The following is a 72089-nucleotide window of genomic DNA, read 5'->3' on the forward strand; positions in this document are numbered from 1 at the left end:
AATAAAAAAAAACTTTAAAAAATAAAAATTTAAGAACAAGATATATATATATGACGCTAACTCTCTATCAAGTTAGACATATAACTTCCCAGTGAGTAAATACTCTGTCTTTATAGCAATTTGACTATAATCCCTAGAGGGATATACTTTGTGGGCAACTAGAGAGCAAGAAAATTGGTTCAACAACAAAAGCAACAAAGTTCACAAGGGAAATTAAAGAGAGAAAAATGACAATGGAAACCCAGAGACTTAAAAGTCTGAGGAGGCATACTGCTCAATCGCCACGCATGGACTATGCATGACTCCTGCTTAACACAAATAAACTGTAAAAAATAAAACATTTAAAGTCAATTGGGGATATCTGGACACTGATTAGAAATTTGATGTTGAGAAACTTGTTATTTTTGAAGATGTGAACATTTTATTACAGTGAATTTTATCTTAAAAAAGAACTCTTACAATTTTAATGATACAAATGGGAATATTTAAAGACAAAAAATGATGCTTAGTACTGCTACAAAATAATATCATGGGAAAGACAAGTGGGGATAGGTAGATGAGGGTTCATGATGCTTTTGTTTTCTACATATTTGACATTTTTCAGTCTAAAAATAAACTACAATAAAACAGTAGGAGAGTCAAAATTCTCACTAAGTGGAACCTTGGTAACTTGTATTAACAAAATCTTCGCACAATCTTTTAGTTAAAGATGTGGGTCTATGTTCTCTCTTATGAGATTCAAACCCCTAGATATAAGCATTGTTTCAAGCCATGGGACAATGATCAAACCCTTGATCTCTTATTGGATCTCAGTGGTTCATTGGGCCAGCTGATTTAAAGCTTGTCCTAAGACTTTTTCCTCCACTTAATCTACTTTTGTTTTTTCTTCCATCACCAGTCTAATTCCATCTTTTTGCCAATTCATGCCTAAGCTATTATAGTTACTACTTTTTTTTATTTCTTTCCATAGCTTAAGGCTAATAGAACTTTAAAGTAAATTCAGTAAGGCCTCCCTAAACACAGATGTTCTATAAGAGGTCTGACCAAAAGGGCATAGATTGGAGAGGCTCTCTGTCAATTAAATAAAATCACTTTAAACCAGTGATCAGAATTTATGTAGGCTCAATGGCTAGTTAGGTAAGTGGTTATTTTTTTTTAAAGAATAAATAAAAAAAAGTAGAAATAGATGCATAAAGCAAAATTCAAAAGTAAAAAAAAAAAAAGAAAAATGCTGTAACAGATTTCCCTTCTATTTTTAGCCTCCAGCTTTCTCCCTGATAGCTCTAATGGTGCATTCCTCCAGAGATATTCTAAATATATCTGTAGAAAATCTAGTTATTCATGACAAAGAGTAGTATACTAAATGCTATTGAATAATCTTTAACTTTCCCCAATGCTGGGATTTTTAAGGGCTTTTTTTTTTTTTTAACTTCTGGACAATCATTCATATAATCAAGACAGAAAAAAAATTCTGAAATTATATTTGCCTCACATTTATAATTTTCCTTGGATTTGAACAGTTATTTCTTGATTTTGACAACCCAAGCAATTTCACTTTTCCAGATGAATGCTAACAGTACTGAGTGAACAAAAGTTGAAGTTAGTGTATGCATGTATCCACTGATGGATTTTAATGAACATTTTTCTTTGAGTTCTGGTGGTGTTGTAAAATTTACATTACAAATCTAATAAAACTAGATAATTCTGCTTTTGCTTTCTATCTCTCTAATTTCAGATTGTAGTTTTTTTTTTTTTTTTCAATGAAGACCAAACCCATGGGGATTTTAAATTTGAGGGCAACTTGACATAACTGACAGTGTGTTAAGATGTCGGATGAAATTTTATTGCAATAAAAATGCGGAGCGTGGGTTTGCCTGCGGAGATGGGGAGTGGGAAGGAAAGGTAGAAGGTGGCAGCAGCAACTGCTTAAAGAAACAGTACTCAGTTGACTTTGAGTTGGCCATTTAAAGTCATACTCCATGCATAAATACAAGCGATTTGTATTAGCAAACCATTATGTATATCACTAGATCAATTATCAGAAGCTATATGCCAAAAATGTAAAATAATATTTTACATAAAACCATACTTTCCAGTATAAAATAGACACACAGAAATCCAGCTAACTGTCCTCAAACCTGCTACCCTTTGTGTGGCCTTCTTTCCTTCTTTTTTATCATGTTGTCTTCCTTCACTCCCTCTCTATTTCTTCTCAACATTTTCTCTAGTCCATAAGAAATCCTGTTACGGTCCTCAAAGATAGGGAAGATCTGAAGCTGGCCTTAGGCCCACCCTTCTGCAGGTTGTCTTTGTGTATAACAGACACGACATCAGATTATACTTCATAAAGTAGATGAACCTTGGTAAGTCATGGGCTGAACAGCTAAACATATTAAACAGAGGTTACAAAGATACATTATTCAAAAAGTCAGAGTCCATGAATTAAATAAATGCTGAAGGGAATCTATAAGAATTTAAATATAACTAAAATTGCTAAGTAAAATAATCTTTCTCTACTTTATGACATGTTTATAACTAAATAGATTAAGGCACAATTGAACCAAAGATTTTCTTTCAAAAACCTAATGCCAGGCCGGCGCCGCGGCTCACTAGGCTAATCCTCCGCCTAGCGGCGCCGGCACACCGGGTTCTAGTCCCGGTCGGGGCGCCGGATTCTGTCCCGGTTGCCCCTCTTCCAGGCCAGCCCTCTGCTGTGGCCCGGGAGTGCAGTGGAGGATGGCCCAGGTGCTTGGGCCCTGCACCCCATGGGAGACCAGGAAAAGCACCTGGCTCCTGGCTCCTGCCATCGGATCAGCGCGGTGCGCCGGCCGCAGCGCGCCGGCCGCGGCGGCCATTGGAGGGTGAACCAACGGCAAAGGAAGACCTTTCTCTCTGTCTCTCTCTCTCACTGTCCACTCTGCCTGTCAAAAAAAAAAAAAAAAAAAAAAAAAAATAGAAAAAAAAAAAAAAAAACCTAATGCCTACTTTCCTCAAACTGGAGTTTTCACACATTATCTTATTTTGTGATTTCCCAGTGCTTTAAAAATTCTAATATACATTCCTGCTATTATTTGGTATGCACTTTGGGAATCATAAACTATTAAATCTGAAAGAGTTTCTTTCCAGCATTTTCATTTCCAAAGCAAATACAATACATAAATGACCATTTAGAAAAATCACAAGGTTATCATAGGATTCTGGAAAAACTTCCTGTGAAAAGCACACTCTGGGCTCAAAACATTTTTTTTTCTTAAGGGAAGAATCCAGATATTTTTCTTTATGACTTTGATTTACAGAAGTGTATAATCTTCTCTGCATGTCTTTTTGCATGTCTTCTCTGCCCATGTTCCATATGGCTAGCATAAGGCTGCTATTAAGATGTCACAAGTCTGTTATCTTTCCTCATAGGCTGTTGTGTCTTGCAGCAATGGCATTGCTTGCTGCCAACTCTGATGTATCTCTAGTGCCAATATGTGGTTTCATAAAACCATAGATCAATTTCAGATCTGTATTTTAAACATGGTAATTTAATAAAAAACTATTTTTTTAAAAAAATTTTGAAAAGAGAGACCAACAGACACAGAGAGTTATTCCTCCTGCTGGGTCACTCTTCAAATGCCCACCACAGCCAGGGTTGGGACAGGCTGAAGCCAAGCACGCGGAATTCAATCCAGGTCTCCCATGTTGGTGGCAGGGACCCAACTGCTTGAGCCATCACCTGCTGTCTCCTATGATGTGCGTTAGCAGGAAGCTGGATTGGAAACAGAGAAGCTGGGACTTGAACCAGGCACTCTGATACGGGATGCAGATTTACCAAGTGGCATCTTAACTGCTGTGTCAAAGGCTTGCCCCACAGATTTATGTTTTCAATGATTCTGTACAGCAGGAAGGTCATCAATAGGAATATGTGACCTGAGAGAACCCATGCTTGGCATTTTTATTCAGATAAAGCTTCGTTGAAACAGACTCAAATGCTGCCCTGAAAGAGAGAGGAAGACAGAAGAGAAGTATACACCAGTTATCTGAGGTGTTAACCATATATCTGTGCAAAGGGATACAAGCAGTTTCACTTGACTTGGTGGAAAAAAAAGTAGGTGGGGAATGTGGGAAAAGTGGTTTTGTATGGAGGAGATTCCATGTATTTAAATGACCCTCAGGTATGCTTTTTGTTTTTTAATTGCCAGTCGTGAATGTAAACTACATAGCTGATTTAGTTGGAGTTCTCTCCCTGCAAAAATCTGAAACTCATTAGGATAACTTCAGTGAAAACAAAGGTTTATTACGGAATGCAAGTAGATGGGAACCAGGGAAAAATGAGACAACCAGCATGGTTTGTCTCTAAGGACCAGCCTGTTCACTGAATATCATTTTCTTATGTGGTCTCTGCCTATCTTTATATATCTGCTATATTCTTTATCAGCCACCTTCCTTATTTTAGATTACTCAGATGGCCTCTGAGTAATCTCATCCAATAGACTCACTCAGAACTCGCACCAACAACTAATAGGTAATTATTATGTCTTTTGACTTTGTTTCCTGAGAGAGACTCCTGATTGGCCACATACAAAGGAAAGAAGTCCTGGCTCATTGTTTAGCACAACATGGGTTGTCCTTGGAGGCTGTATTTTCCAATTCAGCCATGGAAGGGAGGTACAGCATCTGGTGGGATGTTTCCTATGGAATACTCTGGATATGACAGCGTGATAAAGAACTCTTCATGGGTGTTTAGGTGACACTGCATGAATGCTTGTTCTCCTCACTGCCTTTGTACTTCCCTCATTTAACATTTTTAAAAATTTATTTGAAAGGAGGAGGAGGAGGAGGAGGAGGAGGAGAGAGAGAATCTTTCATCCACTGGTTCACTCCCCAAATGGCTCCAAGAGCCATGGCTGGACCAGACCTGGGCCAAGAGCCTGGAACTTCATCTGGGTCTCCCATGTGGGAGGAGTCCAAGTACATCTTCCGCAGTTTTCCCCGGCACATTAGCCAGGAGCTAGATTGGAAGCAGAGCATCTGGAACTCAAACTGGTGCTCATATTGGATACTAGCGGCATCACAAGTGGTAGCTTGACCCACTGTGTCACAACGTTGGCTCCCCTATTTTCCTCTTGGTTGAATAATTTTAACCCACAGCCCAAGGACAGACTTACAGCCTAAGCATTTCCGTGCCAGAGTAGGAAGCTGGATGGGGGTTGTCATGGGGAATAATGACCAATACTTAGACATTTTTTTGCCACACTAGAGGCAGAATAGATTTACCCTGTTTTGGGTAATTTTCTACAATATTGTGGGCAATGGCAGTTGTGACTAGTAAACTGAAAATGCACCATAAATGTTATGAAAGATATCAAGTCACTATGACAAGATGTCTTTTGAAACCGAGTAAAACATACAACTAACTTATTAGGCTTCAAAGATCTCTTTAGACATGTACTCTTGCTACACATAGGTATTGAGCCTCATATTTCTCCTCGCATTATAACTGTTGGTTGGATAATATCCCTTCCTTGCCAGACTCTGAGTTACATGACTGTACCTTGTAAGACTTCCTAACCTTGCCATCTAGCACAGTACTTGCTACATAGTAGATGCTTAATAAATGTTTTTCATTCTTTTTGTAATTTTTTATTTTATTTGGAGAGACAGATGATAAATGGAGAGAGAGAGTTTGCATGTGAGAGACAGCAGGCTCCCATTTGCTGGTCTACTCCTCAAAAGCCTGCAAAACCAGCCAGGGTTGACCCAGTAACTCAACCTGGGTCAACAGCATGGGTGGCAGGGACCCAGCTAATTGAACCATCACTTACTGCCTACCATGGTGTGCATCATGACAGGAGCCAGAAGTGGGTAGCAAACTTACACACTCCAAAATGGGATGTGTGTCCCATCTGGTGTCTTAACTGCCTGGCTAAATACTTGTTCCAGTATTTTCCTAATTATAAACAAACTTAGGGAAGAGACTTAAACATGCAGGTTAGTTTCCCTGAGAGAATCAATGAATCATTTTTGCACTTACAAACTGTAAATGGAAATGCTAATTACTATGATTTGCTCAGCATATGCAATTTCTTGAAATCACACTGTACCCCATAAATGTATACAATTATGTTAAAAAAGTATAAAATCTTTTTGAAATGGAAAAGAAAGAATTCTAAAACACTGAATAACAAACCTGTTTTTCTCCAGTAAAGTTCACAGTTAAATACATTTGCCTTCCATAAACTTCATGTGAGCACTATTAGGGTGTCTCCTGAACTTCCCATCTTATAGAACTACTCCTTCTGTAACAGTGATGTACATTATGCAGATTCTGCCCTAAAAAGGTGAGAGTTCTTGAGATGGGAATTGAAATTCAATCCTCAATAAATCTAGTCTTGATCCTCATCAAACCTGCTGGTACAGACTTCATCAGCTCAGAGCAGGAGGTATTTATTTCTATTTGGTCTGTTCAGAAGGGGTCACTATACACACTAGGAGAGCCTGGCCCACTTCACTTCGATACACTAAACTGATAGCTACGATTTTGTTCGGTGATTCCATCTTCCTGGCCAAAAGCGATTAGGTCTCAGAGGGCCTTAAAGGAAAATGGAAAAGGAAATCCACACATCAGATAGTTTCGAACAGTACATTTTATGTACTTTGCTAAGAGGAAAAGATAGAACTCAGGGTACACACCAATATCCAATGTCATACACTTTTTTTTTTTTTAAGATTTATTTATTTATTTGAAAGAGTTACACAGAGAAAGAAGGAGTGGCAGAGAGAGCGAGAGAGGTGCCTTCCATCTGCTGGTTTACTCCCCAATTGGCTGCAACAGCTGGAGCTGCGCCGATCTGAAGCGAGGAGCCAGATGCTTCTTCCGGGTCTCCCATGTGGATGCAGGGGCCCAAGGATGGGCCATTTTCTACTGCTTTCTCAGGCCATAGCAGAGAGCTGGATTGGAAGAGGACCAGCTGGGATACAAAATGGTGCCCATATGGGATGCCTGTGCTTCAGGCCAGGGCGTTAACCCACTGCGTCACAGTGCCAGCCCCTAATGTTATAGACTTTGAAGGAGGGCGATTAGGGAGCTGTTGATAAAGGTTTCGAAAAGAGTAAACCACGATCCACATAGCTAGTCCCCAGGTCACAGCTTTAACCCCCAGTATACATTATTTCAGTAAACAATGTAGAATGACTTTTATCTATAAGTCCTAATTCCAAATTTCTAGAAAATAAATCTAAGTTGTTCACCTTGGGTAGGATGTCAATCCTTGTCCCAACTATGACCAGGAGGAGCCTTTATTGGGTATATATCCCCCAAGGTACAAAGTACTAACTCCAATCCATGCTTTATTCTTAATATACCATCTAGACCTTCTTGACCAATTATGCCCACGCCTTCTCTGAGATTATTAGAATTTTAACCTTTAAGAAAATGATCTTGCCTAAAACAACTTAGTGTTCAATTCCATAGGCATCTATTCTATGTCTACTATGTGTCAGTTACTGTGGTAGACATTGGGATGCAAAGGTGAAGAATTCATCCCATCAGAGGGAATTCAGTCTAAATGGAGAACATCACATTCCCAAATACACAGAATTAACAATAAACTGTCCTCTTGTATCCAATCCATTTTAATGGATTCTATACAATATATTTTTAATGATAAAATAATCCCACTACATTGATCAATTTAGAGTTAAAATTAGAAATAAATTTGTGTTTATAAATGATATATTAGAAAATATTTACAAATAGTTCAATACATTCATAATGAATAAAGTTATTTAACAGCCATAAAAACAACTCCTCCACTCATCACAGATTTTCTTAGTGATGGAGCAAATCAATTCACTGTTATCCAAGTGTCTGATTATCACATTAATAGATGATTCAGATTCTTATTTTTTCCATACTCTGGTTGCATACTTTTGGAGCATTATATTAATAAAGATCTCTTAAAGATGATTGGAGGGGACAGGGAATGATAGAGTATGCTCAAGTGTACCCATTAGTCAAGTAGCTCCTCTGTTAAATTTCTATGGAAAGTTGAGGCCAGTGCTGTGGCGTAGTGTGCAAAGCTAGTGCCTGCAGTGCCAGCATCCCATGTGGGTGCTGGTTTGAGTCCCGGCTGCTCTACTTCCAATCCAGCTCTCTGCTATGGCCTGGGAAAGCAGTAGAAGATGGCCCAAGTCCTTGGGTCTCTCCACCTGTGTGGGAGACATGGAGGAAGCTCTTGGCTCCTGGCTTCAGATCTCCAGCTGTTGCAGCCATCTAGGGAGTGAACTAGCAGATGGAAGACCTCTTTCTCTCTGTCTTTGCCTCTATGTATCTCTGCCTTCAAATAAATAAATAAATCTTTAAAAATTTTTTTCTATGGAGAGAGTAATGCATTAAATAATGTGATCCTTTCCAGTTATCACCAAAGTCTTGCCAACCAGGGTCATATATGCTTTTTATGAAGACACTTTTTATAAACAATATTATTTCTGGCTCACTGTCCTTCCTCAAAGCCAAGCTTCTGGCACATTAGGTGTTGTGAATAGACACTTAGATGCCTGGAAAATGGAGATATGGATTGCTTAAGGCACTTATCTAAGTCAATAGATCTGGGAACATAATACATTTGCCAGATGGTAGCCAGTCTACTATTTTGTTTCTAGTATTTAACACAAAGTTAGCCTTTTATATACTTATAAGCTCCTATCATAATGGTCTAATCATGATCCAAACAAGGGACAGTGAATACTCACTAACCATTCCAGACAGTTGCAGACCTGTTTATATTGGCAGCCAGAGTACTTGCTGAAAACAAAATAGAGTATTTTGAGCAATCACTTTCCAAAGCAAGATTCTAAGTTTAGCCTGGAATGTTTTCTCTATTATTATTTTGCCAGGATTTAAGAAGAGTAATGGAGACTGAGAGGCAAATTTCTACGGAGAGAGTGAGACATTTACTAATGTGAGGTGGTTATCACAAAAATTTTGCCAACTTGGTCATACATTATTACATAATAATAGTATTATTATTACTATTTTACATCTGGTTTTGTGTTCTTCATAGCTATGGTGGAGGAAACTAACATGAGTCTGACTACTGGCTAATCTACTTATGAAATTGCTTATACTATTACTGAAAGCCAAGAGGATGGAAATCATTCAAAACAAAAATTATTCAGCAGAGATCTTTAGAGGTGTACTGTCAATTTCAACAGTGAACTACTTCTCCAGCTTCTTAGCCTAAATTTTAATATTTTCCTCATCAACTCTGGTATTTGGTTTGAGAGCAAATTACTCTAAAGAGAACCAAATTAAGGTCAAGTATGTCTTTCACACTTGAAGCTGATGTTCACTGGAAACAAGCTGTCAAAACTACAGCATGGATAGTGTTTGCAAGCATGTCTCTCAGACTTAGCCAAGTATATCTTGGAGGAATTAAATGCAGTTCCAATGCTCTGTACCAGAATATTGTGGTTTTAATATCAAGACCATACAAACCACAAGACAGACATCTTGAAAAATATTTACTTCTGTTATTCAAGAAATTATGACAATGCTAGGAAGTAGAGAATAGAACCCAAGACCCAAGGGAAACGAAGCTTAAAAGGAAGACAAGATGATCTAACTGGTCAAGAAAATAGTTATTATTGCCTTTCTTATAGTTGTAGATAGACTGGTTTAAAAAATGTTATTAGTCTGTTGACTTAATGATGGAGAAGCCATTAACATTGATGTTAAGTTCCTCTTTCAGAAGTCATATATGGTCTGTTTTCTACATAGAATTGGGCCCGAAACTTCCAAGAAGATAGGTACTCAGGTTTATTTCCTTAAGTATTTTATTTACTTTATAATTAAATAACATAAATTCAATTTTTTAAAAGGAGTACCTAGAAAATTGACAGGGTGGGAAGGAGGCATAAAATGACAAGATGTAGTTTGTCACTGCTATGGTTCATTATCACTATCTAGGATTGTGTTGTCCAGTATGGCAGCCATGAACCATACGCAACCAATGGTCACTGAAAATGTGGCTAATGCTCCCAAGAAACTGACATTTTAACTTAAAAATGAGTAGTTAAGTTATATAATGCAAACAATTCATTTTCATCCTTTCCAACTTTCTGCCACCTCTTAATTTAGGCCTATCATCATCATTGGAACTCTTGAATTCTTTTCTGCCTCTAGTCATGTACTCCCAAGGTCAGGTTCCTAAGTTGCCAGTTTTTCTGTTTTTGAGCAATTTTTTTGAAATACAGTTAAGTACAAAATTATAAGCAATGTGTCATTAACAAAATGAACACAACCTGTTAAAAGCTCCCATCCACTGCAGTGGTGGGGCTGAAGCCAGGAGCTGGGAACACAAGCATCTGAGCCATCATTGCTACCTCCCAGGTTGTGCATTTGCAGGAAATAGGAATCAAGAGCCAGAACTAGGTATTAAACCCAGGTGCTCTGATAAGGGAAGTAGGCGTCTTAACCAGTAGGCTGATACCTGACTCCAAAATACTTTTAAATGTAGAGTGAGATAAGGACTAAGATTCTTTTATTTTACATGATTATCTCATTGTCCCACTAACTTTTATTGAAAAGACCAACCTTTACACACTGCTGGGCAGTGTCTGTCATTTTTGTCTAGGGTGACCAACTCATTGCAATTTACTTGGGACTTTCTAGTGCTAGCTCTGAAAGTTGTGTCCTGGGAACAGCTTCAGTTTTTTACCAGGATGGAGAGTCACCTTATTTTTGTCATAGATCAGGTATATATATGAGCCTTCTTCTGGATTCTCTTTTCTGATCAGAAAAAGTCCACCCTATCTCATTACTTTTGCTTTATAATAAAACATTTTCTGTAAAGAAAGTTATCCTAACTTTGTTCATTTCTAAAAGTCTTGGCAATTTAAAATATTTTTTCCATTTACATTTTAGAATCAGCTCAATTAATACAAAAAAGAATTCCCAGATTGAGATTGTATTTATTCCATAAATCAGTTTTGAAGAAAAATTAGGTATGCATGTTGTTAGCCATGAATGACTTAGATCTTAATTTCCTAAATAATATTTTGTAGTATTTCGTGGAAGACTTGTGTATCTTTTATGTCTAAAATATTGAATTTATAGATTTTTAGAAAGTTAATTTACATTATTGCACATGAAACTTAAAAATTCTGTATTATAGTACTTATCTCTGGTATTTCTATCTACATACCCACCTATCCATTTAAATTTTGCATGCTGACTTTGCATTTAAGAAGCTTCCTAAAATTTTTATTCTAAAAGTTCATATACAAATCAAACATTCTTGTATTATTTTGGGTTTTCTATGTAGATAAATAGGTGACTGGCTCACAGGTCGTAGTGTGCCCACCACTTTAGTTCGTGTTTATACTTTTTCCTGGAGTCTTATTTGTCTGTATGGCATGGGCTTGGTGTATGGTGGATGCAGCAGGACTCCAAATTGCTGCCCGCAGGTGCAGAACAGATCTTGAGCTTTTCAAAGCTGTTCCTTCTTGCCTGAATATTCTGTAAATTGAGTCAATGGTGCCAAATCGGTTTCCAGCATGCTTCCTTCCTGTGTATAGATCCAAGTTTCCATCTGGCATCATCTTCTAGCCTGAAGCGTTCTCTTTCACATTTTATCTTGTAGTGAAAATATTCAAGGAAAAATTCTGTTTTTGTTTAAAAATATCAATTTCACCTTCATTTTGAATGCTTATTTTCACTGGATATAGTGAATATTCAGTAGGTTGAGATCCCTCTACACACATTTTAAATGCCATTCCACTGCTTTCTTTCTCTACATTAAAGGTCACAAATTTTTCCATAAAGTACTGTTGGTCATATGGGCTCTGTGACAACTACTCAACTCTGCCATTGTAGTAGTAATGTGAAAGCAAACAGGTAAGTAAGTATTCCAGTACAACTTTATGAAAAAACAGGAGGCAGGATAGATGTGACCTAACAGCTGTACATGATTTACCCACCTCAGTTTAAAAGGAATGGGTTCTTTTTCTCTAGCTGCCTTTGGAGTTCTTTTTTTTTTTTTTTTTATCAGTTTTTGTAATTTGATTACGTGCTTTTGTTTGTTCTGCTGGGGGTTGGCTGAACTCTTGGATTTTCCATTTCTCTCTTCAGTGTGTTTATGTTTTTCTTTACATTCCTTTAAAGCTCATAGTTAAATTCCTTTCTTTCCATAATGTCTGAACTTGGTTTCTTTCTCCTGAATGTGAGTTCTATTTTCCTTCTTTGACCGATGCTTAACTTTTGATCTGATGCTGGATATTGTGAATTTTACTTTGTAAAATGCTGTTTTTTCCTTTAAAGAGTGTTAAGACTTTGTTCTAAATGCAGTTAAATTACCATCAGAATTTAATCCTTTCAAAGTTTGTTTTTAATCTTTGTTGGGTGTAAGAGATTAGCCTTTACTCTAGGGCTGATTTAGCTCTATTAATAAGCAAGAGCCTTTTCAAAGATAAACAGAAAACACAAGCCAGGATAAAAGTGGAGACTAACCAGTTTGGGAGGTTTATATGAAGAGACCTGAGCATACTGAAAGAGAGCAGGAATTAGTTAAGTGAAAGCAGGAAGGAGAAAGTGGGGCAAGGAGACGTTAGGCTACAATGAAACCTGCCTATGGAAGGGTCCAGAGATGGTAAAGACATGATGATGTCATTTGAGTAAAAATGATGCAGGGTCCAGTATGACTGAAAGGACAGAAAGGCAAGAAAGGAGCAGTACGGTTAGAAAGTGAGTGCAACAAGACTGCTAAGAACTATGCTTCCTAACCTTGTGGATTACCCCACATAGGTTTTAATAAAAGCAGATCTCATTTTTTCTTTTTTAAGGAATCATGCTTGGAATGTTAAAGGGTCAGTGAAACAGACTGTAGAAATTTTATTTCCTAAAATTTATTGTAAGCTTTTATTAATATGTAATGTGCTTCAGCAATTTGCTCACATTTTCCTTGTTGTTACTACCTCTCCACTGAAGCACTGATTTTGGAGTTCTGAAGACTTGGATTAAAAAAATCTCAGTTCTGACTTTTATTAGCTACATGATGTTGAGCACATTCATTAATCTGAGTCTTTGTTTTCTTTATCTAGAAAGGGGTGAGGGAGGATATGGATATGAGCTCACTTACAGGGCTCATGTAAGTTCAATAGACAAATATCTGCCATGTGCAGAAACATGGTAGAAACTCAACATATGTTAGCTCCCTTGGATAAAAGCCCTAGGAAAAAAATTCCTTTTTCTAGTCTAGATGTTCACAACACAGGCTGCACATTAAAATCACTTGAGGAACTTCAAAAAATATTCATGCCCAGTCCCAACATAATTTAGTTGGTCTAGTATGAGGCCTGTACATGGTATTATTTTTTAAAAGCTTTCCAAGCAATTTTAACATGAAGCTAAGGTTGAAAACCACTGATCTAGGAAGCAAGGCTAACCTTCTCATCTTTCTGAAATCAAGGTAGGAGTGTGTGTATGTGTATCTAGCACACACAGCAAAACATGAGATCTATTAAGAGAAAAACAACTGCAGGCCATAACAGACACTGATGAGAGCTGGCAACACACTTGGCTGACTTCTTAGATTCTATTTTTAATGTTAAATCCACACTAGTTATGTAACATTGGGTAAAGGTTTTACATAACAAATCCTTTTGAATTCACAAAGCCCAGATTGTTGATTTTATAAAAATCTTCTCATTTCTTTGAAAAAATTTTCTATAGAAATTTCTTTTCATAAGGGAAAGCAGCAGTTTTATAACACACTTGTTTTTTTCCTTAAATCATTGTTTACCTTGAATCTTTAAAATCTCTCTCCTTCATCTGAGGTTCATTCACATACCAAAAAAAAAAAAAAAAAAAACTCAACGTAAACTAAATAAAACAAAATACCGTTGAAGATGTTTGAGTTTGGCAAATGCTTAAGAAGAAATATGTAAAAAAATATATTTTAGATTGTTCAGTTTTCTGGGGGAACATTTTAATTCAAATTTCCTTTCTATTGCACTTAACTCTCATGGGATCACATGGTCCAAGATTTAGTCTTAGTCCTCTAGAAAATGTTACTGAGTTATAATCAATTGTGGGCAGACCTTAAGTGTAGTGGTAAAGATACTGTCATCCAAGTGGAGTATCTGGGTTTGATCCTACTTCTGGTTCCTGACTGCAAATCTTGTAAATACGGAGCCATAGAAGCTACAATGTTAGCTCAAGTAACCACATTCCTGAAATTCAAGTGGGAGACCTGGATTATTCCTGGCTCCTGGTTACAGCCCTGGCCCAGTCTCCCATTGCAGGCATTTGAGGAGTGAACCTGCAGATGGGAGCTCTGCCTGTCCAACTGTCAAATAAACAAAATCAAAAAGTTAACATTCTCTGTTTCTATAAAATGTGACTAACTTATCCCTCTCTACATTAGAATTATTGTTTTAGAAATCTAAACTCATTAGCAAAAAATAGCTGGTGAAATTATATATAAGGGGCTGGCGCCGCGGCTCAATAGGCTAATCCTCCACCTTGCAGCACTGGCACACCGGGTTCTAGTCCCGGTCGGGGCGCCGGATTCTGTCCCAGTTGCCCCTCTTCCAGGCCAGCTCTGGGCTGTGGCCCAGGAAGGCAGTGGAGGATGGCCCAAGTCCTTGGGCCCTGCGCCCGCATGGGGGACCAGGAGAAGCACCTGGCTCCTGGCTTTGGATCAGTGTGGTGCACCGCCCGCAGCGGCCATTGAACCAACGGAAAAGGAAGACCTTTCTCTCTCTCTTTCTCTCACTGTCCACTCTGCATGTCCAAAAAAAAAAAAGAGAGAGAGAAAGTATATATAAGGAATAGCACTCTGGGGTTGGCATTGTGGCTTAATAGGTTAAGTTGCTGCCTGCAATGCAGCATCCCAAATGGGTGCCAGTTTGAGTCTGAGCTAATCCACTTGATCTGGCTCCCTGCTAATGTGCCTAGGAAAGCAGTGGAAGATGGCTCAAGTGCTTGGGTTCCTGCACCTATGTGGGAGACCCAGATGAAGCTCCTGGCTCCTGGCTGGCCCAGTCCTGGCTGTTGTGACCATTTTGCGAGTGAACCAGTGGATGGAAGAGCTCTCTCTTTCTCTGTATCTCTAACTCTGCCTTTCAAATAAATAAAATAAATCTTAGAAAAGAGTAGCATTTTATGAGTAAAACATTATATATACATTTACAGAATTATAGGCTATGAAATACTCATGTAAAAACATTCCATATATAGTATTATGAGGAATACATAATAGGAAAAGATATGAAAATTAAGACCTGACATGAAGTATCAGTAATTAGACTATGTCCATTTTGTTTTCTTCCTTTTTTTTTTTTTTTTTAAAGATTTATTTATTTATTTGAAAGGCAGAGCTAGAGAGAGGCCTTCCATCTGCTGGTTCACTCTCCAGTTGGCCGTAAGGGCTGGAGCTGAGCTGATCTGAAGCCAGGAGCCAGGAGCTTCTTCCGAGTCTCCCATGTAGGTGCAGGGACCCAAGGACTTGGGCCATCCTCTACTCCTTCCCCAGGCCATAGCAGAGAGCTGGATCGGAAGTGGAGCAGCTAGGACTCGAACTGGCACCCACATGGGATGCCAGCACTACAGGCGGTGGCTTCACCCGCTACGCCACAGCAATGGCCCCCATTTTGTTTTCTGAAACTGAGCTGGGCACACAGTAAGCTTCCAGTTCCCTCTTGCAAGAAGAGAGCTTTAAGGAGGTGGTACATGAAAAAAAGATACCTACTTTCTAAAGTAGCATTATCATAAAAATAAAGCTAAATGAGCAGAGAACATTACAGATTTGGACTTAAGAGTGAGTTTTGAAGTACTTTTGTTCTTTCCAGCTGTGAATTAATATTATAGGCTTTTTGAATCTGCCACAAGAATTCCCAGTATCTTTAGACATTGTGAGACTTATAGCCAAAGTTCTTGTATCTTAAGGTATGGAGTCAGAAGTCAGGAATCCCTAGTTCTATACTACCTGCTTGATTATTCAGCCAGAAGAAAGGCAGTGGGAAGATGCTTGAATGGAGAATGAGCTAGAATTCTTCCTCTCACTTGTAGAGATATGTAAACACCATGAACCAGAGTTGTACAGGCAACTGCTAGCAGACAGTTTACCAGGGCTTATATGACCACACTACTTATATTTCTTTCATTGCATATTGCTCTGAAAAAGAATTCTACTTTTCTCTTAGTAGTGGAACCTAATGTACTGTTTTCAACAGCAACAAGCAACTTCATTTAAGCTGGGTATCTTGGACTGAGTGAAAGAAAAATAGCATGGGTACACTAGTTAGCCTTAAGAGTCAGACTTCATAAGAACATTTGCAAGATGTAAACAGAAGAGTTAGAAATATGGGAGAAAGAAAATATCTTAAATAATGTAGAAATTAAGTAACAGGGATCTGTCAGGATCAGAGCAATCAAAAGACTACCTTATTTAAAAAGTTCAGTTTAGTTGGATGGATTTTTAAATGAAGCTCATTATTCTGATTCCAATTAGCAAATAAAATTCATGTTAGTATTTTTTAATCTTAAAACTCACCATGTCAAATTATAATTTAAATAGCCTCAGTATTTGTATAACTAGAATTTCATCTTTTTATTGTCATTTTGAAAATTCAATGTATATTATCTCAACATATATACACCATGAAAAACATATTTATAGATAAAATTGTGTAAATCTAGTTACCTTTATGGAGGTTCCAAGAAGTATCTTAGCCTAATATCCATGAGTAATTACATGACTTCACCAATTTTAATAAAAGCTAAAATGGATATAATCTGATTATAAATCACTATCTGATCCGTGGATAACTAATTAAAAAGGGTAGCTTACTAATTCATTATTAGGACAAGAGGAATCCCACAGGAATGCTTGATAAAAATCCCTCTGGGTCATTCATTAGTTGGGAAGAAGATTCTCAATTAACTCTGCAAAGAATTTCCGGTTTTCAATCCAATCCATTTTCCTAATCAATCTGGTGACTGAAAGTGTTAGGAGTGCGAGGTAGTGGAATGAAGATGGGAGTTCTGTTTTTAACCACTGCCATAAAAGCTTGGGAAAAAGATAAACTCCAAATCACCAAAGAACATTCTTTCCTTAAAATGTTTTCAAAATAAATATGAGACCAATCTTCAGAACAATGAACAACCATGGATAAGTTGAAACCTTTAGGAAGGGGGATAGTTCGGATAACTCTTGTGCTGGATAATCAAGACCCAGGAGAACTGACATGTTTCATTTCCTGACAAAAGAAAATTCAGGACCATAGGGTCTGGCATTTTAACATTTTATCAGAAACTATGAAAGAGAAACAACTATGTAAAACATATGACTCAAACAAACAAATTCCCCAAATGTAGAACTCTGAAAATATGCAATCAGTGTTTAATATTCTGAGGATTAAGTAACAAAATCAAAAACGTTTTTTCTTTTTTTCTTTTTTACTTAACTAGGTTCATTTCCTCTGAATTTTCCTAAAAGTTAAAAATGAACTATCACACTTACTGATTTGACTTTACTTCTGGAAAATCTAATACCTTTCAAAAGTTATAATTTTATTGTTAGCACAAAATTTACTTCCTAACATTTCATTTTTAAAAAAGTTTCTGCAGCCAAAGTTTCCTATTTTTGAATTACAGTACTACAAGGCACATACAGAACTCACCTCCTTCAAAACACACAGAAGATATACTCCCTGAAATAGAATTTTAAAATCTGTGAACAATTAGAAATACTACAGAATTAGCAATATTTAGGTAAAAACATTGCTCCTACAGGATCATGCACCTTTCTTAAAATCAATTCATTCACCACATTTGTATAAATAATCTTTTTTAACATTTGCATTTGAAATGCAGATACAGTGATGCTGAAGACAGTGCTAAAAAAAACCCTTGAAGTACTATAGCTTGATAGATTTTATGTTAAAATTATTGCCTTCATTAGAGACTGTGCCGTCTCCAGTATTTTAAAAAACTTGAATTTAATAATGGGGTAACTACGTTGAAAATAAAAACATTTTTAGCAATTTTTCCTCACCTCTAGTATCAATTACTTTATAAAGAATGCTAAACGAATTATGTATTTTTGTCCAGTAAAACTGAGGGTAACCATTTAAATGCTTCTACCAGATTTAATGCAGCTTAATTAGGGACTAGGTACATATTTTACTCCAAACATTTTTGGTCAAGCATGTCTAACCATAAAAGCAAATGGAATTTTAAGAGGTAGATTTTTTCCCATGATGCATTTGTTGATAAATGTATTGTTAAGAAAATAAAAACAAGCACTGAGTGTGTTTTCTTAAAAGTATAAGGGTCTAATGAAAACAAAAAAAAAATATGATAGATAATGATATTTGTTACAGTATGACATTTTAACAGTCATAGTATTGGATATTTTGTGACCAGTGCATTTTGGACTCTCTCAGCATCAAAATACGAGTCTGCCAACTGTATTAAATCCTCCTCCACCCCCTCCACCAGTTGGTCCACAGCTTCCTGGTGGGTCATTGTCATCAAATCCATTGGGCCGAAAAGAACAGGAGGCAGATGCAGCTTGTAGGGCCCGGGCTCGAGCATTCAACTCTTGTTCCTAAAATTAAAAAATTGTTTATGAAATTAAAATGTAAATACAATGGATGGATATACTACCTATACAAGTGTTTAAAAACTGCTTTAATCTTTAATAAGCATACTTCAAAGCAGTAACATTAAAAGTACTGACATCAAACCTTACCAAATCCTACTTAGGTACATATGATCACCTTTGGAGCAAAAGAGATAGAGAACAGAATCCTGACGTAAACTCTCCACAGTGATAGATCCTAAAAGTTACTCTGTTTCTCACATCCCAAGTGTTCAGAGAAAATGAAGACCTTAAATTATAAACTCTCAGAAAATATTATGGCTACTGTAATACTCTCTAATACATTTAAGAATGGATTTCATGTATAACACAGAACATAAATATCAAAATGGAATATCAACTCTTCATCAACTGAAGCTATTTTGGAAGTGATTGTAGTAAAATATATAAGGGGAAGAAGCCTGAATTCTTTCTACGCTTTCCTTTTTTTATTCCTCAATAAATATTAAGACATATCTAAAAAAATACAGAGAAGTAAAGCCTATTCCCTTATAGTAGCACTGACAACTTTCCTCTATCAGAGTATTACAACTTTATTATAGTCATATTTATGTATATGGTAGGCACGTATTAGATACTCAGTATTAGTGGTCTCAGATTACAGATTAGGTATTTAGCTTCAAAGGAACAATAAATAATGGCCTATATATCTGGCAAGGTGTAAAACTGGATTCTAAAACAGGGGGAGGGGGCTACAAACTCCTTGATAGCATATGCAGACTATTCTGGTATGTTCCCATTTTTCTGGGATATGTGATCGGTTACAATAAAGTCTAAAAGCCACTGCCAACTGCATAACCCTTGTTAGCAAAATCATCTTGAAGAATTTTCAAAATACAGTTAGCTTTAATAGCAAAAATCAGGGAGCCGATGTGTAGCTCAGTGGTTAAGATACCTACATTCCACACTGGAGTACATGGATTTGATTACTGGCTTCAGCTCCTAACCCCATATTCCCCCAAAGATAGACCTTCAGTAATGGGCTCAAGTAATTGGGTTCCTACCATCTGAGAGACCTGGATTGTGTTCCTGGCTGCCACTTTTGGTACTGGCCCAGCCCCAGCCATTGCAGGCATCTGGGGAGTGAACCAGTAGATGGAAGCTCTGTCTCATTCTGCCTCTCAAACAATAAATTAATTAAAAATTTAATTATTTAAAATTTTCCTGTGACTTTGCTCCATCTAGTAACGTAAAACTTCCTGCTAAATGTTTTAGTTAACTATCCTCCTCCCTTTACAAGATGATCAACATCTAGTAACTTTAAAACTTCTTGCTAAATGTTTTAGTTAACTATCCTCCTCCCTTTACAAGATGATCAACTTTTCAATATGGAGGAGAAAAACCAGGCTGACTTCTATTCTTCACATTATGGACAACTTACTTCTCAGTAGTGTATCCAGCAAGTGCTTGTGTAACTCTCAAAACACAAAATGACCCAGATTACTTTTGTGGCTTAAAGGAAACTTTGATAAGAAATTCTTGTAACATTATGGCCTACTTAGTCTCTGATAGGGCTTTTAAAAATTAATTTGTGAGATATTTCTTGAAAATACTTTTCATCTACTATGTCATTTACAATGTTTATAATTTTTATCCCCTTGTGTAATATCTACCTACACAGTATGTTTCAGCTATCACACACACACACACACACACACACAAACTTATTCAATCTATAAAATTAAAGCAAAAATTATAAATGCTTCACAGGTATGAAATAAGTTACATATATATATTAGAAATATATATGTTAGAAACAGATACAAAAATAAACAGCAAAATCCTAGTTACATTCTATACTATTAAATGATCCACACAGGCAATGAAATTATTACTCTGTATTTAAGAAACAATATTTAGTTGTAGATATAGATGTTCCCTAATGATTTAAAATTGAATGAAAATGTGTGGTAGAGCTCAGCACGTTTTGCTCTCAGAAGCTATGGCAATTTTTACCTAGACTTTGCTATGAAGTGATTCATTCCCAGAAGCTGTGTTGAAAGAGTCATAGAATATAAAATTAATAATTTCATTGTTTCTGCTACCCATGACATTTCTATTTTAAGATACAGAGCTTCCTATGAAAGCAAATTTTTGTTCTATTATCTATTTATATACATATATGACTGACAGAAAAAAATTGTAGCATTGTTTTCAGAAGTTGAGCTTAAACATGTATTAAACAGTGTTTTAATATAGATGGGAACAACATTGTATACATTGTCAAAATTAGGATTCTCATAGCATATGTAATTTAAATCACAAAACTATGTCAAATTTTAAAATGAATTCTAATTTTACTTGTAGACTATAGGTCTAGTCACAGTAAGGTGCTACTGATGTTTTGAGACAAATAACTTCGAGTATTTAGACTTTTTATTTAGGTAATGCTATTGACATTAAATGAATTTTTTTAAAAACTGCACATATAGGAGTGGCCTTCAGACAGTTCATGGAAAAAGCATATTATGAAAAAGTTGTGCATGGATTTCAAAATTTTTGCACCAAAATAATCTTTTAATTCTATCTTTCTCCAAACTTTCTGAATTGCCCTCAATTATTGTTTGTACTGTTCTATATGTATAACAAAAAAGTTAAGAAATTAAACTACCACCTCCTCCAAAGAAAGGAAATAGATAAAGCAATAAGAGCCAGAAGGTTCTGTCTGTGGGCTGACTCAGAAGAGATGAGGTGGTGACCTTCACAAAGCAATGGTGTTGGTACTTACACAATCTTTCATGAATTCTAACCAAAGGCATACTTTTTTCTAATACAGACCCTAAAAGGTAATCTATAGAAGTGAAACTGACACTTTGAGATGTGATGATTTTGAACAGCCCGTATCTCGACTGTTGAACATTTTTTTCATATTACTTATTTAACTCTTAGTGTAGGATTCATCATGAGTATAAAATTAATTGAAAATAGATCTTTGTAAAAAATAAGAATGGGAATAGAAGAGGCAGAAGAAGGGTGGGAATGTGGGCTGGAGGAGGGTAGGGTGGGAAGAATCACTGTGGGAAGAATTACTACGTTCCCAAATTTGTATATATGAAATGCATAAGTTTGTTTTTTTTTACCTAGAAATGAAAGGTTTCTAGGTAAAAAAAATTGCTATCACAATGTGACAGTATAAAATACATTAAACATATAGATCAGACACAGAAGATAAAATACTACAAATTGTTACAATTAGAGCTGATATTTATATCCATTATTTCTTTTCATTTAAAGAACACCTAATGATGAATATAATCATCCCAATTGTAAAAATATGTTTATGTGCAATACAATGCCTCACATTTGCTTCATTCTTAAATTGGAATTTTTAGGTTGCTGTCAGAAATGACTGGAATACAGCTGTTAATGAACTTCTTGCCATAAAAAAATGGAATCCTCAAAAAAAGCTTCTGAGTTTCTAATTGATTACGAGGTATTAAACAAGACAGCAGTTACTATGATATGCACCAAATGGGCTAAAGATATTTGATAACATGTTTTTTGCATTAAGCAAATTGTCATTCTGACATTTAAAACATTTGCACAACACTGAAAAACTTTATTCACAAAGTATACAATGCTTTTTTATATACATGCTTTAAAAAAACAATGAAAAGAATGGCTTCTCATGCTCAAATATTGTATATATTGTCCGGTGTAATCAGGATGTAGTAAATGGAATTGTAAAATTATTTAGAGTGACACTGTAATACAAATAATTATTATGGTTATAAAAGTGTTTGGCATTCCAACTGCAGAAATTAGTTTTTTTGCCTTTCAAAATCCTTATATTTCATTTTTAAGTATTTCACCCAATCGTTGATGTAAGTAATCTGCTGCATTATTTCCAAAAAAGTCAAGGTTCCACTAGGCTTTGTATTTTATATCACAGAAATTTTCTTTCAAATTAATCCTCTTCTCATTTCATCTCTCCAATTGTCAAGAATTATGACTAATAATTAGTGTTTGTATGATCTAGTAGTAAGGGCATGGTTAAGTAAATCCTATTTTTACTACGATTATAAGCCATCTATTAGGTATTAAAGAGTCTTTGGTCGTGAGTCAGTTCTAACAAAATTCTGAATTTCATTTTTCTCTAATTCTTGTTTTTGTATCACCTTATTTATTTCAAAGGCAGAGAGATCTCCCACCCACTGGTTCACTTCTTAAATGTCCACACCAGCTGGGGATGGGTCTGGGCCAGGCTCAAGCCATGAATTAGGAACTGAATTTGGGTCTCCCAAATGGGCGGCAGGGATCCAACTACTTAACCCATCATCTGCTACCTCCCAGGGTGTGCACTAGCAGCGTGCTGGAGCGGTGAGTATAGCTACAACTTAAACCCAGGCTTTCCAATATGGCATACGAGTGTCTTAAGCATTTGCTTGACTGCTGTGCCAAACACTGGCCCCTTTGTGTCACTCCTAAATATTGATATATTCCTTCAAAAATCAGGCTGGTGTGGCATAGGGTTAAGTTGCTGCCTACAATGCTGATATCCCATATGGGTGCTGGTTTGTGTCTCAGGTGCTCCAGTTTGGATCCAGCTTCCTGCTAATGTGCCTGGGGAAGCAGCAGAAGTTGGCTCCTGTGTTTGGGCCCCTGCATGAATGTGGGAGATCTAGATGAAGCACCTAGCTCTTGGCTGTTATGACCATTTGGGAAGTGAACCAGTGGATAGAAGATGTCTCTCTGTTTGTCTCTCCCTCTCTTTGTAACTCTGCCTTTCAAATAAATAAATTTAAAAGAGAATCTATCATGCGTTTTTTATTTGGGTATTTAAAATATAGCAAATCTGATAGCTTTTGAGAAATCTTCCATAAAAATCATAACATAGTGGGCCACTGATTTTTTATTTTAAAAACATCTTTTAAAGATTTAATTACTTATTTGAAAGTCAAGAGTTACACGGAGAAAGGAGGAGAGACAAAGAGATCTTCCATCTGCTGAATCACTCCCTAGATGGCTGCAATGGGCAGGGCTGGGTTACAATGGAGTCAAGAGCTTGGGTTTCTCACCAGTGCCCATATGGGATACCAATGTTGCAGGCGACAGCTTTACTTGCTACACCACAATGGCAGCCCCTATTTGTTCTTTAAAAAATATTTATTAATTTTCATTTTATTTGAAAGTGAGTGAGAGAGAGAGAGAGAGAGAGAAAGAGAGAAAGAAAGAGGTATTGATTTTCCATCCATTGGTTCACTCCCCAAATCCTCAATAGTCTAATAGTCCAGGCTGGGCCAGGATGAAGACAGGAGCCGAGAACTCAATTTGGGTCTCCTGGCAGGGATTCAACTAACTGAACTATTATTTGCTGCCATTCAGAGTACACATTAGCATGAAGCTAGATGGGAAGTGGAGTAGCTGGAACTCAAAACAGGCATTCTGATACAGGATGTGGGTGTCCCAAGTGGTTATTTCAATGCTGTTTTCTTATTCAATATGTATCCCTTAGGAACTTTATGACCATGAAATCATTTGAACTATCGAATTAATTTGCCTATAATTTCCATTTCTCTAATTTTACCTGCTGGTATTTTATATTGATAGTTAAGTTGGGAGGATTCAAAGTAAAAATACTTTCAGCAAGACTTTTTGTGACTTTAAATAAAATCAATAAATCCTTGAAGAAAGTAGTCTTTCATTTCACATGGAGCTTTTATTCCATGGCTTTTATTTAGTAATTATCATCTCCTTGGTTTTATTGTCCAGATCCTTAAAGAGTACAAAAATCTTTTCTTTACATATTGTCCTTAGTTTTCTTCATATTCTTCATTCTTAAACATCCCTTAAAATATTAACACAAAGGGGGGCTCACACTGTGGCGTAGCAGGTAAAGTTGCTATCTGTGGGACCGGCATTCCATATGGGTGCTGGTTCTAGTCCGAACTGCTCTACTTTTGATCCAGCTCTCTGCTATGGCCTGGGGAAGCAGAGGAAGATGGCCTAAGTCCTTGGGGCCTCTGCACCCATGTAGGAGATCTGGAAGAAGCTATTGGCTCCTGGCTTTGGACTGGCCCAGCCCCAGCCGTTGCAGCGATTTGGGGAGTGAACCAGTGGATGGAAGACCTCTCTGTAACTCTGCCTTTCAAATGATAAATAAGTAAATCTTTAAAAAAGTATTTACACAAATGTCTTACAGGAATAAATGGCAAATTCAGCAGTTTCTCAGGGTGGGTAGGACTGAGGGGAAGGTGAGATGGATATTTCCATTTTATTATGCTTTCTGAATTTCTGTATGGTATGATTTTGTAGTGAGCACATCTTTTATAATTAAAAACAAATCTATATTGCATCTACTTAGCACTTTTCATAGTTCTTTCACAGTGCCTCAAAGACAATTTATAGAGGTAATGTCCATTTCATATAAATCCTGACTCAAGTTTCAGAATTCTGGGCAGTCGTTGTGGCTTAGCAGGCTAAGCTGCTGCCTGTGATGCTAGCATCCTATATTGGTGCCGGTTCATGTTCCAACTTCTCCACTTCTGATACAGCTCCATGCTAGTGGCTTGGGAAAAGCAGCAGAAGATGGCCCAAGTGCTTGGGCTCCTGCACCCACACAGGAGACATGGAAGAAGTTCTTGGCTCCTGTCTTTAGTCTGACCGGGTCCTAGCCATTGTGGCCATTTGGGGAGTGAACCAGATGGAAGATTTCTCTTTTTGTTGCTCCCTCCCTTTGTCTCTTTAACTCTGCTTTTCAAATAAAATCTTGGAAAAAAGTTTCACAATGCCTTAAAAATGCATAAGTTACATTTTAAAATTAGGGTACTAATTTAACCACTTTTCAACTGTTTAATATTTTCCACAAATAATGAAGCTAGCATTGCAACTTACCTGCAAATATAGTTTATTGTCTTTTGTTATAGCATCCATAAGTTCCTTCTGTAGAGGTGGGTCTCCATTTACCCAAAGTCCACTGGTTGGATTATTACCACTTAAACCATTAGTGCTATTCTGTTTTTTATACAAAAGCACATATGCTGTGTCCTTTGGAAACCTACTTGTGATTTTCTGGACTGACTGAAATGAAGTAAATGTCACTCTGCTGTCATTAAATAAAAACCATTCTTTTGACATTTCCTTATTTTCCAAATCCTGTTCAAAGATTGCACTGGGACTCTCTCTCCCTAATAAATGACTCTGGGAGGATGCTAAGGCCAGAGTTTCAGACTGGTGGCACATCTGGTATGTGGACTCCGTGCCTGTGATGTTTCTGGCATAAGAATAGTAATGCCCACTCTCAGAGGACACACCAGAGTGAACAACAACAGAACTTAATAGATAGGGCACCAGTTTGGGGCAGCAAGCATCTTCAGTTCCAGAAGGCTTCAATTTCTTAGCTAGGTTCTCACTAATGTCAGTGAAGTCAACATCTACAGACCAACTTTCTGACAATGAAGAGAAAGAAGTAGTTCTTTTAACTGGCAACTCCAAAACCAGTGGCAGTGACACATTGTCTAAAATTTTTCTTCTCACATGATACTTTTGATCATATGAAAATCTCAGGAGAGTAAGAATAAGGTATTCAGGTTCCTCTGTGATTTGCATAGTTTTCTCAGCATTCTGCAGAGAGGCACAGTTTTCACAATAATATTGGTTGTCATCAGTAAGAATCTCTGGAGCCAAAAAATAATTTAGCAAGTCAGTTACTGAAGGTGTGGTTTCACCTCCTGGTTTCTGAGGTACATCTTTATTAACAAGAATCTTGTTAGATTCATTGGGTACAGAAGTGTTCTCAGTACAGTGAAACTCATCAGGAGGACTGTGTATCGTTCTTTCATTCACAACTGAATCATGGACAAAGGCAGCTGTTGCTGGATTATACACCACTGGTTCTTCTGAATGACCAGATACAATGGTGCGGAGCAGGCCATTGTCTTGTACATCAGGTGATGATGCTAGGTCTTGGAAAGACAAGTTCTCCACAGAAGAGGAAGGACAAAAGGCAAGCGAAAGATCTGTAAAGGCTTCCACTTTTTGTGAGGTACTCCGGCAGTTCAAACAACGTATATGAGTTTGTAGCTTTCCTCCAAACATTTTTTCTATTAAAGTCTTCTCACCGTCACTTGTGCAAGGGGTCTCTGTTAGTGCAGCTGCCTTACTGACTACTTCCTGTAAAGAAGTTTCAGTGCACCCCAGGCTTTCAGAAGACTTGTGCAAGGACTGAACTCTCAATATCTTTTCTTCTTCATGGAGCCTGCAGGAGAGTGTATCATTATATAGCTAATTCACTTAAGTTTAAATTTCATTTCTATTTAAAAAATTATAAATTTCTAATTATAAAAGCAGTCAAATTACTTTCAACAAATATAATGCTTAATTTTAAAAAATCAAGTTTCTCCTGTTATAGTTGAGAATAACAGTAGTTTGATAATAAAGAAAAGAAGTTAAGGGGCTATTACTAGTCTATATTCTCCTATCTTCTTACAGTACATTTTATAATACTTATTATAGCTCATTATACTTGCATAGTTCCTTTAATTATTATCTTATTTATTTTTGTCTGTCTGGCATCTCATAGAAAAGTCTGGGACAAAGAAACCTCTGAAGATATCCTTAGCTGAATTAAAGAAAAGGTGGTACATGGTAAGCCCAATTAACTTTATCTGTCATTCAAATAATAGAAGAGAGCAGACAGGAAGATATGGATAGTAAGTATTACTAATTAAGGTAAGGAGACAGTAAAATATGCCAAACTCACAGTTATAGATTGGTCCAAAGCAGCAGCTCTTAGCTCTCTGGTCCCAAGGCCCCTTTATAAAAACAACTGAGGAACCCAAGAACTTATACCTATTTGATAGTTACTGGACTCACAAACTAAGGATAAAAGTAAAATATTACATTTAAAAATTAATAAACCTACCACATGCTACTGTAAATAACAGCTAAATGAAAAAGTTATAACTTCTAAAATAAATAATTGGCAAGAAGAATGGTACTGTTTTATTTTGCAAATATTTTAAATATCTGGCTTAATAGAAGACAACTGGATTCTCCTATCTGCTCTGCACTTTATCTATTGCTATGTTTTTCTGGATGAAGTATGTGAAGAAAGTCTGGCTTCCCACAGATATGTAGCTGGAAGACAGAAGACCTCACAGACTTCTGAGGGTGTTTTGGAAAACCTTAGGGGTCCTTTGAGAATTGTTAGCCTACAGAAAATCTGAAAAGAAATCAAAGGAAAAACGAAAGGAAAATATACAATAGATGCAAGGGTGTTTTAAAGATCAACACTTGAAATATGTTTTTTAAAGGTAGTAACAATATTTAGTAGAAATAAACTGTTATTAGAAGACACAGTTTAAATCATAACTTAAAAGAAAACACTTTTTACCTGTCTAGCAGAAACCTGAGGTATTCAGAACAGTCTTGCTGTGACCTGGGAGTAAACCACGGAGGTCTGGAAGCCTCGAAAAATATCCGAGGTGCATATGCTTCCCTCTTTTGATGGTGGTAGAAAAAATGCAAGAAATTATTCTCACAGAATGAACCAAGTAACTGAAATCTTAATCTATGTTTAATGAAGGATTACAATAGAATACAGGTCTAACTCTTGATATAATAGCTCCTGATATTATCTGTCCATGACAGTCATGTATTTGAGTTTATAACTTTTTGAAAAATTAAATCTGAAAAAGATAGTCATGCATACCCTCTTTCAGGCAAAAATTTCCTTGACTGGGTTCATGTAATAAATGTGCAGAATGTGAACATCATTAGGGATCTTACTGATTTTGTGTTTAAGTAGAAAGGCAGGTTAGTCTATTGGTTGATAATGGACTCCAGAGTAATCCAGGTACAACGTTTACATTTTGCCATAACAAACGATAAGATGTGATTATAATTTGAAAATTGAAATTCTAATATTTTCACTATTTGTGGCATAAAACAATGTAGTCTTTAGTTAAAAAAAACCCTTTAACTCAATCTGTCTATAGCATTTAAGAAGGAAGAAAGGTTAGCATACTTGTTGAGCATGGGCTTCAGAGCCATTTGGGTCACATTCTGATCCTGCTGCTTGTCTACATGACCCTGAGTTGTAACTTAGGCCATTTCTTCAATAAAATGGGATATGCTGTATTATCTGGTAAGATTGTTTTGAGGATTATGAGATAAAAGACAGCACAGGGACTAGAAAAATTTAAATGTTCAATAAATGCTAGCTTATTAATTATAAGGAAAAAAGACTTCGATTATATAGGACATGTACCCACACAAAATTATCCTTGTGGTTCTGATACCAGAGTCTCAATTGTGATAGAACTTTAGTTAAGCTCTCTTGTTATGAGGTCTGATTGATACCAGTTAAAAAGGTTTGGTACAATGTGAAGTTTATAGACAATTATCAATGACCACATATACATACTACACAGATACACTCACCTGTGTATGAGCCAGAAAGGCAAAAAGGTGCTGTAATTTTTTCATTAATGAATTGCACCCATTTAGATTTAAAGATAATACTTGTCTCCTGAAGCTGAAAGAGAATAAGATATAATAATTTATATATATATATATGTATATATACACACATGTATTTTTAACAGAGCTAATAGGAAGTTAGCTCATGAACTCCCTGTCTTCAAAGTAAAACTTCACTTATGTGATGATCCTTAACCTAACAAAGGTACTTACCAATAATACAGTGACGAAGAAAGGAGAAAGACAATAAACAAACACTGTAAGCCTGGCAATGGCCTATGTGTTTTCATGTATTATGCTATTTTCTTAATTAGCAATAGAAAAAGATTATTGATTTATAAGTACAGTAAGCAACTTCCATTCTTTCAAATGGAAATGATATAAAGAATATGCTGTCATAACTAAAAAGTCTTGAGTTTTTTAGAATATGGTACTACGCAGCATGGAAAAGGATAAACTACTAAAAATAGTTTAGGCTAATTGGGTATCCATTTGGAAAAAAAAAAACTGGGGTTAGATAAGCTTTTACATCATCACAAATGCCACACAGGAATAATGAGCAAAATGTAAAATAAAATACTCAGGTATTTCAAAGAAAAAGAAGGGGAAATTTAGAGAAAGAAGGCTTTCTAAAATTCATATGCTATAACTGAAAAATGGGAGAAATGTCTACACAAAATAAAAGATTATAAATAGAGTACTCCACAATTTTGAATCACATGACTGCAGGAAAGCAATGTAACAGGATTATCATCTGGAATATATGTAAATGAACATGAGAAAGGAAAAGATACAACAGAAAGATGAACAAAGAACAGCTCATTTAGAAGGAAAACACAAATGAACAGAGAAAAACCTACAATGGTTAGCAGTATATAAGTTAAAACAAAAAGATATTTTATATTAGATGAAATTTAAGACTGATCATATCAAGTACTGCTGTATGGGGGTCATACTACTGCTTTTCTGGAGAGCAATCTGGCATACTCTATTAAAAAAATTATATCTGTATATGGGCAGAGAGCCACACAATCTAGTATTCAAAAAGAGTACAGTTAAATAAAGCCTAGGACACCCATGTACCTAGAATGAGATAGATGTGTATTTCTCTAACATTGGAATATTTTCAACATAAATTATTAAATGATAAAAAGAAGTGGTTGGAAAAGAATATACAAATAGAATTCCCTGCAAATATTTTGTAAAAAAACAATGCATTTGTTTTCGTATTAGATGGGAACATACAACTTCTTTTTTTTTTTTTTTTTTTTGACAGGCAGAGTGGACAGTGAGAGAGAGAGACAGAGAGAAAGGTCTTCCTTTTGCCGTTGGTTCACCCTCCAATGGCCGCCGCGGCCAGCGCGCTGTGGCCAGCACACCGCGCTGATCTGAAGGCAGGAGCCAGGTACTTATCCTGGTCTCCCATGGGGTGCAGGGCCCAAGGACTTGGGCCATCCTCCACTGCACTCCCTGGCCACAGCAGAGAGCTGGCCTGGAAGAGGGGCAACAGGGACAGAATCTGGTGCCCTGACCAGGACTAGAACCCGGTGTGCCGGCGCCGCAAGGCGGAGGATTAGCCTATTGAGCCATGGCGCCAGCCGGGAACATACAACTTCTACACACAAACACACACAAAAGGACTGGAACAAGGCACACAAATTTGTTAACAGATTCCCTTTGATTTTTTGGCTATGTTATTCTAGATTTTTCTTGTAAGCCATGAAAAAGAATTCATGTATCACCTAAGAAAAAAAATATACTGTCTTTCTACTCTAAGACGGTATTATTACTATACAATAAGATATGATCTTCAAATTGTTCTTGCCAGTTACAACTGCTTTGGATCTCAGCTTTTCCCTGTAATTGTAAAATGAGATAGCTGAAACAGATGACCTCTGGTGGTGAGATACGGATTTTTTCAGTCTTAAGCCTAGTAACACTATGTCTAATAGTATATTATTTCTTAAAAACAAAAAACCAAATACAAGCAAATTAAGACAGAACACTAAACCAAACCAAAAACACCTTAGTGCTGATGGTATAATCTGAGGTAAACAATACAATAAAACTAATTCTACATCTAACAGTTTATGTTTCCTCTAGGCAGGCGTAAGAATTTATAAAAGCTTGACACTCAATTTGTAAACATCTTTGGGCAAATTCCACAAATACTAAGGAGAAAAATTTTGCCTTCTAGAAAAACTTATCATCAGTTTGTGTCTTCATAGACAGCATAATAATACGCTCTGACTTCCTATTCGCTTGCCTGCAAAAGAAAATGGATTTGAAAGTAAACTCATAACAGGGCAAAAGAACATCTCTCTTTATACGTTGTTCAATAACTATCATCTTGGTTCTCAAGCAGAACCCAAACTTCTTTAAGCAGCAAAAAACAGCTTGATCTCATAAAGAGCAAAATACCTCTAAGCTGATAAAACTAAAATATGATCCCCTCAAAACATATACAGGTTAAAAAAACACACTGTCTTATGGAATAATAGAAAAGAAGTATGGAATAATAGAAAAGGATTTAAAACTCTTTGGAATAGGCTCAATCAATCCCTCAGTTACACTACTAAAATTCAACTCACAAAAATTTTAAACAGTCACGGGACAGGTGTTATGGTGCAGCAGGTTAGATGCTGTTTTAGGGGGCTATGGCATGGTGGGCTAAATCTCTGACTGCGGCACCAGCATCCCATGTAGGCACCAGTATGAGTCCTAGCTGTTTCTCTTCTGATCCAGCTCTCTGCTATGGCCTGGGAGAGCAGGAAAAGGCACAAGCACCTGGGCCCTGGCACCCGTGTGGGAGACCTGGAAGAAGCTCCTGACTCCTGGCTTTGGATAGGCCCAGCTCTGGGCGTTGGGGCCATTTGGGGAGTGAACAGTGGATGGAAGACCATTCTCTCTATCTTTCCCTTTCTTTAACTCTACATCTCAAATAAATAAATAAAATCCTAAAAAAAAAAAAAAAAAAGATGCTGCTCTGAATGCCCATATCCTTAATAGGAGTGCTGGTTTGAGTCCTGGCTCCTCTGCTTCTGATACAATTCCCTGTTGGTACACCTGGGAAGCAAAGGATGATGGCTCAAGTACCTGAGTTCCTGCCAGGAATTCCTGGCTCCTGCCTGCATGAACCAGTGCATGGAAGATCTCTAAGTCTTTCTGTCATTCTGCCTTTCAAATAAATAAATAAATCCTAAAAAGTTTTGACATCTAAATACAAAAACTGATAGAAATTCCTGATCACAAAGTTTCACTCTGAATAAGGCAATTATATGGAAACATTAACATTTATGTCATGTGTAAGAAATAATGTATAAACAATTCCAAGATTTTATAGTTCATCAGCATAACTTAAAATGAAAGGTTCAAATTTAAACTTACTCTGTGGCCATAAACAATGCTTGTATAACACTATTCATATAACACGTATTTCCTAAGTTAATAAGACCAGTTTTCCCAGTTTCAGATTTTCCAGAAAGTCTAGACAAGCAAGATGCCAAAGAATTGGATTGAGAAGTCCAGGCACTTTGATTGAGAATCAACTTAATCTTCTCTTCACTGGGCTTAGGAAAGTCCTATATATCACAGAGAAAAAGTTTTTAAAAGTAAAGTAAAATTAACATCATAAAGATTTTTCTATTGAGATTTAAGCTTTCTTTTCTCACAGTTACTTTTGATAATACTGACAAAATAAAACATCAAACTACACTGCACATGGCAAAAATAAATATCTCCAAAAGGAAGAGTTTTAACAAGTTTAATACTCAAGAACCAGGAATTCAAGACACATTTGAACTATTTATGTAATCTGTTTGAGAGAAAAATGTCTATAAAGCAGAACTTTTGAGATCAGAGAATATACTGTAGTGCTATTTAAAGACAGTAGAATGAGGGTTTTAATCTAGCATATAATTGAATTAAGAACATATTGATTTCACATTTCATAATGAAAATAAGAATATTTACTCAGTTAATCCTCAGAAATAAAAGCTCAAAGTAATTAGGGGGTTAAAAATGAAAGCATCTAAACACAATGACCCATGCTTCTGAAAAATACAACTCGATCTCACGTTTAATCATATAGAAAATTATTACAACACATAGATTCTTCCGATCAGCTTTGTGAAGAATGAGATTAAGTTTTTAATGCAGACAGTTTTAAGCATAAGTAGAGCACTTGTGAATAAGGAAAACAGATAAAAGCATTTAGGCTTTTCCAGATTGCTAACACTATCTGGTACTTGGACCTTAGAAAACAAACATTTTGGGGCTGATGCAGTGCTGGCATCCCATATGGGCACCAGCTCCAGCCCTGGCTGCTCCCCTTCTGATCCAGCTCTCTGCTCATGGTCTGGGAAAGCAATGCAAGATGCCTGGGCTCCTGCATCCATGCGGGATACCTGGAAGAAGTTCCTGGCTCTTGGCTTCAGATCAGCACAGCTCTGACCCCTGCAGCCATTTGGGGAGTGAACCAGTGGATGGAAGCCCTTTCTCTCTGTCTCTCCCTCTGTCTGTAACTCTGCCTCTCAAGTAAATAAATATTTGAAAAAAATATTTTATGAAGGAATTTTAATCTTCAGGTTGTTCTTTGTTGACAGTTAGTAAGAAGTGCATTCTCTGGGCTGAGTGAGTCTTTTGCTTCTTCTAGGAGCTAATTAAGCCTAGCTGAGTTAAATTTGCTATTCTGCTATATCCTGATTATATGGTAAGTTAACTAACAGGAAATTGTGCTTACTGAGACCCATTCTTCAAAAAATTAGGATCAATGCTTTTCTGGATCCATTGTCTATATAAAGTTGAAAAACAGGGTAACTCCAAATAATTCAAGTAAAGATTTGACCAAATATGGACATCTATGAATAGTACATGGCAAAAATAGAATAAAAAATGGGGAAGGAATCAAAATATTTTATTTAATTATATTTCCTTGATTCTAATTTGTACTTTGCATATTTTATTTGATTTATTTTTTTAAAGATTTATTTATTTATTTGAAAGGCAGAGTTACAGAGAGGCAGAGGCAGAGGCAGAGGCAGAGAGGTCTTCCATCCACTGGTTCACTCCCTAAATGGATGCAACAGCCGGAGCTAGGCCAATCTGAAGCCAGGAACCAGAAGCTCCTTCTTGGGCCATCTTCTACTGCTTTCCCAGGTCATAGCAGAGAGCTGGATTGGAAGTGGAGCAGCCAGGTCTCGAACTGGTACCCATATGGGATGCCAGCACTGCAGGTGGCAGCTTTACCAGTTATGCCACAGCAGTGGCCCCTGTTCTCTGCATATTTTAACACTTTTAATACTGGGATGCAAACCTGATACACACGCACACACACACACAAACATATGTATATACACATATATTCAACTGATCCAGCATTTAAAAAATATTCTCCAATGGTTGCTATAAATTTAAAGATATGCCCTATAAATAACAGCACTGCAGACCTGAAGAAACATCATTATTAATTTATAATGGTAATAGCAAGTAAGAAAGAGATACACTCCTAAACATTAATGAAATCTGATTCTAACTGTATTTTTCAAAAAAAAAAAGCATAGCACCAAAAAATAAATAATTGACTAGTTAATTATAGAAATGTTTCACTGCATTTATCTATCACATCATGCTCTGCAACTCTGTAAATATTAGTACAACTATCATCATACCTTTATTGCCTCCAGAATGGATTCATAGAGATCTGGAAATCCAGAATAATGATACATCATACAGTGTATTAATTCTGTTAACTGCAATAAGAAGGCTGTACTAGAAGGCAGGCCATCGCTTTTGAAAGAGTGAACCAAATTAACCACATGAGGAACAATCTGAAGAGAAAAAAACACAAATACTCCTTAATTTACAAAATTACTGGTAATATAGTCTCTAATCTACAGACTGCAAATGTATGATCAGAACTTTTCTATGCATTTAGTCACAGCTTATTTTAAAAAAGCTATGAAGTGAAAAATTTCTTGAATATCAAGATAAATCTAATTTTCAAAATCACAACTGATTGTAACACCATTTAAGAACCTTCTTTTTATCTTAGTGCTCCATCTAAAATACAAATTAAGGTACAAACAGGTATTGCAATCATTGCTGCCACTGTAAGACGTTAAACATGTTTTCATTTGATTACTGTTCATTATTGTTCATAACCCTTGACTTTTTGCCTGCTCAACTATGGTCTTTTTAGTTTTTATTTGTTCAAGTCTATTTTATGGACCATTAAGCCTTGATTATAATTTAAACTTAAAAATATGTTATCTAAAGAATAATAAAATATTAAGTTGGAAATAAAAGAAATGCCTAAAATTTAAAGATGTTAGGGTGACATTGATTGGATCATAAAATATGAACAGATTACAGAAAATAAAACAGCAGAACCATATAATTAGCTAAAGAGCTCCACCTAGTGTAAATTTAAAAATTACACTTGAAAGAATTAAACATTGCACATTAAGGTCTACTTCAGAGTCCTTGAAACGAAATAGCTTAGGAATATCACTAAAATTACAACTCAAATGACATGATTAGTTTTCTTTTAGAAAAGCACAGGAATTGGAGTGGTTATCCTTACTAATGAACCCCATCCCCCGCCCTTGAAAAGAGGAGATGGGTCTAAATAAAGGAACTCAGAAATTCTATTATTTTTAAGGAATAGAGCTAAAAATAAAAGGGAAATAGAAAATATTTATTAACCATAAAAATGTTCTTTCACTGTAAAATTATAGACTAAAAAGTCAACTAATATAGTCAATTAAACATTTAAGAGATTGTTAATTATCAAACTGAAACAAGCTCTACAGAAGTGGCTCATTCCTGTAGCATAGTGCTATACTTTTCCTAACTAATTATTAATTCTAATATGATATTACACATTTATACTTCTTATGGTAGAAGACATCTTAGTGCTATTTCCAATCTGCTTACTCATGTGCTTGAGTTCTTAAACCACATTTTTGTTTTTAATTTTTTTTTCTTTTTTCTTTTTGACAGGCAGAGTTAGACAGTGAGAGAGAGAGAGAGAGAGAGAGAGAGACAGAGAGAGAGAGAGAAGACAGAGAGAAAGGTCTTCCTTTTTCTGTGGGTTCACCCCACAAGTGGCCGCTACGGCCGCGGCTGGCGTGCTGCGCCGATCCGAAGCCAGGAGCCAGGTGCTTCCTTCTGGTCTCCCATGCGGGTGCAGGGCCCAAGGACCTGGGCCATCCTCCACTACCTTTCCGGGCCACAGCAGAAAGCTGGACTGTAAGAGGAGCAACTGGGACAGAATCCGGTGCTCTGACCGGGACTAGAACCCGAGGTGCCAGTGCCGCAGGCAGAGGATTAGCCTAGTGAGCCATGGCGCCGGCCACATTTTTGCTTTTATACTGCCTTCTTTGATCTACTCTACATCAAAAGTATTAATGTGACCATAAAATTATCAATTCCTGTGAGTTCACTCTATTGCTATCATATATAAATTTTTAAGCAAATCTGAATTATAATTCTGCCCCACAGGCACACCTATGTTATTCTTTGGCTAAAACAGAAATCCAAAATTATTTTATGTTCTCAGAGGTAAAGGGAAGCAGAGGGGAGAGGTGGGGAGGGAGGGAGAAAGGGAGAGAGACAGAGATAGATAAGAGGGAAGAATTTCAAAAATGATTATTAAATTTACAGTTTTAAATCTTCCAGAAGCTTTTCTAGAGTAAATCTGGTCTTTGCAATCAGGTTATATGGTTGTCTAACTAACATATCCTAAATGGTTAATACTATCACTGACACTGAAATAATAGTTCTTTACTATTATATAGGTACACTTTCAAGCAAGCTAAATCCTTGAAAGTTATTTTACTGAAAATACTGTTAATACTTACCAAATTTAATTTACTACTTGAAGAAAGATACAATAAATTTTACTTAATGAGTAGCTTTGATTCGTTTCTCTATTATTGCTATCTGCCATAGCGTGTATAAAATAAATAGCAAACTATTTTTTCTGGGGCTGGTGCTGTGGTATAGCAAGTTAAGCCACCACTCATCCCATACAGGTGCTTGTTCAAATCTTAGCTAGTCCACTTCCCATCCTGCTCCCAGTTAATGTGTCTGGGAAAGCAGTGGATGATGGCCCAGGTGTTTGGGCCTCTGCACTCACATAGGAGACATGAATGAAGCTCTTGGCTCCTGGCTTCAGTTAAGCCCAGCCCTGGCCATTGTGACCATTTGGGAAGTGAAGCAGCAGGTGGAAAACTTCTATTTTTCCACCACTGCCTCTCTGTCTGTAATTCCACCTTTCAAATAAATAAATCAATCTTCAAAAAAACAAAAAAACAAAAAAAACCCTACTGTTTTTCACTTATAAAAAACGAAAATCAGCTTGACCCATAACAACACACACTATACATCAGTCATAGTTTGCACTAAAATATTCTAAACATACAATGCACAATGATATTGTTGATTCTAGATTATTGCCCATACTTAGCAATTTCTAAATCTGAGATCTGAGTCATTCACTGAGTTATTTGCAGTATGGGTGATGTACTTCTCTCTTTTTTTTTTTTTTTTTTTGACAGGCGGAGTAGACAGTGAGAGAGACAGAGAGAAAGGTCTTCCTTTGCCTTTGGTTCACCCTCCAATGGCTGCCACGGCCGGCATACCGTGCTGACCAGAAGCCAGGAGCCAGGTGCTTATCCTGGTCTCCCATGCGGGTGCAGGGCCCAAGCACTTGGGCCATCCTCCACTGCACTCCCGGGCCACAGCAGAGAGCTGACCTGGAAGAGGGGCAACCGGGACAGAATCCAGCGCCCCGACCGGGACTAGAATCCAGTGTGCCGGTGCTGCAGGCGGAGGATTAGCCTAGTGAGCCGCAGCGCTGGTGTGATGCACTTCTAAATGTCTAAGTTGTTCTTAAATGAGTAGAGGCTACCCACAGTTTTAGATGATAATTATGTCTTTATTTTTAGTCTTTAGTACACCAGTTCACAATTCTTAATTTCAGAAACAAATGCCCCTTAAATAATGATTTAATAACTAGTTTAATAAGCCAAATATTTCAAACATTTGTTGTTTTAAGTTTTTCAGGAAAAGCAATATAAAAGGAGCTATCTTGCATCTTTTAAAAAACTGAGCAAAGAAATAGGTTTAGAGTATGGCAGTGTGACATTCTTCAGCGTGCAGATCAACAAACATTAGCATGGATGATCAACTTATGTTAGACAATCTCCTTCCTAGCAAATTTGAAAACAAATTTTTTCTCAAATGTCTTACACACAATCATAATTGATAACAAGGACAAATAACTGATTTTTTTTCTCCTTGGAACACTTTGCTAGTACATTTGCTACAACAGCCCAAGCTTGAGTTTTGTCTATTGTACAGATATAAGCTTATTGGTCTGATGATGAAACTCATCAAAATCAGAGCAATTAATTGCAGAAATCACTCATCCTAAGTGATAATGTATAATGTAACTGCTTGTTAGGAAGGTTTATTTACTACAGTGCCTGTGAATTCTCCTCTGGTGGAAATGAAGCATTAAGAAGCCTCTGTGGTTCTCTGAGAGTTTCTCAGCTTCTCTGAGGCTAATTGTATTTCTAGCTAAAAATTAACAATTGAAATTCTGTGTTTCTTCATTAGTCTTCCCTCAGTTTTGTAATGGTAAATTAGTATCCCTAAGACTTTTGACAGTGTGAGGGTTCTGATGGTGAGTTTCTAGTTGGGAAAAATTAGGCATCAGATCTTAGAGGAACCAGGCAATACTTTATTGTGATGCCTTAGCTAGGTAAATGAACAGGTTCCTGAAATAATATTTTATCATTTCTCAGCTAAAATAACTGATAGTCAAATAAATGAAATCAAATAAAATCATTTCAAAACTAGTGATGTAGCTAGTTTAAAGTGGTAGGATTATGGATATACTTTAAAGGTAGAGCAACAGAATTTACAGGATATGGGCTTACAAAGAAAGAAAAGTATTAAGATTTTGGAGCTATAAAAGCAAAGACTAATGTTTTCATGAAACTGTCATCTTTTTATTTGATTATTATTTATAGCCCTTGTCTATATTAGCATTGAACTAGGGTCTTTATACTTTTTACTTGTTGAACCTTTAGTGGTACATTTAAGCCTTTGACTATAATGTACATTAAAATATGTCATCTCAAAAACTAAGAAAGAAAGAGAGGGAGGGAGGAGTGAGGGAAGCAGAAGTTTATCTATGAACTACAGTGAATCTGTTCTCTTTGTATTATCACGTTAACATGAGAACTGATGAGAACTGTGCTGTAGTAGTTATTATCCATTTGCTGTGACCCTGAGAAGTTAACGTATTAATAAATTCCTCAAGAAAAAAAATTGTTTCACATAAAAATTTTTTAAAACAGTGGTTTTACTCCATTTTAATTCTTCTACTTTCTTCATATGTGCACCCTCCACCCATCAGTGGCATATCTCATGTACAGCAGTAACTTTTTATGTGTTGGCAGTTGTTTTACATGGGGCTGTTCTGGTGAAACACAAAGTATTCTGAAAACATTCCTTTAAGGAAAATTTCACAATCTCAATTTTCTAAGAAATCATAAAATTACAAGAGAATAGTAAGATTTAGGGCTAACCTCATTATATATAAATGAGACTTAATATGAAACTAAACTTTGAAACATAATGTTCTTTCAATGTACGAAGCTCATATCATAACTTACCAAATGGAACGCCTCTGGAGAATGCTGAAAACTAAGCAGCATGTGAGAAAGAACTGCAAGAGCACCAGGTCTCACAAGAGGAAACCAAAGTCGATTAAAAACCTTCAAAATAAGACAAGACACTGATCTTAACAGTTTGCAGGAAAATTGTTAATCCAAAGTAACTATGGTTATTTTCATAGGGTTAAAAACTATTTGTGTGAATGTCCTTGACCCTAGAAGGTTCTATCATTAACATATTATTAAGTTTTGGGTAAAGGAGAAAGTTAGCAAATTACATGACAAAAATCAAGGGGAATGTGATGGCCTAACCAACTCTTAAAACTCCCTGGTTCAATTAAAAACTATGTTTACAAGGTAATAGCTTCCTGGTCCACTGTTCGAGTTCATCCAACAAGTATTTGTTGAGTTTTTTTTTTTTATTTTTAAAGATTTTTATTTATTTATTTGAGAGGTAGAGTTACAGACAGTGAGAGGGAGAGAAGGAGAGGGAAAGGTCCTCCTTCCACTGGTTCACTCCCCAAATAGCCGCAAGGGCTGGAGCTACGCCGATCCAAAGCCAGGAGCTTCTTCCCAGCCTCCCACGTGGGTAGTAGGGGCCCAAGCACTTGGGCCATCTTCCACTGCTTTCCCAGGCCACAGCAGAGAGCTGGATTGGAAGAGGGGCAGCTGGGACTAGAACCGGCGCCCATTTGGGATGCTGGCGCCACAGGCAGAGGATTAACCTACTGTGCCACGGCGCTGGCCCCTTGAGCTCTTATTGATTAGCAATGTCCTAGGCACTGGGGATACAACAGTGGATTTAAAAAATAATCTCCATACAACAATAGATCTAAAAAATAATCTCCATCTTATAGAACCTACCATTCAGAGGGTACATAGAAATGATAAAAGGAAACATAAGGTGGTAAATTTTATAAAAAATAGAAAGCAAGGTGTGAGAAATAGAAAATGCTGGTTAGAACATATGTCCATTTTATATATATATAGGGTAGTCAAAAATCGCCTCATGTGGAGCTGGCGTTGTGGGGTAGTGGGTTAAGCTGCCTTTGTGATGCCTGCATCCCATATAAGTGTTGGTTTGAGTGTTGGTGGCTCTGTTTCCCATCCGGTTTCCTGCTACTGTGCCTGGGAAAGCAGTGGAAGATGGCTGAAGTGCCTGGGCCCCTGCCACTCATGTGGAAGACATGAATGGAGTTCCTAGCTCCTGGTTTTGGCCTGGCAGAGCCCCAGTCCCAGGCCCAGTCCCAGGCCCAGTCCTAAACGTTATGGCCATTTGGGGAGTAAATTAGTAGATGGAAGATCTCTCTTTCTCTAACTCTGCATTTCAAATAAATAAAATATATCTTAAAAAAAGATCCTCATGAAAAAGGTAACATTTAACTATAAAACTGAAGGGAGCAAGATAAACCTGGCAGATACAAGGGGAAAAAGGATAGTAAGAGTGAATAGCACTGCAGGGCCCCCATGTCTTCAGGGTGGTGTGTCAGACATAACAAGGACAGCCTAAGTGATGCAAAAGACTGAGGCAGAAGTAGTGAGAGATGAGATCAGAGAAGAAGTGGACCACTTCATGTAGGATTTGTGTCATGCCTATACGGGATCAAAGGCAGGAGCAGGGAGAATATTGGAAGTCAGTGGTAGTGATTTAATTAATTAAAAGTGGTAGGATTCCAAGCTCATTCATTACAGTCATGTTTATCTACTTAGCAGTTTAGGGAACAATTTGGCAATTTTGTGGTTTTTGAGATTATCGTTCTCTTAAAGTGCCAGTGTTTTAAAATAGCGTTCTTGTAATTTTACACGCTTTTGTGATGGAGTGCTGTTTTGTTATATAATTTTGACTTGGATTCTTTCCATTTGCATTTGTTGATGTAATTTCAGGAGGAACACTGAACACCTGAGTCCTGGATGATACTAATAAACTAATAATTGCAGAGGTTTTTTAAAAAAAAAGTGGTAGGATTCTAGATATATTTATTTATTCATTTATTATTTATTTAGTTTTTATTTGACAGGTAGAGTTATAGACAGTGTGAGAGAGAGGCAGAGGGAAAGGTCTCCCTTCCATTGGTTCACTCCCCAAATGGCCGCCATGGCCGGCGCTGCGCTGATCCGAAGCCAGGAGCCAGGAGCCAGGTGCTTCCTCCTGGTCTCCTATGAAGGTGCAGGGCCCAAGCACTTGGGCCATCCTCCACTGCCCTCCCGGGCCACAGCAGAGAGCTGGACTGGAAGAGGAGCAACCGGGACAAGAACCTGGTGCCCATATGGGATGCCAGCACTGCAGGTGGAGGATTAACCAAGTGAGCCATGGCGCCAGCCCCTAGGTATATTTTAAAAGTACAGTCAACAGGATTTTAAGATGTGGGCTGAAAGGCAATGAAAAGAAACAAAGATGGCTTGAAAGTTTTTGACATGATTAAGTGGAAGGATAGAGCAGCCATTTATTAACACGAGGAAAACCAGGTTTGAGAAGGATAAATCAGGAATAAAAATTATAAGGTGATTTTGAGATCCAAGCATAGACAGTTGAATACATGAATAAGAAGTTCAAGGAAAAACAACAAAACAGAAATATAAATTTGTAGTGGAGTAATGGTAGTAAAAGCTTGCCTACTGGGGCCAGTGCTGTGGCATAGCAGGTAAAGCTCCTGCGATGCTGGCATCTGCTATGGGTGCTGGTTTGTTTCCCAGCTGCTCCACTTCTGATGCAGCTCCATGCTTATAGCCTGGGAAAAGCAGCAGCAGATGGCCCAAGTTTTCAAGCATCTGCCACCTATGTGCAAGACCTGGATAAAGCTCCTGACTCCTGGCTTCAACCTGGTGGCCCTACACGGGCCACTGTGGTCATCTGGGGAGTGAGGAAGATCTCTCTCTCTGTCTTCCCTATCTCTCTGTAAATTTGCCTTCCAAATAAATAAATAAATCTTATTAAAAAAGGAGCCCCTTATCAGTTGAATTCAAGAGATAATATGAGGAACATGTTTTTGTACTGGATATCTGAAAATTCTAATTACTTAAGACTTAAATGACATTTTAAAATTTCTAAATCCTATCTAAAACAAAATATAAAAATTTGATGCTTTAAGGAGAAACATGAAGATTAAAATATTGATTATATGATTCCATATATTCAAATAGATTTATATTATATATACTCACACTTACCAGTTCTATTTTCAGCAAAGTGACATCTATCAAAATAGTAAACTTCTGGACAGCTGCCAGTCCTTTCAGGAGTGCAATTACCCATGTATCCACATGCTGAGCCAATGGCCAGGAGAGCCAGTCAATCATTCTGAAAATTGAAAGAATGCAAAACAAACGGTATTGAAAATATTTTTAGTATTATTTAGGTAGGTGTTATTTAACAAGAGTTCAACTAGATAACTACTCACTTTGAGAGAATTTAGTGAACTTGCTTTTAAAAAGCATTGACCAAGATGCAGAAATGAGTGCAACAGGTACCTGTCCTCAAAGAGCATCCAATCTTATAAGCTGACCATTTCTTATATTTTTCATATTCCCATATAATTTCTGATAAATTGTCATTTCAGAAAGATGCAAAATTTTGAATTTATGCCATATATTGGTATTAAAACTTTATTAGTCAATTTACCCTAAAAAAGAACAGTTAGAATGTAGTTCTTGGGCCCTGGCATTGGCCTGGCCCAGCAATCGCTGTTGTAGCTATTTGAGGAATGAACCAGTAGATGGAAGATCTCCCCCCTCCCCCTGTTCCTCTGCCTTTCAAATAAATAACAAATACATCTTTTTAAAAATATAACTTACTAGGCATATTTACTATTAAGAACAGTAGTTAAAATGTAGATATCTGAAGTAAGACATATGGCTATGAACCAAGACTTGTTCTTCCTGGTGAGTATAGTTTATCATGAAATTCACTGTTTTAAAAAGGCTATATTTTGAACTGTGCAACAAGTATCTGCCTCTTTCAAAGACAACAAAAAGAAACTCCCTATATATAAAAAGGTACCGCATGTGAAAATATGCTAATGGCCTCATTTTGCATTGAGTGCTTTTCTTCCTGAACAACAGTCAGTTTAATGGAATAAATCCAAAGTAATATGAGCTCTGCTGGCTTGAGTCCTGGCTGCTCCACTCCAGCTTCCTGCTAGTGCACCTGGGAAAGCAGTGGAGGATGGCCCAAGTCCTTGGGCCCCTGCACCTATGTGGGAGACCCAAAGGAAGCTCCTGGCTTCAGACTGGCTCAGCTCTGGCTTTGCATCCATTTGGGGGGTGAACCAGCAGATGGAAGACCTCTCACTCTCTGATTCTACCTCTTGTAACTCTTTCAAATAAATAAATAATAATAATTAAAAAAAAAAAAAAAAAGGTCAGCCACTTGGCCATGGCTCTTCATTATCCCTAATTACTTAGTTGGCCCCTTTCCTTTATCCTCTACTCATTTCTGACTTTCCACCTCATAAGCCTCTACTCTTTATCCCATGGGTACCGATCTCCTCACCGACCTTAAATAAACTTCAAATTAGAAGTTATTACACAAATTAGAAACTGTTATAGCCTGAATATGTTCCTTAAAAACTCATGTGTTGAATTTTAATTTGAAATGTGTTGCTATTAAGAGGGGGCAACCTCTGGGAGATGAATATGTCATCAGGACAGAATTCTCATGAATGTGATTACTGCCCTTATAAAGTGGTTGAAGCAAGTATGTCCTTTCTATCATGTGAAGACTCACAAAGGGTAGTATCTAATCAGAATAGATTTTCACTGGAATCAGCTTGTATTTTGAGCTTAAGACTTCCCAGCTTTCAGACAGTGAGAAATAAATGTCTGCTGTTTATAAATTACCTGACCAAAAGTATATGTTACAGCAGCCCAAATAGACTAAGATAAAAGCTTTTTATCAAATATTTGTTTTATATATATACACAAATATATACAGCATGTATTATATAGCAGGTACATTGCTATGTGCCGAGAATATAAAAGATACAATTTCTAACCTCAAATTGAAAAGAAAAGTTAGGAAATTTGTCAATGGTCACACAAATACCAAATTGTGAATACTAGTATTTGGCTAAGCCCTTTTGGCTTACAATAGAATGTTTTTTGCTATACTTTAATTATGTTCCAGTTCTGATTCAATTTGATTAGGCTTGAATATGCTCAAATCTTAGGTATAGGCATTGTAAAATTACTTTCATGGTTAGCTACCATAAAAACTTATCTATCACATATCGGTAACCAACCTTGATATACTGATTTAATTTCTTACTATTTAGGGAACATTTAATTATAGTTGTCATCTATGTACTTCAAAGTGTTGTCTCCTCCATTAAACAGTAGCTTAAGAGCAGCAACCTTGTTTGTTTTTTTTCTTACATCTTTGGATTCTCAGCACTTAACATAGTGCCAAGAACTTTGTACAAAATCAAATTTCTTTTTTTAGCTAAAAACTGCATGCAACTTTAAAACTGTAACATTAAAACTGATTATATTATGAAAGGCAACAAAATAGATTTGGTTGTAGTTTGTGGAAAACAAAACCAACTTTTGCTATTACATGGCTGTTTGTGGGCTTCAATTTTATTTACTGGAATGTTTTAAATTTGGGAAATTTTAGAGAAAACTGGATTTCAGGCTTCTTTTGAAACACAGGATCAAGCAAGCATAAATTCTATTTCCTCACGGCAACAAGCAACTGGAGCTGAGGATCAACTTTCTCTTTTAGTAAATGCTTATGCAGCCCATTTCCTTAACACCTGGCCAATTTCATACTTCAATGTTACCTATATGGTGTATATACTTGCATTTCTTTGGATTACAGAATGTGACAGCACAAGTACTGTGTGTGGGGAAGTACAGAGCACGGAGAAGCATATGGTGGGAGTACACTGTTAATAACAGTAAAAACAAAAACATAAAAACCAACATTAGGATGTTAAGATAAATTCTAATTCTCACAGTAATCCTAAGAAATTTGACTACTCTGGATTTGTTTTCTCATTAATGACTACATACTATGTAACTCTATAGTCAGACTTAAGTTCAAATAATAATTCCACATTTACTAACCTGACTGAGCTTGAGGAATTATTTAACCTCTAACCTATCACAATTCCCTCAAATATAAGATGAGGGCAATAATAGTACTTTCCTCAAAGGGTGGTAGTAAGTATTAAATGACTTATCACATGTAAAGAAAAATGCTATTATAGGTGATCATTCAAAATTTCAAAATTTTGAGCATCAGCATGACACCCAAAAAGTTTAAAATTTTGGAATACTTTAGATCTTGTATCAACAGTAAAGTCTATGAAAATATTATGAAATCTGAAAAACTCTGAAATCTGAAACATTTCTGGCCACAAGCATTTTGGATAAGGGATATTTATCCTTATTACCTATGCAATGGAGGCAATGGACCAAATACTTTTTAATTTCAGTGGTGAAATCTATAGCCCTAAAAGGAAAATATACCTTATGACATATTTATCCCAAAGATAAAGATTTTAATGCTATTACAGTTATACTGACAAAAGAACACTGCTGCCAAACAGGACATAGAATTGAGTTTTATTATGCGGAGATGGTTAAGAGTGTTTGTAAAAGTATATGAGAAGGCCAGCTTGTAGCCCAGCAGGCTAAGCTGCCACTTATGATGCCAGCACCCCACATCAGAGTGCTGGTTCAAGTCTTAGCTACTCCACTTCTGATGTAGCTCCCTGCTGTACCTGGGAAAACTGTAAGATCGACCAAGTACTTGGATCCTTGACTCCCACATGGGACACCTGGATGGAGTTCTAGGCTCCTGAGGTTTCTATCTGGCCCAGGATTGGTTGTTGAAGCCTTTTGGGGGAGTGAACCAGCAGATGGAAGATCGCTCATTATCTGTCTTTCCCTCTCTCTGTTACTATGCCTTTCAAAAAAATCTTTTTAAAAGTTCTTAAAAAAAAAAGGTAAACGAATAAGAATTTTACACAAAGACTTGGAAATCAACCACTTATAGAACAGATAAATTAGCAAGATAAAGGGAAGGAAGAAAATAAAAGGAACAGACATAGGAAGAAAATCCTAATAGCAATGGTGTCATAGGACTAGAATTTCAAGAAAAAATACAGGTATCAAAAAGATGAGAATAAAAATATAGACCACCAAATACAGCAGGGGGACCACCACAAATTAAAGGCAGTACAAGGACAGAAGTAACACGACAGGAACAGTATTTACAGATTCTTCTCAAATCTTAATGCATTTTCAAAAATCTCTGGAAGTTAAAGAGGAAATGAGCCATTAGAAATTGGAAGTAAAAATTATTAGTTAAATGGATTCAATTTAACTAATTTAAGAAGAAAGACTTCAAAGAGAATGGTATTTTTAGGCACTAGAGTGAAAAGGGGAGAAGGTAGAGAAAATCAAAGTCTCTATAGTTTGTGTTATACAGAATTGGTACATATGTAGCTTTCTGAGAACCCAACATAAGCACTTTAGTTCTATGTTATCTATGACTATAATTTTATAACGAGTGCAGAAATAAGTTTATTCCAAATCTTTATATTCTACCTTAACATACTTTATGTGCTTATGCATTCATGCGTGGGCACACACACACAGAAAAAAAATGAGAAAAATTAAAAAACAAAACCAAGTTGACATGAAATAAGAACAGATAAACAGGAAAAGCTGAGTTAGAAAAATTTAGTCACTGAAATAAGGAAATGCAACAGAAAGAGTAAGATATATAGATGGGTATATAGATGGATTATGGAGTTAACAGGTAATACAGATGCTTCTCAACTTATAATGGGGTTTCATTCCAATAAATCCACAGTAAGTTAAAATACACATTTATTTTTTTGACAGGCAGAGTGGACAGTGAGAGAGAGAGACAGAGAGAAAGGTCTTCCTTTTGCCGTTGGTTCACCCTCCAATGGCTGCCGCGGCCGGCACGCTGCGGCTGGCACACTGCGCTGATCTGATGGCAAGAGCCAGGTACTTATCCTGGTCTCCCATGGGGTGCAGGGCCCAAGGATTTGGGCCATCCTCCACTGCACTCCCGGGCCACAGCAGAGAGCTGACCTGGAAGAGGGGCAACCGGGACAGAATCCGGTGCCCCGACCGGGACTAGAACCTGGTGTGCCGGCGCCGCAAGGCGGAGGATTAGCCTAGTGAGCCACAGCGCCGGCCAAAATACACATTTAACATGCCTAACTTACCTAATATCCCAGCTTAGAAATACTACAGTATTGGTTATTTACTCTTGTGATTGTGTGATTGCCTCTGCCCAGCATTTTGAGTACTGTACTAGAAATTTTTGGCCCGAGAAAAGGTAAAAATTCAAAGTATTGTTTCTACTGAATGTTTATTATTTTTAGACCATGATAAACTTGAAAAATTGTGAAGCCATCATAAACTATGGACCCTCTACATTGATACTCTTTCCCCTTAGATATCCACATATTCACTTCCTCATCTCTTTCATGTTTTAAACTCAGTCACTTCAATGAAGCCTTCCTCAGCCATCTTTTTTACAACTGCAAACCATTCTCCTATAACCTATTCCCTTTCTTGTCTTCTTTCAAAATCAGTTATCACTATCTAACATATTAAATTACTTGTCATATTTATGACATTTTCTAAAACAAAGCAAATTTTAAGATGCATAATTAGCTTAATTTGTGCTAATGTAACTATGGCACTAATGACTGGGCATTTCCATACTTTAACATCTTTGAAATTAGGATGCATGTTGGAACCAATGAATATATTACCAGTTACTGGCTGCCTGCCCAACTAGAAAGCAAGCCCATGAGAGCAGATATTTTTAACAGTTTGTTCAAAGATGTTTTGAACTCTGCTTTGGCATTCCTGTTATGTGTTAAGTAAATGTGATTTGATTTGAATAAATGAATGAATGATAGAATGAACCTGTAAAAGTGCCGGGAAAGACAAATAATATTAGGATTACATCGAGAACATAAGAATGAAACTATAAAACATTAAGGATAATGAGAAACACATAAAAGTTACCAGAAAAGCCTGATTATTCATAAAGCAATGATAATCAGATTAATAGCAGACTTTCTATCAGCAACAATAGATTCCCAAAGATAATGTGGTATTATTTTCAAAGTGCTAAGAGAAAATGGTTATCAAATTAGAATTCTGTATCTTGCCAAATCATCTATTTAACACTAAAGGGGGCCGGCGCCGCGGCTCACTAGGCTAATCCTCCGCCTGGCAGCGCCAACACACCAGGTTCTAGTCCCGGTCGGGGCGCCAGATTCTGTCCCGGTTGCCCCTCTTCCAGCCCAGCTCTCTGCTGTGGCCCGGGAGTGCAGTGGAGGATGGCCCAAGTCTTTGGGCCCTGCACCCCATGGGAGACCAGGAGAAGCATCTGGCTCCTGCCATCGGATCAGCGCGGTGCAGCAGCCGCAGCGCACCGGCCGTGGCGGCCTTTGGAGGGTGAATCAACGGCAAACGAAGACCTTTCTCTCTGTCTCTCTCTCACTGTCCACTTTGCCAGTCAAAAAAAAAAAAAAAAAAAAAAAAAAGAGTATATTATTCAATGAGCAAAGTTTAAAGAGAAAGTACGATAGGTACTTAGCTAGGAAAAAAAATAACAAAACAACAAAAATAAATCCAAAGTGAAGAAACAGGTTGCAAGAAACAAAAATGAGCAAAGAAACTGGTGAAATATATTGAAATCCAGCCAACTTCTGACTTGACAATAAGTGATGCATGTATGTTTTTGGTTTTAAAAAAAGTTGAAGTGCTGTGGCGTAGAAGGCTAAGCCTCCACCTGCAGTATCGGTATCCCATATAGGCGCCAGTTCTAGTCCCAGCTGTTCCAGTTCTGATCCAGCTCCCTGCTAAAGTACCTGGAAAAGCAGTGGAAGATGGCCCAAACCCTTGGGCCTCTGCACCTATGTGAAAGACCAGGAAGAAGCTCCTGACTCCTGGCTTCAGCCTGGCACAGCTCCAGCTGTCGCAACCATTTGGGGAGTGAAGCAATGGATGGAAGATCTCTCTCTCTCTCCTCTCTGTATCTCTGCTTTCAAATATAAATAAATAAATCTTAAAAAAATGTTGAACTGGAATGGACGTCTGAATTATTGGGATGCCTGTCAGGGATACATGAAGGTAAATAATTTCCATTAATTTTGATTTCATGATTTCAACTTTAACATTTTTCTAAGTTTTTTACTACTCAGAAAACAAAATGTTCCCTTCTTTCCAAATCTACAATACCATCTATAGTGTCTCAAAGAAGTACCTGCAAAGAGCTTGGGTCATACTTGCATCTTTTACATTTGGATCCGTAGTAAGACTCCTGATGAGAACTGTAATCATCTGAAGAGGAATATGCTGCACAAGACTTGCCAATGCTACAGAAGGTTCAAATGATGCATCTGTTTTTTAAATTAGAAAGGAAAAGGAATATGGCATGAAGGTTTACATGAAATAATTTAAAGAACAATACTTTACTAGAATCAAATAATGTAAATCAGGAAGCAGATGTTACACTACACCTCATGGGTAGACTCTAATATACCAGGAATGCGAGACAAAAATGAGATTAAGAATGAACAGCAAGGATCACTCATTCTATAGACAGAACACTGAAATACAAATTGTTATACACTATTGCCATATTTAGTCCCTAAGCTATTTTTTGAATTAACATTATTACGTGCTAAATATTGTGCTAAAATATTCATTTGCAAAGCAATAGTCAGAAAAGACATGCAAGGAACCATTTCAATTCCCATTCCAGACTCACAAAACTAATTTAAAACTATTACAGTAGTCATTAAATTGCTCTAAGCAAGATTTTTTTTATAAAAACTCTTGAAGTAATGATTAAGATGAATTTTAGGAAAACTTTGCTTAAACTAAAAATTAAACAAATTCAAGATGGGCATTTGTACCACTCCAGAACAAAAGTTGGGGGAAAACTTAACAGGTTTGCTACCAGAGACAACATAAATAAAATTGTAAATTATTAAAAAAATAGACTCAACTCAGATACTACAAATGCAGTTGGTACTTCTTTTATAATTGTACTAAATTCATCAGAAAGTATGATGCTGGTTAAAACACCACCCTTATTTCTGGTTCTTAAGATAAAAGGAGGACATTTTCTTCAAAAGTTCATTTTCAAACACTCAGGGAGTCCCCAATGGTGGTGTAATCCGGGTGAATGGTTGTACCACGTAGAGTGGAAATAAACATGATTCTGGACCTACTATCTCACAACCTACAGCTCTAAGGCACAGTGAAGAATATAGCTGCACAAGTAAAACTGTATGGCGAGTAAGTAATCATTTTCTAGTCAAATGTCACTTGACTTTTCCCCGATTGCTGAGAATGCAGCTCACTGGCACAAAACACATCTACTTCATTCTTTGCCTTCTCTCATTTTATCATATCCCTTCTCTCAGACTGTAGACAGAAAAATGCCAATATTTAAAAACTGCATGGTTAACTTGGATAATCCAGTAATTAAACAAACTGCACGATCCAGAATTTTAAGATGTGGGAACTAAAAACATAGAAAAAACTTATGACGACAAGATGAAAGGGTCACTTATAATAATAACATGGTAAACACTATGCTATCCATGAGTCACTAATGACTAGAAGCCTCATTCGGTCACTGTCATCCTCAAAGCATTCCATAACTTAAGGAGAGGCTGGGTACGTGGGCAACTTGTACTGCCAAAGGCCTCAGGCCTGGATGTTCTCAACCTTTAAAGTAAGAACGCTGCCTGATTTTAGGGTACAAAGTGACATCCTTTAGAAGGTAGTAGATGGGAATAAAATTTTGAACGAGGGCATTAGGATCTGGTTTCCGGTTCAGATTGTGTGCAGGAAACACAATCTGTGTGTGAGAGAGAGAGAGAGAGAGAGAGCGCGCGAAGAGACACCCACTTAATTTCCAGGGGACAGTCTGTTGAAATACACCGACCCTTACCTGTGGAAGAGATGCTTGCAAAAATTTCTTGCAGGGAAGGCAGCAGTGTGGAGGGCTCAGCCTTCCAGATGTTTTGCAGCAAGTTACTCACTTTCGTCACCTGGGAGACATATTCTCGCAGCTCTTTCTCCTGGCTGGACACGCACTGGAAGTGGCCTATCGTTCGAACCAGTTGCTGACAGAACGTGATGGACAATTTCCCTTTGGGGATGCATTGCACGAAGTCGGTCAAAAGGTCACTGAGTCGGGCACAGAGCGGCGGCTCCGGCCTCTCACAGACCATCCGCAACACCTCCACCTGCAGCAGGCTGAACAGGTCCAGCACCGACGGGCAGCTCATGATCAGCTTCAGGCCGTTGTGAATGTAGTCCAGGATGGCTACGTCCTTCCGGTCCAGCGAGTGGTAGCCCTGCTGGAGGAGGCCCAGGACGAACGTCTTGTTGAAGAAGGACTCGAACTCCGGCCGGTGGTATCGTGCGTAGGCCTCCAGCACCTGGTGCCCCACCTGCCGCTGGAACGGGTCCTGGCCCTCCAGGATGAGCCGGGTCGTGAGGTCAAACATGGCCTCGCACTGCGCTTCATCTAGCCAATGCTCCGCCGATTCCACCACCTTTCGCACAATCACCCTCTTCACAGGCAGTGGGTGCGAAGAACTCACCAGGCCCTCCAGGATCTTGTCCATTGTCACCACGGGACAGGGCCGGGGGATAAGAAGCGGGCGGCGGTAGCCCCAAGATAGCACGGGAGAGGGCCGCGGCCGAGGCGAACTGGGAGCGCAGCAGCAGCTGGACTGGCCACCGCCACCGCCGCCTCAGCAGCCACATTTATCGGGCAGGAGGATCCATCCAAGCCGAGGCAGGAACGGCGAATCGGGGGCGCCTAGGAACCGACCCTACCCACGGCTGGCCTACGGCGCCAGAGGCCCGAACTCCGCCGCCGCCCCGGGCCCGCAGTCTCGCTCAGCATCGGCGCGGAGGGGCCAGTGCGGCCCCCCGGCGGTCGCTCAGGGCCCGGGGCTTCGAGCCGGTAGGTGGAGGAAGCGCGCCTCCTCGATCTGGGGCAGGTACGGGCGTCCAGGCTCCAGCAGGCCGAGAAAAGACACTGGTCCCGGGCTGAGTCAGTAGGCGCTGTCACGGAGGGTGCCGGGAGCAGTCAGAGTGCAGAGAGGCGAAGACCCTTGACCCGGATTCAGAAGGCGCGGCAAACAGGAAGTGAGGAACGCAGGGGGCGACTGGAAAGGCCCGCCCCTCCACCGCTCTCCGCTCCTCCCGCCCTCCCTCCCTCCCCACCACCCCTCTGCCGCCGCAACTCACAGGCTGCTTCCCGGCTGCGCTCGGACCGCCCCCTCGCCCCGCCCCTCGCCAGCACGCAGGCGCGGTCGCCTCCAGCCGCGTCGGGCCGCAGCGCCCGCGTCACTGGAGAGCGTGTGTCCAGTCACAGGCGGTCTTCCCGGTGCGCACAGCGTTGGTGGCGGCGGCTCTTGGGTTACCACCGGCTGTTCTCTGTAGGTTGTTCCAGTCAGGTTACTTGCGAAAATTCGAGGAAGCGCTACTTAGGTAGAATCTGGGAATCAGCATATCTGGAATCCTGAGAAGAGCATTTGGGGAGATAGGGAAGCTCTGAGAAGTCGTTCACTGCCCAGACGCCTTCGAGGGCTTAAATGCTTGTCTCTTGCGAGGTAGTTATTAAAGTGAGGGCCGAACTGGCGGCGGCAGGCACTTAGCGAGAATCAATATGGGTAGAGGTTTGTTTCATCAGGCCTCTAGAAAATATCTCCGGAAGTGAGCTTTCGTATCGTATTGAAAATTTATAGGCTGTTTGAAAAGTGGGAGGAGAATTTAAAAAAAAAATCAGGTGAGAATAAAAGCGTATGTATGCCCGTGTTATAAGAGTACTGTGAAAATAGAAAATCAGATGCAAGTACACAAAATTTAATGTCTATTCTGATATTAAAGATGGTTTACATAAGAACAGATGTAGCTATGCTTATGCCCTTTCAAGTTAAATCCCAACGATGCACAACAAAACTTTGAACTTTAATCAGTGGTTTTTACAATGGAAAATACTGCCTAATTGTCAGGCTTGGTTAATATAGTTTTGAAACCAGACATGAATAGCCTGTAATACAGACGAAACTTTAAAGAAGTAGTTAATTTAAAATATCCAGTAGAAAAATAAACAAAATTGTAAGTTCTTTCAATTTGTTAGAGATTTTTTGCTTTTTTTTTTTTTTTTTTTTTACCGAGTTACAATTACACTTATATATTTAACATATGGATTAGGGCAATTTTAGGAATAGCATTTTATAGGAGATACTACTTGGGTAAAGGAGAACTGGAGACCCAGCTGATTTGTAGGAAGAGATTAGAGCTAAAAAAGCGAGGTAATTGATGGATCTAAGAGATAGTTATGACAGAGGACAAGAATGGAAAGTGTAGTTACACAGAAAAGTCTGGCTTTATTAGGAATAGTGCCACACTGAGAGATAAAAATAAGATGGCAAGTAAAGTTTGAAGAGGAATGGAAAAGATAGGGAAGTAGGTTTTGTGCTAGGGAACCAGTTGAAGATGAACGAAAGTTATTGAATAGCAGTGCTGAAATGATTGCTATAAAGCTGATAGGAAAAAAAATTGTTTAAACCCTTGACAGATTTACTTTCTACTATCCACAGCATTTCTGTCTTTTTGCTACTAGGGTTTTTTAAGGAGTTAAATGTTGAATAAGATATCTAAAAGAACACAATGCAATTGTTGGCTTTTTACAAAAGATAACATAAAAATGCTTCCAAAAGTGTGATGACTTTTTAAAAAATACTTCTTGAGTGATCGTTACATGAAATAAAATGAAATAAAATTCAAAGCATGTTTTATTTTTGCCATTGGTAAACAAAAAGGTATAACACACTCTTGTATGGTTATACACTTTTTATTCAAAGTAGCCAACTTTATAGCACATAATAGTCCTTGGATCAGTGGGTGCTATCGCTATTATTAAGATAGTGTATATAGATTTAGTCTAAGACAGCAATCGCTAATTAATTGGTTTTGTAAATATCTTAGGTTTGAGAATGGGAGCTAAATGATGGATATGGAAGAGACACAGGAATACCCTCTATCTCTGAGATGCAGTATATTAGGGGATTTAAAAACGTTTGTGGAAGAATGAAATTAAAAGATAAAGTTACAAAAATGCAAACTTTCTCAGTGTAAGAGTTTTGTAAGCAATGTTATAGTTTATCCCTAAAGAACTGAGGGTCCTGAAAATTTAATCATATCAGAACAGTCTTTTTTTACATTATTAACAAGAAAAATGGATAGCCTTTAAATGTTTTCAGAGTTTACTAACAAAAGTCAGAAGGATCAAATCAGGATTGTAAGGTGGATGCCTGGTGCTTTCCTATGGAAACTTGGAAAATTGCCCTTGGTTGATGAGACAATTGAGTAGGAGTATTGTGTTGGGGTGGAGAATTTCCCAGGTGTTTTTCTACTAAAGCTTTGGCCGACTCTCAAAACATTCTCATAACAAGCAGGTGTTATCGTTCTTTGGTTATCCAAAGAATCAATAAGCAGATGCCTTGAGCATTTCCAAAAAACAGTTGCCAGAACCTTTGATCTTGATCATTTTGCTTTTGACCACTTCTACCACTTCCAACTCTAGGTAGCTATTGCTTTTTCTTTGGTGTCCAGAATTGCATTGATAAAGCCATGTTTCATGTCCTGTTTCATGATTCTTTGAAGAAATGCTTCAGGATCTTTATCCCACTTGAGGGGTGGATGTTTGGCCTGTTGGCTGGGATCCCTGTTGGGACGCTTCTGTCCCATGTCAGAGTGCCTAGGATTGGATCTCTGGCTCTTGCTCCTGATTCTGGGTTCCTATTGGTGCAGACCCTGAGAGGTAATGGTGATGGCTCAAGGGGCTAGGTTCCTACCATCCATATGGGAAATCTGGATTGGATTTGCATTCCTGAATTTGTTCTGCCCCAGCCCTAGCTGTTGGGAATGTTTGAAAGTGAACCAGCCCCAGCTGTTGCGAATGTTTAGAGAGTGAACCAATCTGTGGTAGCTCTGTCTCCCTGTTTTTCTTCCTGTATTTCTTTCTCTGCCTTTCAAGTAAGTAAGAAAATAAAATGGGATTTTCATTGAAAACTCTGCTCTTGTCAGCAGCTGATCTGTGTACAATGGTTTTTGCCCTGATAAAGCAGAAAGATTTGCTCCATTTTAGTTTCTCAAAGAGTTGTATGAGCTGAATAAGTTGAGATGTCTTTGGTTTAGCTACTGTTTCTGCTGTAAGTCCTCTTCAATTAGAGAGTGAAAAAAATTAATTTTTTCGTTGAAAATTGATGTGGATGATCTGCCACTGTTGCCTTCATCTTTTTTTTTTTTTTTTTTTTTTTTTTTTTTTTTTTAAGATTTTATTTATTTGACAGGCAGAGTTACAGAGAGAGAGAGAGAGAAAGGTCTTCCTTCCATTGGTTCACTCCCCGAGTGGCTGCAATGGCTGGAACTGCGCCGATCCGAACCCAGGAGCCAGGTGCTTCCTCCCTGTCTCCCATGCGGGTGCAGGGGCCCAAGGACTTGGGCCATCCTCCACTGCTTTCCCAGGCCACAGCAGAGAGCTGGACTGGAAGAGGAGCAACCGGGGCTAGAATCAGCAGCCATGTGGGATGCCAGCGTTGCAGGTGGAGGAATAACCTAGTGCACCATGAACCAGCTGCCTTCATCTTCAACATCATCTTATCCCTTCTAAAAACAATTATCCATTTTTAAATTGCTTATTTCTTTAGGCTGTTGTCCTTATATAGTTTTATTAAAGCATCAGTGATTTCACCATTGTTCCATCCATGCTTCACCATAAATTTGATGTTTGTTCTTGCTGCAGCTTTGGCAGAATTCCTGTTGTTCTAATAAGGGTTCTTTTCAAACTGATGTTTTATATGTCTTAGTGTCTCAAATTAGATCCTGTTCAAACATAATATAACTTACTTTGAATTTATTTTGATATAAAGAAAACTTGAAATTTATAAATAAGGTTTTCTATTCTGTTTAAAGATTTATTTATTTGTTTGAAAGTCAGAGTCACACAGAGAGAAGGAGAGGCAGGGAGAGCGAGCTCTTCCATCCACTGTTTCACTCTCCAATTGGCAGCAAGGTCTGGAGCTGTGCTGATCTGAAGTCAGAAGTCAGGAGCTTCCTCTGGGTCTCCCATATGGTTGCAGGGGCCAAAGGACTTGGGCCATCTTCCGCTGCTTTCCCATGCCATAGAAGAAACCTGTATCAGAAGTGGAGCAGCGGGGACTAGAACCAGTGCCCATATAGGATGCCAGCACTGCAGGTGGCGGCTTTACTTGCTGTGCCACAGCACCGGCCCCAATAAGGTTTTCTTGATACATATTTTCCTTGAGCTACTTGAAGATCTCTCTTACTTTAATTCTTGAAATAGACTTTTGGAAGTAGTTGTAGCTGCATTTTATAGATAAAGCACTGAAGCCATGAGAGGTTAAGTAAATACCCAAGTCTGACTGCAGACTTTTAATTTCATCATGCCATTAGGTAAAAAATCTCTCTTCTCTCTCTCTCTGTGTGTGTGTGTGTGTGTGTGTGTGTGTGTGTGTATGTGCGTGTGATGATGGTGAATAAAGAGTAAGGGCAATTCCAAAACATGGGTTAGAGCTGGCCAACTGCAACAGCTTTATTATTAGGTTCCTTACCTTAGGAAATTTATATACCCTTATGGAATCAAAAGCAAATGCTTTATGTATTTAGAGACAGATGTGATCAATAAATCATCATGTGATGTCATTATAAATAATCCCTGACTTTAAACTGCAGTTTTTATTCCTATATAATTTTTATATTTAACAGAAGAAAAAGCCAAAAAGAAATATACCAACTCCTTTGATATAGGGTTTTTTTAAATTAATGACTTATAAGGAACACCAGCTTGATCTCACTACCCTATTTTAAATCCTCCAGTGCTTCTCATCTTTTTTGAGAATAAAATCTACATGATTGCTATTGACTAAGGTCCTGTACAAAGTTGCTGTTGTGTCTTTTCTTACCACTCTCCTCCTCACTATGTGAGCCACATTGGCCATGTTATGGTTCTTCAAGTGAACTCTTTCAGGTGTTAGGGCTTTTGTACTTGAACTTTGTTTTCTGACTCCTAAAATTTAAGTGTCTACCCAGTAATCTCTTCAGGGAGTCATTTACAGACTGTCTACCATTCTTGTATGTGGGGAGCAATCCGGACTAGACTAAGTTACTCGAATTAGGACTTATTCTATGCATCTGCTCTCCCACAATATGGCGCTGGGAGAGAAGTAAACAGCTTCCGCACAGCTGCCTCCAGTTCAACTAATAAACTGTAGGACTTGCTCCTGATTGGAGAGCAGCGTACTCGGCGTGTGGGCAGCTGAGTTAGGATTGGCGGAGGAGGACTATAAAGGAGGAGAGAGACGGCATGCACCAGGAACATCTATGGGGAACATCTAGCTGAAGGAACACCCGTGCAGCCCCCGAGAGACCCGGCCGGCGGTGTGCCGCTCCCCTGCGGAAGTGGGGAATGCGGCCAGGGGGAACTGCCCTTCCACGGAGGTGGAAGGGATAGTAGCCAACCCGGGAAGAACCAGCAGCAAACCCGGGGAGGGCCGAGCAGACGAAAGAACAGCACAGGGTCCTGTGTCATTCCTCCACGAAGAGGGGGAGCGACATTGTATAATACTGTTACTTAATAATTTATTTATTATTTATTTGATTAGTCTTTTTCTGCCCTCTAGAATTGAAGCTTTGTGATGTTAAGAAAATTTTCTTGATAATCTCCATACCTAGCTGTTTGTATACTACCTGGCTCAAGGCAAAGAATCTAAAGTTTTTGAATGAACTTTTTGAAAATGAAATGAAAAACATATTTAAAAAATCACAAGGAATCTACAGAATTGTAGAATTGATCAGAGAGTTCAGTAAAGTCTTGGGATACAAGATAATGGATAAAAATTATGGCCGGCACCGTGGCTTACTAGGTTAATCCTCTGCCTGCGGCGCTGGCACACTGGGTTCTAGTCCCGGTCGGGGCGCTGGATTCTGTTCTGTTGCTCCTCTTCCAGTCCGGCTCTCTGCTGTGGCCTGGGAAAGCAGTGGAGGATGGCCCAAGTGCTTGGGCCCTGCACCCGTATGGGAGACAAGAAGGAAGCACCTGGCTCCTGGCTTTGGATTAGCGCAGTGCGCCGGCCGCAACATGCCAACTGTGGTGGCCACTTTGGGGGTGAACCAACAGAAAAAGGAAGACCTTTCTCTCTCTCTCTCTCACTGTCTAACTCTGCCTGTCAAAAAAAAAAATAGATAAAAATTAATTTTTTTATACTAGCAATAAACACATGGAAACACAAACTAAAAATATAATATTGATAAAGACTCAAAGTCAAAACTCTTGAGGTGTAAATCTAACAACATGTACATGACACATGCTGAAAGCAACAAAACATTTATGAAAGAAAGCAAAGGAAATCTACATGACAATTTTCATGGGGTGGAAGATTCAACATAGTACAGATGCTAATTATCCATGAATTGATACACAGACCTAGTGCATTTCCTATTAAAATCCCAGCACATTCTTAAATTTTGTTTTTCTCAGATGCTGCCAACACTTTTAGAAAATTCATATAGGAGGGAAAATAAATCAGAATAACTAAAATGCTGAACAGGAAGAATTACATGGGAGAGATCGTTCTACCAAAATGTAGTACTTATATACCATAGTAATCAAGATAGAGAGGTATTGGCAGAGGAATAGACATATCAGTATAGCAGATTACAGTACCCAGAAATAGACCTACACAATTATAACTGATAGTCTTTTTCAACCAATTGTACCAGAACAATTGGATATCCCCTAAGCAAAAACCAAATCGTGACATAAACTTCAAACCTAATGGAAAAATACCTCAGTAGACCATAGATTTAACTATAAAACATGAAACCATAACTTCTGGAAGAGACATAGGAGAAAACCCAGGGCTTGGAATTCTTTGACATGAGCCCCAAAGCAGAAGGATAAATTGAGTTTAATCAATCTTCAAAACTTTTCCTTAGTGAAAAATCCTGTTAAGATAAAAAGACAAATTATAGGGGCCTGTGCTATGGCACAGCAGTTAAAGACCCCACCTGCGGTGCCCTAATGGGCACCGGTTCAAGTCCTGGTTGCTCCACTTCTGATCTAGCTCTCTGCTATGGCCTGGGAAAGCAGTAGAAGATGGCACAAGTGCTTGGGCCCCTGCTTCCCAGTGGAAGACCGGGAAGAAGCTCTAGGCTTCTGGCTTCGGATTGGCCCAGCTCCTGCTGTTGTGGCCCTTTGGGGAGTGAACCAGCTGATGGAAGACTTCTCTTTCTCTCTACCTCCACCTCTCTGTAACTCTGCCTTTCAAATAAATAAATAAAATCTTAAAAAAAAATAAACTATAGATGGGGAGAAACTATTTGTAAACCACGTGTCTGACAGAGGACATCTATCTGTAGTAAAGTTTCAACACTCAATAGTAAACAATGCCTTTACTAAGAGTGTGAAAAGACAGCCTGCAGTATGGAAAACATTTGCTATGTGTCTATCTTATAGGGGTTATACAGAATATACAAAGAATTCCTATAGCCCAACAATAACAAAACCCAATTCAGAAAGGCCTTGAACAGACATTTCTCCAAAGAAGATATACAAAGCATATGAAAAGATGTTCAGCATCACTGTCATTGAAGGAGACACAAATCAAAACCACAATGAGAAACTGTATCACACACATTTGAAAGGCTGCCATTGAAAGAAACCAAGCTGTTGTCTGACTATTAGTTTCCTATTCCTGGAGTCACTGAGCCTACGACTCTTGTCTAGAAAGAGCTTATTCTAGGAGCAATGATAAGTGAAAGTAAGAGGTAGTAATTTAGGACATCTTCCCCTGAGAATGTCCAGAGCAATATCTGAAATAGTGTATAAAGAAAAATAGCTCTAAGTTGGGAATTCCAACTTAAGATATTTGGGAGAGGAATCTCTTACTCCATTGGGGCTGCTATAACAAAATACCTTAAGCTGGGTAATTTATAAACAAATTAATTTCTCACAGTTCTGGAGGTCGGGAAGTCTAAGGTCTGTGCGCCATCAGATTAGACATCTGGTGAGGACTAAGTTTCTAAGATGGTGCCTTATAGCTACATCCTCACATGAAAGGCACTATAGGTTCCTTTGTCTTTTAGAAGGGCATTAACCCCATTTATGAGGACTCTGCCCTTATGACCTATTACCTCTCAAAGGCCCCACCTCTTAATACTATAACCCTGGGGGTTAGGTTTCAACATATAAGCTTTGAGGAGACATACAGTCAGACAAGAGCAAGGAGGAAACCACAGAAGTTCTGAAGAAGCAATCAGTGAGGTAAGAGGAAAACCGAGGGTGTGGAACCCTTTGAGTCATGTGAGGAAGGCAGTTACAGCACACATATTGCTAAATAGTACAAGATAAAGACAGAATCGCCACTGGCTGTAACATAAACAGGGACACTTGAATGCAATGATAAATTTTAAACCCAATACTGTGATCAGGAGAAAATTATAGGGGCTACTATTGTGGCATTGGGTTAAGCTGCTGCCTGTAAAGCAAGCATCCTCTAATTCAAGTCCTAGCTGCTTCACTTCCTATCCGGCTTCCTGCTAATGAACCTGGGAAGGCAGTGGATAATGGCTCCCACCCATGTAGGAGACCAGGATGGAGCTCCTGGCTCTTGGCTTTGGCCTGAGCTGGATCTGGCTGTTGAGGGCCATTTGGGGAGCAAATGTAAGATTTTCTTTCTTTCTCTCTCTCTTTCTGTCTTTCAAGTAAACACACAAATCTTTTTAAAAATTACAAAGAAATTGGTAACAGCAACTATAAAATTTCAAGGAGGTTTGCCAAAGGAAAGGAAAAAGTGGGTGATAGAATGAAGTAGGATCAAACAAAATTTTTTTTTTGTCTTAAAAAGCATGCTTGGATTAAAAAATTAAAAGGAAAAAAATTTGGTGCTAGAGGGAGAAGGAAGAATTGCTGAGGCAGTGTCTGTAATAGGTGAGAAGGGATCTGAGTAACATTGAGAGGGCTTCATTTGCCATGGTATAGTAAACAAAGAGGGCAGTCATTCTATGGCCAGCCAAAGTCTGTATCTATGCAGCCAGCAGCTGGCTGGAAATGCCATCTTTCCAAGTCAAGGTAGGAAGAAGTTGCCATGTGACCTTCCACTGGCAGCTTTAACTGAGGGAGAATTCCACAGTCCCCCAATGATTTCATCTCCAGCTATGGCAGCTGACATTGTGTGAGTGACTACTTCAAAAAGGGAAGCCACATTGTTCAAAGCACCAGACTCAAATGCCTCTGTAGACTTAGAGAAGCTGATCTCTGTTTCACTGCTAGCAGAACAACCAGAACCATATTCTGGGCAGCATCCAGGGCAAAGAGCAGACCCCCTGAATCCTGCAACTGTGTGGATTTTAGGCAAAAACCTCAGAGCTGTATTCACTCTACATGACCTAGAGGAGATCCCCTCAGCTTCTTGGGCTAGCACCAGCAGCAGTCCATAGAAAATCTAGACCTGACAACAGAACAAGTTCCTAGCTTGTGTTGTTTTGAGCCCCAGGCACAAACCCCTGCATCATGGCCTGGGAAAGCAGTAGAAGATGGTCCAAGTCCTCAGGCTCCTGCACCCACGTGAGAGACCTGAAAAAAGCTCCTGGCTCCTGGCTTCAGATCGGCACAGCTCTGGCTGTTGCAATAATCTGGGGAGTGAACCAGCAGATGGAAGACCTCTCTCTCTCTCTCTCCCCCTCCCTCCCTCCCTCTCACTTCCCTTCTCTCCCTCCCTCTCCCTCTCCTGCTCTCTCTGTAACTCTGACCTTAAATCAGTAAATCTTTTTTTAAAAAAAACCAGCATCATCCTTGTATGCCACATGAGAACTGGGGGCAGTTTCATCTGTGCCTTGTGGAACTTGGACTGTTCATGTCAGCATAACAATCTTTGGAGTAATTCTCACTCATGGTATATGGAGTGCTCTATCTGCATCACTCTGCTTTAGGCAGGTGGCTTTCACCATCTCTAACATCTGGTTCCCAGCCAGGGAGATCTGAGTAATGACCCTACTGTATCTTGCAATACCAGGACTATAACAGCCAGTACTAATGTTCTCAAACCCACTGGAATGTACCCCATGGACCAAGGGAAGAACCTGCATGCATTCCACCATAGCTGCCAGTTCATAATCTCCTTTATATTTTGTAGTCTCCCTGTAGGAATGGTGCAGGGATCAGTTCACATCCCTCAGTCCTGGGACTAGGAATTTTGGTATTCTAAGCCCCAGCACCAGTTGTACTCTCCCAGAAGGACCTAAGGAAGGCATATCACATCACACAGTCCTAGAGCCACAGGTGTTGATGCCTCAAGCCTAGCATCACTCACGTTTGCCAGTCGGACAAGAGGACCATCCCCTTTATGTCCTTCAGCACCAAGAATGGGGCCCTGGCTATCACAATCCCTAGTATAACTGACACCAAACTCTCCAGGGACTGGAGATTCACACAAAAGAAAGCCAACATTCACCTGGACATCACACTTCTGTTATGAACTGCTGCATATTAGAACACTGTATCACTTATAGACAAAGCTGACATTGATTAAAGCAAAAAGAAATCATTCAGAGTTTATAGTTCTTGGGTCACCTAGAACCAAAGTCAAAGCAATAAGAAAAGTGATAGCCTCCATTACAGCTAGACCATAAACTACTTTCCAATAAAATGTGCTCTATAAAGAAGGGACTATTACATGAGATGTGCAGATGTCATTGAGTGTAGGGACTCATGAAATGAAGAAGCAAGGTAGCATTACATCTCAAAAAGAAAACACTAATTCTCCAGAATTAAATCCTTATCTGAAGGAAATACATGAAATGCTAGAAGTAGATTTCAAGGTAATGACTGTAAGGAAATTCAGTGCAATGCAAGAGAATACAGATAGCTTAAAGAAATGAGGAAATCAATAGATGATATGAATGAAAAGTAAGTAATAAGTAATAAATAAGTAATTAATAAATCACTAAGAAACAGAAATTTTGGAGATAAAAACTTCAATGAAGTAAAAAAAAATATGATTGACAGCTTCAACAGCAGAATAAGCCAAGTGAGGGAAAGAATTTCTGATATGGAGGACAAGACTTTTGAAATAATCAGACAAAAGAGCAAAGAATGAAAAAGAATGAAAAAAGTCTGTGTGAAATATGAGATACCATTAAAAGACCAAATATTCATATTACAGGAATTCTTGAAGATGAGAAGGAAAAAGACATTGATAATCTGCTAAATGAAAAAATTGTTGTTGAAAACTTCCCAAGTCTTGAAACAGACATGGACATGGGATACAAGAAACTCAAAGGGCCCCAAAGACCTATCCAAGGCATATTGTAGTCAAATTGTCAAAGATTAAGGACAAAGAGAGAATCCTAAAGACAATAAGAGAAAAACATGAAGTTACTTATACATAAACATATAAAGAAAATCAATTACGCTAACAGCAGACTTCTCAGAAGAAACCATACAGGGCAAAAGAGAGTGGGATACTATATTCAGGGTCCTAAAAAAAACTTTCCAACGAAGAATATAATATCCAGCAAAGCTGTCCTTTAGAAGGAAATGAGAAATAAGGTATTTTCCAGATAAACAAAAACAGAATTCACCGCAATCAGACCAGTCTTGCAAGAAATTCTTAAGGGAGTCCTACATTAGAAGGAAAGATCATGAGAATATATGACACTATCTAGTTCACTAACAGACCAGATACAATCAGTAACATCAACAAATTGATAGGTGTTAGTTCTTAACTTTGAATACTAACCTTGAACGTAAACAGATTAAATTCCCCAGTCAAAAGATTTAGGTTGACTAAATGGATACAAAACCAAGACCCCTTATATGGGGTCTACAAGAAATTCACTTCACAAATATACACACAGACTGAAAATGAAGGCGTGGAAAAAGATATACCAGGCAAGTAGGAACAAAAAATGAGCAGCAGTAACTATACTCAGGTAAAACAGAATTTAAGTGAAAAACTGTAAAAGGAAACAAAGGACATTATAGATTGATGAAAGGATTGATTCAGCAAGAAGATATATGTGTACCCAACACAAGACCATCCATTTAGAAATTTACAACAGAAAATACTGTTAGACCTAAAGGGAGAGATAGACTCCAATACAATAATAGTGGGTGACTTCAACACAACACTCTCATCAACGGAAAGATCATCCAGATAGAATATCAACAAAGATACATGGGAGTTGAACCCTACTCTTGAGCAAATGCACATAACAGACATTTACAGAACATTTCATCCAACAGCTGTAGAATGCATGTTCTCATCAGTACATAGAACATTTTCTAAGATAGACCATATCTTAGAATTAATAGACCATATCAGTGCACGAATCAAGGCTTAGTAAAATTAAAAGGGTTGAAACCATATCATGTATCCTCTCAGACCACAAAGGAATAAAACTTTAGAAATCAACAAGAAAAGTAGAGCACCCATAAATACATGGAAATTAGCCAATATGCTACTGAACAACCAATGGGTTATTGAAAAAATTAAAAGGGAAGTAAAAAACTTTCTTGAAGTAAGTGAAAAGGAAAACACAAATATCAAAACCTGTGGGATACAGCAAAAGGATTATTAAGAGGGAAATTTGTAAAATTAAGTGCTTACGTTAAAAAGAGAACAGTCTCAAATAAGTAATCTAATGATTTACCTTGAGGATTTAGAGAAACAAGAACAAAACAAACCCCAAATTATCAGGAGGCAAGAAATAAAAAGGATCAGAGGAGAAAGAAAGAAAATTGAAACTAAAAATCCCACAAAAGATCAACCAAACAAAAAAGTTGTTTTTTTGAAAAGATAAACACACTGTTAGACTAGCAAAGAAAAAAGGAAAAAAATTAAAATTAGAGATGAAAAAGGACATATTATAGCTGGCACAACTGAAAAACAAAGGATCATAAGAAAATACTGTGAACAATATATGCTAATAAATTTGGAAAATGTTGAACAAATGGATGAATTCCTGACTATATATAGCCTACTAAGATTAAATCAAGAAGATACAGAAAATCTAAACAGATCCATAATGAACAACAAAAAAGATTGAAGCAATAATTAAAAGTCTTACATTAAGGAAAAGTTCAGGACCCAATGACTTTACTACTGAATTATATAAAACATTTGAAGAGGAACTAACTCTAATACTTTTCAAACTATTAAAAAAATTGGACAGGGTGGAACTCTGTCAATCTCTTCTTATGAGGCCAGCATCACTCTGGTACCAAAACCAAACAAAGACACAACACACAAAGAATACTAGAGACCTATATCATTAATGAACATAGATGTAAAATAATTGTCAAAAATACTATCAAACTGAATCCAAAATCACATCAAAAAGATCATATATTATGATAAAATGGGATTTATCCTAGAGATGCAAAGGTGTTTCAGCATTCACAAATCAATAAACATCATAAGTCACATCAACATAATGAAGAATAAAAACCATGTTATCACCTCAATAGATGCAGAGGAAGCATTTGATAAGATTCAACACCCCTTCATGATAAAAATCTTCCACTAATTATGTATGAAATATTTATACTTCAAAATTTTAAGGGCTAATACCTCAAAATTATAAAGGCTATATATGACAAACCAATAGTCAGTATGTTACTGAATGGGGAAAAGCTGAAAGCATTTCCACTCAGATGTGGAACAAGGCAAGAATAACCACTTTGACTACTCTTATTCAGTGTAGTATTGGAAGTATTAGCAAGAACAACTGAGGAGGAGAAAGAAAGAAAGGGCATGAAAATTGGAAAGGAGGAAGTAAAAATATCCATGTTTGCAGATGACATGATATTGTACATGGAAAACCATAAATACTCTACCAAAAAGCTGATGGAATTGATAAACCAATTCAGTTATGTTGTAGGTTACAAAACAAGCATACAAAAACCAGTAGCTTTTTGTATGCTGATGATAAACTCGCTGAAAGGGAAATCAAGAAAGAAATCCCATTCATAATAGCTACAAGAGATAAAATATTTGGGAATAAATTTAATCAAAGAAGTGAAAGATCTCTACAATGAAAATTATAAAACATCTATAGAAGAATTCATCAAGGAAACAAAAATGGAAAGATATTCCTTGCTCATTGATTGGAAAAATTAAATATTTAAAATGTCTACTGAACCTAAAGCAATCTACAGGTTCACTGCAATCCCTATCAAAATATTAATGATATTTAGAATAGGAAAAAACAATCCTAAAATTCTTATAGATTACCAAAAGACTCAGAGTAGCCAAAGTGAACCTGAGCAAAAAGCATCAACACCTGCCTTCAAAGTATACTACAAAGCTATAGTAATTGGCCGGTGCCGCGGCTCAATAGGCTAATCCTCTGCCTGTGGTGCTGGCATACTGGGTTCTGTTCCTGGTTGGGGCGCCGGATTCTGTCCCGGTTGCTCCTCTTCCAGTCCAGCTCTCTGCTGTGCCTGGGAAGGCAGTGGAGGATGGCCCATGTGCTTGGGCCCTGCACCTGCATGGGAGACCAGGAGAAGCACCTGGCTCCTGGCTTCGGATCAGCGCAGTGCGCCGGCTGCATTGTGCCGGCCACAGTGGCCTTTGGGGGGTGAACCAATGGAAAAGGGAAGACCTTTCTCTCTGTCTCTCTCTCTCACTGTCCACTCTGCCTGTCAAAAAAAAAAAAAAAAAAAAAAGCTATAGTAATTAAGGCAGCATGGTACTGACATAAAAACTGACTCAGTTCAGTGGAAAAGAATAGAGTCCAGAAATTAATCCATGAACATACAGCCAACTGATTTTTTGACAAAAGTGGCTTGTCTACACATTGGAGAGAGAATAATCTCTTAAATAAATGGTGCTGGAAGAACTGTACACACACACACACACCCCTACACCCACCCACACACAGAGATATATATGAATGAAATTTGATCCCTACCCCTCATATATGCAAAAATCAACTCAACATGGATCAACGAGCTAAATTTTAGACCAGAGTCTATGAAGTTTCTGGAAGAAAATATAGGAGAATGAAGACATTGGTGTATGTGATGACACTTTGGATAAGACCCCCGAAGCACAGGAAACAAAAGTGAAACTAGACATTGGGGTTATATCAAACTCAAAATCTTCTGCACATCACAGGCAACAATCAGAATGAAGAGGCTGACAGAATGGGAAAAATATTTGCAAGCTAGTGCCTGGTGAAGTATTGATATTCAGAATATATCAGAAACTCGAAAACTTAACAATAAAAACCAACAAATCCAGTGAAGAAATGGGCAAAGAACTTCAAAAAGACAGTTCTTAAAAGAAGAAATACAAATGGCCAGGTTATAAATGAAACAATACTCAATATCACTAGCCATCAGCGAAATGTAAATCGAAGCCACATGAGACATCAGTTTATTACTGTCAGAATAATTATTATCCAAAAGACAGAAAGTAGCAAATGCTGGCCAGAATGTGGAGAACGGGGGAACTCTTACGCACTGTTGGTGGGAATGTAAATTAGTGCAGCCCCTGTATATATGAATTACTGGAAATTTGTTTACCTTAAATTAAAACAAACAAAATTAAGTAAAACATGCAGATGTGTAAAGCCCAATGTTTGGTTTACATTGTATTTTCTTTCTCAACATTTTTTGAGCAATTATTCTATTAGTTCCTGGAATGTTTTACAGAAGTCAAGAAATAACTCTGGTTGCAGTGAATCTCTGTAGTTATTTAGACAAACTCTTGTGGTAGCTATATGCTTCCATTATTTACCTTTACAAAATAGATCAGTTATTTTGTAAAATATCCTCATTGCATCCTTAATATTTCTTTGCAGCACATCACAATTACACTTATTTTTTTTCGTGTGATTCTTGAATGTCTATATTATACACCAGGATATAGGTTCTTTGTGGACAATGATCACATTTATCTTCTCTCCCGCTCCATATTGAGCACCTAGTATACCACGTCTCATAGTACTCTCATTCAATAATTATTAAATAATGAATCCTGGCTTTAATAAAAATCCATTTGGGACAATGCTTATTTGGTATATATATATTTAAAGAGATATTTGACAGGAAATGTTTTTAGTGTATTATAAATCTCTAGGAATTACACATGTTCACTTCCCTTTTGGTAACCAGAAAATATATGTTATACATCGACATACTTGTATATATGTTGAAGGTTTTTCTTAACATTATGTGGATGTTGTCAACCTGTAGGTTATTAAATATTTCAGAAAATGGTTTATTGCCTTGTTTCTGGAGCTTTGTACATACTCATTCTCAAAGATGTATAACCAGGGAGCTTTATTTCTTAAATAAAACGAGGCTACTATAGGTTCACTGTAGAGGAAAATATTTGTATTTTAGGAAGATGGTGCTTTAGTCAGCTTCAGCTATAAAGCACTTTCACGTGAAGAGCAGTTCAGAGTGTTTCTTTGAAGTATTCTTTTTAGCTCTAAAAGGTAGGCGCTAAAAGGACCAGAGGATTGGGAACAAAGCTGGCTAAATTATCCTGGTTTTCAATAGGTATACTTTTTCATCTTCAGTTCTAGATTAGTAAAGAAACATTCCTGTTTTTAAAAGTTGACCAAACTGGATTGATTCTACCCTCTCTTGTATTTGTAGCCTTGCGTAAATTCTGTGGACCTCAGTTTACTCTTCTGAAAATGAGAATGGTACTTATTCTTAGAGATGTTCTAAAGATTAAAGAAAATCTTGACCGGCGCCGTGGCTCACTAGGCTAATCCTCCGCCTAGCGGCGCTGGCACACCGGGTTCTAGTCCCGGTCGGGGCGCCGGATTCTGTCCCGGTTGCCCCTCTTCCAGGCCAGCTCTCTGCTGTGGCCAGGGAGTGCAGTGGAGGATGGCCCAGGTGCTTGGGCCCTGCACCCCATGGGAGACCAGGAAAAGCACCTGGCTCCTGGCTCCTGCCATCGGATCAGCGCGGTGCGCTGGCCGCAGCGCGCTGGCCGCGGCGGCCATTGGAGGGTCAACCAACGGCAAAGGAAGACCTTTCTCTCTGTCTCTCTCTCTCACTGTCCACTCTGCCTGTCAAAAAATAAAAAATTAAAAAAAAAAAAAAGAAAATCTTGTGTACTTAATGTGTCTGACACATAATGGACATACAACAAATGTATTTGTCCTTGAGTATTCATGGGACAAATACATGGAAGCACTAGGATCTTGCATGGATAACAAAATCTGTGGCTGCCCACATCTCTTATATAAAATGGCATAGTATTGCCAAAAAAAAAAAAAAAAACCATCACCCTGCATGCTTTAAGCCATCTCTAGATTACTTATAATGCCTAATACAGGGTAAATGCCATGCAGATAGTTATACTGTGTTTTTCAGGGGACAATGCCAAGAAAAATGTCCATACATGTTTAGTATAAATTCAATTTTATTTTCTCGACTATTTCCAACTCACAGATAGTTGAATTCACATACGTGGAACCTTCGGATACAAAGATCCAACTGTATTTCCTTCTCTATAAATAGGTGGCTTGTTTGAAAAAACAATAACATCAACCCAGTAATGTAGGATTTTATTGAACTATATCTTTTAACATTTAATACTAGGTCCCTCCCTCCTTCCTTTCTTCTCTTCCTTTCCCTCCTTTTTTTCTTCACCTTTCTTCCTTTCTGAAAACTTGGATCGTAATTTATAATTATGAGAAAGATTATTAGGGGATGAGGAGAATGAAGGATGCATCTCTCTCAACTATTCAGGTCTAGGTCTGGGATTGGTTAGAAGGTTCAGGAAGCTTGGGAGTTATGGTAAGTTTTTTGGGAAGATAATTTCCAAAAGGATTGAAGATACTAAAGCATTATTACACATTAAAAGTATTGACTATTCTGGGATGAATTATATAGTTATAAGAGCTAATTATAGGGTTTCTGTATTACAAAGGAGTCCATGAACATATAGTGGTAGGATTGGTAGAAAAGCCAGAATCTGTTTTTTTAATTTAAATATTTTTAATTTTAATTACTTTTTTAACAATTTGATGTGATTTGTAGATGCAATTCTAAGAACATAATGATATTCTCTTCTTCCTTCCCTCCTTCTCTCCCTCCCTTCCCCCACTTCCTTCTCCCTTTCTTTTTTTTTCTTTTTAGTTGAGATAAAATATTTTAAATTTACATTACAACAAAAAAGCTTAACACTTCACCAAGTAAGAAGTTTAACACGTAAAAAGCAAAAAAATTCCCAGTTTAGTGGGAATATAAATTATTATTATAAGTAATAATTGAAAGGAAAAATGACCATTTCACTCATATACAGTAAATTTTAAAGTAATCATAGATCATTAAAACTATAGTAGTATAACATTCTTGACTATTGGATTGATAAAGGTATAAAACAAAGTTTTACAAAAGTGTATTTGCAGCAAAACTGATATACACAGGTATTTCTTTTTTCTTTCTTTTCTTTTCTCTTCTTTTTTTTTTTTTTTTTTTTTGATAGGCAGAGTGGATAGTGAGAGAGAGAGACAGAGAGAAAGGTCTTCCTTTTTCCGTTGGTTCACCCCCCAATGGCCGCTGCAGCCGGCACACCATACTGATCCAAAGCCAGGAGCCAGGTGCTTCTCCTGGTCTCCCATGCGGGTGCAGGGCCCAAGCACTTGGGCCATCCTCCACTGCACTCCTGGGCCACAGCAGAAAGCTTGACTGGAAGAGGAACAACCGGGACAGAATCTGGTGCCCCGACTGGGACTAGAACCTGGGGTGCTGGCGCCACAGGTGGAGGATTAGCTTATTGAGCTATAGCGCCGGCTTTCTTTTCTTTTTTAAAATTTAACTTCCACGTATAAGGGAGAACAAGTGGCATTTGTCTTTCTGGATAACACTTATTTCACTCAATATGATGTCCATTTTTGCATCAAATGATAGAATTTCATTCTTTTTTGTAGCTGAATAATATACCATTGTGTATAATACCATATTTAATTTATCTATTCATCTATTGATGGAAACCTTGATTGAGTCCAAATTTTAGCTATTGTGAACAATGCTGCTATACACATGATGGTGCAGGTATCTCTTGGATATGGTATGTTCAGATCTTTTGGGTATATACCCAGTAGTGGGATTGCTGGATCATAGAGCAAGCCTATTTCTAGTTTTTTTTTTTTTCTTTTTTTTTTTTTAACTTTTATTTAATGAATATACATTTCCAAAGTACGAATAATGGATTACTATGGCTTCCCCCCCATACCGTCC

The 72089-nt window shown here is 37.9% G+C and overlaps 1 protein-coding gene across 1 annotated transcript; it reads right to left on the reverse strand.

The window, feature by feature from the left end:
- Window positions 1-16570: 16570 nt before the first annotated feature.
- On the reverse strand, window positions 16571-52981 carry USP38 (ubiquitin specific peptidase 38). Its single transcript, XM_002716936.6, has 10 exons — window positions 51726-52981; window positions 50025-50160; window positions 42929-43058; window positions 39761-39862; window positions 34742-34900; window positions 32460-32653; window positions 29034-29127; window positions 27985-28091; window positions 25485-26847; window positions 16571-18596 (listed from the first exon to the last, which is right to left on the reverse strand). Exons 1-10 carry the CDS (start codon window positions 52405-52407, stop codon window positions 18435-18437), a joined length of 3129 nt encoding a protein of 1042 aa, XP_002716982.1. The 5' UTR covers window positions 52408-52981; the 3' UTR covers window positions 16571-18434.
- Window positions 52982-72089: the final 19108 nt, after the last annotated feature.

Source organism: Oryctolagus cuniculus, chromosome 8 (assembly GCF_051225735.1).
Source record: "Oryctolagus cuniculus isolate XC-2025 breed Fujian yellow rabbit chromosome 8, ASM5122573v1, whole genome shotgun sequence".
NCBI lineage: Eukaryota > Metazoa > Chordata > Mammalia > Lagomorpha > Leporidae > Oryctolagus > Oryctolagus cuniculus.

Bases quoted from the DNA above. Each gene is read 5' to 3' on its own strand.
- USP38 (XM_002716936.6), bottom strand. From the start codon at position 52,407: ATGGACAAGATCCTGGAGGGCCTGGTGAGTTCTTCGCACCCACTGCCT. The intron at 32,654-34,741 runs GTATGATGATAG...TGTGATATATAG, and splicing joins CCATTCTGGAGGCAATAAAG to GACTTTCCTAAGCCCAGTGA. The intron at 28,092-29,033 runs GTGAGTGTATCT...CACCATCAAAAG, and splicing joins CCTTTCTGGCTCATACACAG to AGGGAAGCATATGCACCTCG.